The sequence below is a fragment of the Schistocerca serialis genome, chromosome 3, assembly GCF_023864345.2.
Source record: "Schistocerca serialis cubense isolate TAMUIC-IGC-003099 chromosome 3, iqSchSeri2.2, whole genome shotgun sequence".
Taxonomy (NCBI): domain Eukaryota; kingdom Metazoa; phylum Arthropoda; class Insecta; order Orthoptera; family Acrididae; genus Schistocerca; species Schistocerca serialis.
In genome coordinates this window covers 179,317,523-179,389,611 of record NC_064640.1, presented here as the reverse complement: position 1 = coordinate 179,389,611, position 72,089 = coordinate 179,317,523, and positions in this window count along the sequence as shown.

The window sequence follows — 72,089 nt, the reverse complement described above, 5'->3', positions numbered from 1 at the left end:
ACACCATCAGCTAGATAGATCTGAACGCGGTTTGTAGTGCGCCACTGAGCCATTTACGGAGGCCACACAGCGCTAATCTATTAAGCCCCAGTTCCGTCCAGCTTGTCGCATAATCTTCAAAGTCTGTGGTTCACACCGCCCACTCGTCTCACAACAAGGGGTGTTCGATCAGTTCTGCGGAGAAAGCTGCATATTGCAAGTTTCGTTGAACCTCCGTGGGCAAGGGCGTGGATTTTAACTTCTGCAGCACCTGTTCATCAAATTATTTTTTTCCAATTTCACTGGTTCATAAGCTACTTGCGAATTTTGCTAGTATTACCGCTTTAACTTGTTTTTGTTGCTTATGATTCAGTCAGTGTCTGCAAGTTGTTATAGTAACCTGATGAATTTTGCTTTCAGCTGGAATGCGGGATTAAAATGAGGTCTGTCGTACGTGACAAATGCTTACCGATAACTGCCGTTGGCTAAACCGTGGGAGGATTCTATGTCATCAAATTCACGTGTCAAGTAATAGGACATCTTTTCACCCTTTACTTGGTTCACACTCCAGAGCTCTCACTAATCATATTCTAAATCCACCACAAACTCACAACGACAAATACGGAATTTCTTACGTACGAGGCACAAGTAACTGGCATGTATTAAAGCAGAAATATGTTCAGAAGACTAAATTCAGAGACAGGGTGACAAGGTGTGAGCAGTAAATGTGAACATTAATGAGTACAGGGATTTCTCAACACAAAAAAAGTGATGCACACCTTTATATTTTACAAGTGTGATATATTAATACACTGTCGGAACACATAACATGGATTAAATTATTAATACAAGAACACTTGCTCTAGTACTATTGAAGCACACTTTAATATTACTCAGTACAGATAAATTTCAATCAACAATCACCAAATTCCATCAACAAACCTGCTACTGTATCCCCAAAATTATTTATTACTACACCAATACTTTCGCCTAACCTACATTACCGCCCCCCCCCCCCTCCATAAACCTTGCTGTTGGTGGGAAGACGTGAGTGCCTCAGTGATACATAGCCGTACCACAGGTGTAATGGTTCCTCAAAGAGGGGCACCAGCCTTTTCTGTAGTTGCGTTGGCAACAGTCTCGATGACTGACTGATCTGGCCTTTTAAGACCATCCAAAACGACCTTGCTGTGCTGGTACAGCAAACGGCGGAAATCGAGGAATAATTACAGCTGTAATTTTTCTGAGGGCTCGACGCCCTACTGTACGGTTAATTGATGATGGCACCCTCTTGGGATAAACATTCCGGAGGTGTCAGGAAGCCCATTCTGAAACTATGTATTAGTAGTGTAGCCATGTAGGGAAGTGAAACTTGCACGATAAACAGTGTACACAAGAATCGAATAGAAGCTTTTGTCACGTCGTGGTACAGAAGAAAGTCGAACATTCGATGTGTAGATCACGTAACTAATGAGGAGGTACTGAATAGAATCGGGGAGAAGAGAAATTTGTGATACAACCTGGCTAAAAGAATGGATTCGTTGGTAGGACACACTCTGAGGCATCAAGAAGTCACAAATTTAGTAATGGAGGGGAGCGTAGGGGGTTTAAGTCGTAAAGGGAGACGAAGATATTAATACAGATAGCAGATTCAGCATAAAGTAGGTAACAGCAATTAATCGGAGATGAAAAGGATTGTGCAGGATGGAGTAGCATGAAGAGTTACATCAAACCAGTTATTGGACTGAAGACCAGAACAACAACCTACACGTGGGTAGCCCCGCTTCTGCTCTTGGCTATGGCATACGTCTTGATTCCACACACCGATATGCACACATAAGCACATAAAGTAAGTACAGATATAGTAGATTCGTAATATTATTTAAGTAGGTATTTAAAAGGATAAATAATTTCTCTGTGTCGACGAATGAAGTGCCGTGTGTCAACACAGTTTGCTTCATTTTTTATAAGGAGAGTTAAGAATGTATGAATTAATACGAATTACCGAAAATTATTGAACATGCTGAATTAAAAGATCAGTGAGACTCAAACCTGACACTTGGAATGTTTTTCGAAACTAAATGGCTGTAGAATATGGAATCATGTTAGTTAAGGTCAGTTTTGATAATACAATTAGCCGAGAAGTGATAAAGTAAGCAGACTTTACAAAACAAATGTAAATACCGAAATTTCTTATGCAGCTGATGAAATAAGTAATGATTTATTTATATTTTGTTCTCACGAAAGCATGAGTTAATTGCTTTATTTAAGTAGTAGTGACTACGTATAAATTATGCGTCCTTGTGAAAAGTCGAATATATTTTGTGTTTATTGCCCTTGTCCTGAGGTAACTTAGTCAGCTTCGTTATTCTTCATTGTCAATTATCTCTACGTGTAGTCTACTACATATTGTTTAGCACGGATGGAAATAGCCACTGATGTGTCTAAAATAATGGCTGTCAGTAGGGAAATTTATTAGTTCTTACACCTGGGATGAATCTCCTGCAGCAGCTGGATATCGCAGAAGCCATAGTAAATCCTATGTTCACGGGAGAATGATAATTTGAAGATGGATCATATCGAAAACGAAAAAATTAATTCACAAAGATTCTATCAATTCACACTGTTGCTCCTGTGAATCGTCTTGCTTCGGAAAGTTCGCTGATAACAATTGTACTTCAGTTGCCCATTGCTTCGATAGTGTAAATAACCATGGCCACAAAATGCCCGTCCAAATTTTGCTAGGTGTCTTTTGAGTTTGCTGCAAAAGTTTCGTTGCAAGTCCTTGCTATCCTGCAAAAGATCTCGGTCTCTCCCCATGTGATTTCCTTGATTTTGGAGGATTGATGGAGGACATTGGTGGCCATAGATTTGCTCTGAACGAGGAGGAGCACATCTTGGTACTGTCACAATGCAATAGGCAACCGCAAACAATGTTGCATAATGGCTATGACAGTCTTGTCTCACAGCAGCATAGACGATGTAACAGTTATGGCATTTCCTCTTGAAATACAAAACAGTTTGCTTACGTTTTTTTTAACTGTCTCGGTTTAATGGGATGCTTCTTATACAACAGCAATAAAATCACTGATAACAATTTGAGTATGAACGTCGTCAGGCAGGTCTAGTCCATTAACTGCCACCAGATTGAATATATTTCCATTACGAGTTGGCTCCCGAACTATCTAAGGTAGGTACTTTTAAGAAAAGGTGTAGTGAAATGTTCAGCAAGAGTCTCTTACAGTACACTTATGAAAGTGCAATTATTTCGAAGTATACCTGTATGATTAAAATCTTCTCTACTCATTATGGTATGACTGAGTACATTCGTTTTGGCGACATCAGTTTTTCTTTCAAATTTTCGTTTGCCTCTGGGCGTGGGTTCGGTGGTCAGTAAGTAGATCCAGTTATAAGATTATGCTCAGACTTGATTGTATGTTTTGCCCGAATAATGTGGCATGTAGCTTCATTTTTTATGTAAGTGATTCCAAGTTTTTTCTCTGCTCTGATAAATACTCTACTTCCACCGACGAATATGCTTTCAATATTCACTTTCGTTTGCCACAAAATTTGTCAGCCCAGTCAGTTTCGATTGGTACCTAAATTTCTGTATCTTGTATCGTGTGAACACCACATCTTCTTACGAGTGCTTCCAGTCATTGTACGTTGCTTCGGCTGCGATTCAGGGTGATGTGGATAGACTGTAGGCAAGGCTATGAAACTCTCCTGAGTGCGTCAGGAAAGTTGAGCTTCGAATATGAAAGATTTTTGAAGATCTCATATTGCTTTCAAATTCTGTTTTCTTGCTCTACGTTTCTCCAGAAGAACACGTCTATAAATTTGAAAGCAAGAAACAAATACACTCCTGGAAATGGAAAAAAGAACACATTGACACCGGTGTGTCAGACCCACCATACTTGCTCCGGACACTGCGAGAGGGCTGTACAAGCAATGATCACACGCACGGCACAGCGGACACACCAGGAACCGCGGTGTTGGCCGTCGAATGGCGCTAGCTGCGCAGCATTTGTGCACCGCCGCCGTCAGTGTCAGCCAGTTTGCCGTGGCATACGGAGCTCCATCGCAGTCTTTAACACTGGTAGCATGCCGCGACAGCGTGGACGTGAACCGTATGTGCAGTTGACGGACTTTGAGCGAGGGCGTATAGTGGGCATGCGGGAGGCCGGGTGGACGTACCGCCGAATTGCTCAACACGTGGGGCGTGAGGTCTCCACAGTACATCGATGTTGTCGCCAGTGGTCGGCGGAAGGTGCACGTGCCCGTCGACCTGGGATCGGACCGCAGCGACGCACGGATGCACGCCTAGACCGTAGGATCCTACGCAGTGCCGTAGGGGACCGCACCGCCACTTCCCAGCAAATTAGGGACACTTTTGCTCCTGGGGCATCGGCGAGGACCTTTCGCAACCGTCTCCATGAAGCTGGGCAACGGTCCCGCACACCGTTAGGCCGTCTTCCGCTCACGCCCCAACATCGTGCAGCCCGCCTCCAGTGGTGTCGCGACAGGCGTGAATGGAGGGACGAATGGAGACGTGTCGTCTTCAGCGATGAGAGTCGCTTCTGCCTTGGTGCCAATGATGGTCGTATGCGTGTTTGGCGCCGTGCAGGTGAGCGCCACAATCAGGACTGCATACGACCGAGGCACACAGGGCCAACACCCGGCATCATGGTGTGGGGAGCGATCTCCTACACTGGCCGTACACCACTGGTGATCGTCGAGGGGACACTGAATAGTGCACGGTACATCCAAACCGTCATCGAACCCATCGTTCTACCATTCCTAGACCGGTAAGGGAACTTGCTGTTCCAACAGGACAATGCACGTCCGCATGTATCCCGTGCCACCCAACGTGCTCTAGAAGGTGTAAGTCAACTATCCTGGCCAGCAAGATCTCCGGATCTGTCCCCCATTGAGCATGTTTGGGACTGGATGAAGCGTCGTCTCACGCGGTCTGCACGTCCAGCACGAACGCTGGTCCAACTGAGGCGCCAGGTGGAAATGGCATGGCAAGCCGTTCCACAGGACTACATCCAGCATCTCTACGATCGTCTCCATGGGAGAATAGCAGCCTGCATTGCTGCGAAAGGTGGATATACACTGTACTAGTGCCGACATTGTGCATGCTCTGTTGCCTGTGTCTATGTGCCTGTGGTTCTGTCAGTGTGATCATGTGATGTATCTGACCCCAGGAATGTGTCAATAAAGTTTCCCCTTCCTGGGACAATGAATTCACGGTGTTCTTATTTCAATATGCAGGAGGGTATAAGAACGCTGCTCCAGAATAATAATGTCCACAGATAAACATTTTCCAAATGGGAATCAAAAACAGGTTATCTCACGTGCCACCACTTTAAAAAAAATCAGAATTTTAACGGCTGCATTTATTTGCAGTAACTGCTCTGAACGTTGCTTCAGAACATCAGGATTTCTGGACAAACAGTCTTGAAATTGCAACCAAACCCATATGTTGAGCCAGCCATCCAATTTTGGAAAAATAACCAAAAATGACACTCATTCAGATTAGCTTCAGTTGCTCTGAATTACAATGCCGGCAAATAAATGATACTGAACTATGAGGTAATAAAAGTAGAGCATTTAATGGAGCGGTGAAAAGGAAAAGGTACTTTAGAAAACTAAAATCATGGTTTGGATTATTCCAAATAGGCAATTATCTGAATCATATCGTATCCGAAAAGTAAGTGGGAGATATCATGTGCTTGCGTTCAATTTACCCACTGACGTGGGTAAATTATCAACGTAAGAGCATGCAGGAAGGACCACGTGCAGGTTTTCAATTATCTTTCCTTCTTTTCAATTTTTTCCCTTGCGTTTGGCTTGATCTAATTAATAACGTATCAACTCTTTATTTTTATAGTCTATTTGGTTTGTTTCTTTAAGTTTTTTAGGTTTTTTACGCTTTTTAACATTTTGACCAATTTTCATCATTTGTATGCTTATAATGATACATATCTCACTGGAATCATCTTATTTTAATGTCTAACGAGAAGTGAGGCGTTTCCCGTTTATGCCCTTTATGCTTTTGTAGAACTACGCAAATGTGTTTAAGGGAAATTAAACGACCCCCTTCAGTTGCTGTATTACAACCAACAGTTAATGTTACTATTATCATTTAATTACATCGTAATTGCTAATTTCTTTATTTTTTGGTTATTGGTAATGTTTCCTGTAAACCGCATCGTTTCCGTAATGCGTCAGTTTTAGTAAAACAAAAATCGGTGCGTCATGTTGGTGTAATACTGTATTTACGTAATGACGTAAAGACAAAAGACTGGATTGAGCAAGTGATCTTCATTTATACATGTTGATTTCACAGTGTGAAATTCAAACAATTCCCCACGAAATTTAATAATGCTGATATAACGCGCTATTTACCTTACATTACCGTCTTAACAGTAATTAACTGCCGGCCGAAGTGGCCGTGCGGTTAAAGGCGCTGCAGTCTGGAACCGCAAGACCGCTACGGTCGCAGGTTCGAATCCTGCCTCGGGCATGGATGTTTGTGATGTCCTTAGGTTAGTTAGGTTTAACTAGTTCTAAGTTCTAGGGGACTAATGACCTCAGCAGTTGAGTCCCATAGTGCTCAGAGCCATTTGAACCATTTAGTAATTAACTGTACCTACCAAAGTGTACGTACATACGCTGAGAGTCATACTTGCTACGCAAGTGAATAATTTCATTAAGCCAGTATTCCAGGGAATCTATGTTTTGAGACTCGCTCTACATTTGAAAGACGCGCAGTCTGGAAACCGGGTTTCTGTGACGATTTGATAAACATAGATGTGCGAACTGAGTGTCTCCTGTTAGTTTCATCAATCTTTCTACTAATGAACCTGTTCCATCTATACAGATGTATTGTGAATACTTTACGAACACAGAAAATTGTTCTTCCATACAATTATGACGTGCTATGGATGTAAACCGATCGAGTGAATTTCAGCGTCGTGACGTTCAATCTTCATGACGATGAGACTTTCTATCGGACTGCATCCAGTCAATCCAAAAATTGCATTTTGGATCTCTTGCTTTGTCTACTTGAAACTCAATTTGTTGGTAATTGCTGAAGCTCAGTGTCTCAAAATTTTGTTAGTTGACTTTCATCGATTATGGGCCAGATGCCAGATAAAATATTGCGGGCTACCACTTCTGTTGGAACATGAGTAATTGGATGGTAGTACTACCCTTGAAGTCACCGAAAACTTGTTATGGCTGAAATTACTCATTGAAGTATCATAGTTCTATCGCGACGTATTGCAATCTGCAAGATACATTCCCGTCTCTTTCTCTTCGTAGCCTGCAGAGCTTGTGAAATGTTCGACTGAATAGGTTGGGTGCAGATACAAGGATCATTGCGAAATGTTGGAACGAACCGCTACCAGTGCTAACTAGCAGGAAATCCAAAGACAACAAACTAGACATACATGTAAACTTAGAAACATATGCTCAGCACTTTCTTACAGGAATTTCGTTTTCTAAAGTGATAAGTGGAAAGAAATGTCATCACTCATCTGCAGCGTTTGTGATGCTTTAAAATACTATTTTGGAAGAATACAGAGGATGAAGGAAACTTTCAAACGATCACAAAAATGTTATTATCTACAAGGGAGCAAACTTCAACAACGATTCCATATTATTAGTATATTTATTATGTATTCAAAAATGTCGTTGTGGAAACTGTTGAGAACTAGAGTAAGTCACATCAAATTTAGAAACTATAATTCCGCATATAAAGATAGGCTAATAAGAAAATTGGTATGGTTTCCACTTCAATACTGTTTACTTGTCGGCAGTGTTTGACCAGAGGATACTATGTTCAGAACAACTACAGAAACACACAGCAAGAGATAACGGACAAAAGTGTGAAAAGGGCAGCTGATAAAAACGTGGTTTAATTTCTATTTCAGTACTACTTCTTTGTCGGGATAGTACTTATGGAGCAATGTTCGGAATACGTAGAGTAACTAAGGGCACACCTTAAAAACCCCAGCTTTCCAAAAAGAGAGGACTAGGACAAAAATTTCGCTTGGTTACCGATTCTAGACTACCGGCAAGTTGACACGAAGTAGCACTCAGCGTACAAAAAACCTACTTTCAATAAGTGTGTTCTGGTGAATGTTGTTCTAGAGCAACTCAGAGGAGCAGAAAAACCCGGTTTTACAAAATGGGGATGGTGGCGGAAGATATGTATTCGCTTCACATTTGAAACCTTCTTATGTGAGGACATTGTTTTCTGGAGAAACGTTGGGGTCTAAACTAACGGAGGCTCGTGAGTATCCCAAAGACCATCAGCTAGATGGATGGGACTCCTGTTTATAGATTCCTCCACAAACTGAAAACAACGAAAGACAAAATGACTTACGTAGGAGATACCAATGGTTTCTATGTATGATGACATCGACATCTTCACAGGACTAAACGCAGATATAAGTCGATAAGATGTGAGCAATGAACCTGTGTATAGAGCGCTCTCAACACAACAAAAGTGGTCCACATCTTAAAATATTAATTATTAAATATAACTGACCGGCAAAATAACACTGATAAAATTATGAATTCTGGAATACTCCCTCTAGTAATACTGAGGCACACTTCAGTATCACTGGATGTAAGTCACTGTCAGCGAATACTCACGAAATGCGACCACAAAACCTACCAATGTATCACCAAAATGATACAACACAATATAATTACTTTCTCCTAACCTACAAGTGGCTAGCCTCATATCTGCTCTCTACTACTACACATCACCTCTTTATAAACACACACAAACACTAATAGTCACATACAACAGATAAAGGTATAGAATCGTAATAATATATACGTAGCTTTAGTGGTTCTAGGCGCTTCAGTCAGGAACCGCGCTGCTGCTACGGTCGCAGGTTCCAAACCTCCCTCGGGCATGGTTGTGTGTGATGTCCTTAGGTTAGATAGGTTTAAGTAGCTCTGAGTCTAGGGGACTGATGACCTCAGATGTTATGTCCCATAGTGCACAGAGCCAATTTGAATGACACAAATAGCACTCTTTGCGTCATTCGCCAACTTTAATTAACGGACGCGAAGGTCACTGAGTCCAACGTGGACGAAATAGCTTTTATGCTAGTATTTAGATAAATCTCTACGTCTTGTCCAATTTTCTCTTGCCATCTCGTAAAATAATTACCAAGATATCATGTCTCTTCTAAAAACTTCGTATTTCGCTGCAAGGCTTCTGTTATGATAATTTGCTGGAAATGTCTTCGTTTTACCCGTCTCTGCTCGCTCAAACTACTTCAGTTGTCTCCGGAAAGTAATAATCTTCCTCACGTTACATATTCAAACTATTTCTACACAAAATATTTCCTCAATTCCGCAAAATTATCATTTATATCATCATCAAAATGAAACGCCCCCTTTTCATTTATCACTAGCATCGAAATAAAAAACTGCACACATCTGCCTAAGGAACATGTTTGTAGCCAGACCTGTGTCTCTTCTTACGGAGCAGATGGGCGTTGATGAACATTCATCTTCAGGATTTAGAAAATACGGAAAGCACTACGGGAGAATTCTATGACATAAAATTCCCGTGCGATATAATAGGACTTCATTTCACCAATCACTTGCTTCACACTCCACAGCAATCCAAAATTCTGTTCTGATTCCATCATAACTCAAAACGACAAATACGGAATGCCTTACGCAGTAGGCTGCAGCAACTGCAATGTATAAAGACAGAAAGATATTCAGAGGAATAAATTCAAAGATCATCCGAAGAAATGAGGGCACTGAACGTCTACATCACCATTCTAGATACAACTAAACCGTCGCATATCTTAAAACACTAACAGTTTAATATGCTGTCTGAATACATAACACAGATAAAATCATTCATACCGGAACACTCGCTGTAGTTCCACTGACGCACACTTCAATATTACCCATCCTAAGGGATTGTACAAGTATGTGTGATCCATACTAGCCGGTTATATTGAACATCTCCAGAGAAGGCAGCATAAATTGTCACAGGTTTGTTTAACCCGCGTAAGAGTGTCGCTGAGATGTTGAAAAAACTGAACGAGCAGATTCCTAAAGAAAAACAGATACTATCCTGAGATGGATGCCACTACGACGCCTTAGAATGATATTCATAAATCATGTCTGTATCTACAATCCTCGCTATGGCACATAACATGGCAACGCGTGCAGGCCGCTGGTCCCTGATGCTCCCACAGAATTGTTAGCGTACTTTGATATTTGTAACGATTTAGCTAACACTATGACCTTTCTGACTTTTTACGTACTTAATAAGCATACATAATATTTTACGATTAAAAGGGTTTATGCCTTTACTCCAGCAAGTATGCCTGAAAACTCAATTAGATACAGTTCATAGCGATCCTGTTTGTTGGAGGTGTTTTTAATACAACATAGAAGATCTATCCAGCATGTAACGTAACAGCAGTGTATTTTGTTTATTATCGCTTGTTGTTGCCATCATAATTTAATACCGGATGTTTTTTTATACATTGTTTTGAAACCAATTGTTACCTATGCAGTATGTATTAAATAATTTGTTTTGTTGAAACTATGTTTTACATCAAATTATTTTCGTTATTAATGTTTGTAAGTACCTGCTATCTTCGTGAGGGGATGATGTAATATATTTGTGAATGTGGTCTTCAACCAATGAGGTAGGATATGTGAGTAGAGTCAGTGGTAATCGTTCGTAGCTAAACAGTGGTGCAACGCAGTTGGCACCTATTATGCTCAACAATCAGCTGATTTTGTGCAGTAAAGTACGGATCAATAGTGAATGCACGCGATAGTTTGATGCATTTACAGTTTTGTATTTGCCTATGACGAGAGATTCTTTAGGTTAAATCTATGTCGTAATTGCTGGCACTACACGTTCAGGAAGTAGCATGGGCAAAGAATGCAACATGATGAGCAGCAGCTAAATGGTCAATATGAGACGTAAAGATACCATAATGTATTTACTGCCATTTGCTTACATGTCTATGCCTCAGTAAAAAGAATAGAATATTTTCCTATTCTTCTTAGATATGTGAAGGGATGATGTTAATTAGATACGTTAAAGTGATTTATAATTACATGAGTCAGTATTACTTGAAAGCCTATAACTTCCTTCCTCCCATGTCATTTTCCAAAGTCATGTAAATCAAAAGATGATTATAGACATTATAAATGTTTCTGGAATAATTATAATCTGACGTAATAGAGGTATAAATTACATGACTTCCAAACTCCTGAAAAAGAATAATCACTTTTAATTGTTAACCAAACTATTTTGATTCTGAAAAATAACCAACAGTGTCACAGCTCAGATATAAACAAATGCGTAATTCATTTACTGGACAGGTTGCTCTGCAATGTTTCATTGTAATTTTGACGTAATATATCATTTATCGTAATAAATCGGCATTTTCTATTTAGTTAGTGTAGATTATATTATATCATACCGTTTTACATTTAGTTCGCTGTCAACAGGAGTGTATATTTATCGTATAATAACATTTCTCTTGAATTTGTTATCGACTATATCCTCAACAATCTTTCAGGAATCAGTAATTTTAATCATATCTTTTTCTGTTACATTTATAGAAATCGTATTTTTGTAACCTGCTGCTTCATTTGCTAAAGGGGAATAATAATTCTATTAGCCTAACAGATCCAGAAAACAGAATAAAATTACCATTCACAACGCATCCACACTTTGAAAGCTCTTGTGGAACATGGGACAAATTAGTTGACGTTTTTAAGCAGATGTAAATCGCCTAGACTACTGTGCAATGGTAGGCCTAGGCACCCTGGAAAGGGTAGACAGAGACCTGGGAGAACTGAAGGTGTTATACCGATCCCTCTAATAACATGTTCGAGGTCCTGTAAGTACTTGAAATTAAACTGAGCCACAGAGACTTACGTCACCAGCCTGCTATACCCTGTGTCAAGAAGTAAATTTGAAAAGCTAGGGGTGTAGTAGATTATAAATAGAGAAAGTTTATATAACACCAGCCAACTGCAGGAGCATCTATCATATAGAGTAAGGATTCTGAATTAGTGCCGCTTATTAAAAGTAATAATGACTGGACAGTATTAGTAACATAAATTTCGTTGAAGCCGGAGGGAAACAGCAACTAAATCCTGAATACACATTGCAATGTTCATCATAAGGATAGGACAGAGGCTAAAGGGACCATCTATATATTGTTGTACACAATTTGGTAATATCGGGCGAAGTTGTTACTGATTCTGAATGTGTATCAATCTCCAATCGGCATGAAGTTTAGGATCAAAGGTGGGTTACAATGGTAATCGGATGCTCATATAAAAATCTACGTCAGGAAATGTACAGGTTGAGCAAATTGCAGAATTTCGTAAATAAGATTCCTGATCAAGTTATAGTGACAGGGGGTGACGATGACTTGCGAGGAATATTGTAAGAGCTTCATGCGATAAAAAACAAGTGCCACTTGCCAATAGAATTTTGTTTCGTGGTTCTGTTATCACTGTGCAACCGTCAGTTTGTCTATGCCATGTATGCTATTATTATATCTTCAGTTCGCCAGTACAGCTCGATGTATCTGGTATGTGTTCTGTTTTTTTTAACTATCGACATCTGCGTGAAGCACCACGGCAGCGCTTCTGCTTTTACTAAGTGACTGTATGTTTTCAGTTTGACAGATGTCTGACTGTGTGTTATGTGGAAATGCTTAATGATAAAGTCATTCATTCACAAGCTAATAACGTTTTATTAATGACCTGTTCAGCATCTGTGCAGTTCTGTTCCAAATATTCTGAGCGTATTTCCCGAAAATTACATACAGCAGGCAGTTAGAGAACCAACTCGCCTTAGACCTCCAAGCAACAAAAGGACCTCAAGTTTACACGATCTTCCTAATTCGAGGTACTAGCAGAGACCACATCCGCACAGATATGTAGTAGTCTCGTTTTTCAGTATTTTACGTATCTGTTCAAGTTTTACGTATGTTTATATATACTATAATTTGTGCACTTTACAATATCTCGTGTCTTTCCAAAATTTTAAGTTGTGTCCCACTGCCCTCGACGTCACGTCCACACCGCGTCGCATGAACGTTATAACGCTGCTCTCAGCCAAACACAATAAATCAATATGTGTCCGAAAGAATCGGAATATTATCTATCACTGCTAATCCATTATCAAATTTCTGGATTGTGTGTGTGGTTTTATAGTGCATGAGTAAGAAAGGAACACATATCCTCCACTGGTAGAAATAACGACGTCTGGACGTAATAATGCCATCATAGCAAAATCCTTAAGCACTGCTACTTTACTGATTTCCAATCAAACATAGCATATATATAAGATATACCACACCCGATAGATAAAGCCTTGCCAAGCCACCTCTACATCACTCATTTTGTAATGTAATACTTCATGTTATAGAAATGGCATGTTGTTAATAATAATTATATAATAAGAATAATAATGTAACAGCAAAATTTAGTTGCTTCCATCCAAAGGTACTGTGTGTATAAGAAATAGCACAGCGTTACAAAATGCCCACCTAAAGAGGTGACCGGTATCTGCAGCAAACGGTATCACGCCTTTAGGTTAGGCAACATCTCTAAGGACTCTGTGCGGCTCAGCTGCGACATCGAACACCATGTTGGCAATGGCCGAGAAATTTCAATATAATTTCAGGTGCAATTGTATCCGACCTGGCTGTTGTTGGAAACAGTACTATTACGAAGGCGGGCAGAGCCATCAAGCCCACGGCAAGCAGATCTCGAAAACATACGGACTGTATTGGAAATAGGCAACAGGCCTCAACATCCTTTCGTTCTCTCAGGACGACTGGGAATGATGTTTTCAAAACTGGCGTCTATGTGTGGACGACGTCTTTCTCGGTCAGCCAGAGCTCTCAGACAGAAGGAAAAGCCGTGTAACAAGCAATAAATTATTACGTTATTACGTGAGCGTATTTGACGTGTACTAGTAAATCACCACAGCGTCCATCGCACTGTAAGCATAATGTAGAGTTTCCATCAAAAGAAACGGGAGGACAAATTTTAATCCATAGTAGAGAATAAATCGCGATGGAAATGCGATACAGCAAAATGTCTCAGATAAAAGTTGTAGGTGGCAAAGTGGGTCACGAATTGCTGCTACTGGCCGTTAGCTTCAACGTGATTTTCTTGGTGTTTGGAACATAAGAGTGATTTCATTTAATATGGGGACGCTAATATTCGATTTAAGATTGGAAAAGAACGGCAAATTTTACGTATAAAATTACGCATTACTAACGATCATGGCTAGTTCAGTGAAGGTCAAACAAGCATATTTCGTTTTACTTCAACAGAGGAGGGATAAAGCCTGGAAATGTATAGTATAGTATAGTATAGTATAGTATAGTATAGTATAGTATATTGTATAGTGGGCCAGTGGATCCATAACGAGCATATGCCAATAGATATGTGGAAATGCAATGGAAGGCACCATTGCACAGACTACGTCCTTGGAGAAAAAATACATAAATATTGAAAACTGATCACCGGCCGTAGCTGCCGCGCGATTCTAGGCGCTAAAGTCTGAATCAGCGGGACCGCTACGGTCGCAGGTTCGAATTCTACCTCGGGCATGGATGTGTGTGATGTCCTTAGGTTAGTTAGGTCTAAGTAGTTCTAAGTCGTAAGGGACTGATGACCACAAAAAATAAGTCCCATAGTGCTCAGAGCCATTTGAACCATTTTCTTTTTTTTTTTTTGGAAAATTGATCCAAAAGATTACTCATCAGTAAACAATTGATCGAGAATACTTGGAATAGCACAGCCATCAGTTAGACCTATTAATGTCAAATCTGTGTAGGAAAACAAGTCGACAATTAAGACTGACGAGACAATTATAAAAGCTTTAAAAGGTCCCAAATTCGCGACAACTTAAAATCATTTCTTACTTGAGTAGCCTCCAAAGTGAAGTCATAGTAAAGGAGGAAACGAGACACACGTTTGAAATTATGTAAATATCTAAACGTAATTTAGGGCACGACTTATTCGTTTCCAAGATTTTAAATACTGTAAATAAATTTAATGCGGGACGAAAAGAGACTACCTGTCAGTTAAATCACTCATCCACTTTATGAAATATTCCCTAACTAAGACCGACATGAGTACCTCAAAGGCAGTGCGTTTTCTAGGGAATCATTGAGCCATTCCCACAGAGAGAGGCTTGTACTAAAAACCAGTGTCGATCGACGCTGAATACAAAATTTTTACAGCCGAAACTCAGCAAACAACATGCGGTTATACTCATTTATTCTCCCTCTCATAAATGCAACTTGTTTTTACAAATGAAATACATCTATTACGTATTTCTTTATTCATGCTTTTATTGTAGTTCTAGATGCGGTAAGCTGCCGTTGGCTGAACCGTACATGAATATTATGCCACCAAGTTCCCGTGTGAAGTAAAATGTCTTCAATTCACTGTTCACTTGGTTCACACTTCACAGGGATAACGAATCCTGTTCTAATTACTTCACAAACTCAAAGCGACGAATACGAATTGCCTTACGTAGGATCCAGCAGTAACTGCTATGCGTGAAGCCAGAAACATGTTCAGAGGAATAAACTCAGAGGTAACCCGACAATGCGTGAGCAATGAAGGTCAACACCACTGAGTATAGACCACTCTCGACACAACTGCAGTTCTGCATGCATTGAAACACTAATAACTTAACATGCTGGACATATAAAATTATTATAGTACTACTGAAGCACACTTTAATGTGACTGACAGAACTTTCGCGAAATGCTCACTCGCGAAATGGTGCCACCGAACCTGTTTCTGTTACGCCAAAATAATTCAGTACTTAATAAATACTTTCGCCTTACCAAGACGTAGCTAGCCTCCTTTCTGCTCTTGAGTATGACGTATGACTTCCTTCGACACACGTATGTACACACATAATCACATGAAGCAGGTAAAGATGTAGTTTCGTAATAATATTTATGAAGCTATTTAGATAGATAAAAAATATCTCTGTTTGAACGACGCAAGTGCTGTGTGTCGACACAGCTTGCTTTATTTTTCATACGGAGTGTCAAGAATTTATAAATTTATAAATTAATACAAATTATTTGCAAAATAAAATTAATTATTGGTAAATATGATTTCAAATGACTATCAAGATGAATTTTGCAACATGGAATGTTTATCGAAAATTTATGGCAGCAGACTATAAACTTGTGGAGTTAAGTTCAGTTCTGATAATACAATTTGGAGTGTAGTGATAAAATAAAGGAGTTTTTCGATACAAACTTAAATATTCAAATTGCTTATGTCAGCTGATGGAAACAGTAGTGATAAATTTACACATAGTTCTCAAGTAAGTGTGATTTCACTACTTCCTTTAAGTAGTGGGATAAATCATTTGGATGCGATAAAATTGTGTGTCTTAGCGGATAATCTAATGTATTTGAATTTATTTTTATTATTCTGATACAACTTATCAAGTTTCATTATTTTTCCCTGTCACTTACCTCTACGTGAGATGTTCTACGTAACGGTTCCTCGAATGTAAATAGTCACAGATGTGGCCAAAGTAATGGCTTCCAGTAGGGAAACGTAGTTGCACCCTCAATTGTGTTGCCTCGTTTGCAGCCGCTGAATATTGCGGGAACCATAGCAAAACAGATGTCCACGGGAGCACGATAAGTTGACGATGAGTCGTATCGAAAAGGAATAAATTAAATTAGAAAAGATGTATGTGGTGTAATTGCGGCCTTACGGAATATCGTCTCAGTTATGGGGTCGGTTACGTAGTTTCATCTCAGAGAGGTCACAGTTCATAGTCACTGACGCTAAATCATCGAGTAAAGGAGAAGTGGTTTGCGGCGTTCCCCAAGGTAGTTTTGCACTGCCTCTGCAATGCCTTATGTATATGAACGATTTGGGAAACAATCTGAGAGGCGTCTTAGTTTGTTTGCAGATGATGCTGCTGCTTATCATTTAGTAAACTCTTCAGAAGTTCAAAACAAATTGCCGAACGATTTGGAAAGGGTATCTAAATAGTGCGAAAATTGGCAATTGAAAAGATAAGGTCATCCCCTTGAGTGCTCAAAGTAATAAGTTAATGTCCGGTTGCACGACAAATCAGTCAAACCTAAAGGCGGTACATTTAGCTACATACCTAGGAATTCCAATTACGAACTATTCAAATTGGAAAGAACAAATACGATAGACTACGTTTAATTGCGCGAACTCTTAGCAAATGTAACAGATGTACTAAACCGACTGCCTAAACTGCTATTGTTCGACCCTTTTTGAAATACTGCACCGCTGTCTGGTATTCTTACCACATACAGTTAACGTAGTGCATCGAGAAAGTTAACAGAAGAGCAGCACCTTTAGTATTATTGAGAAATAGGGGAGCCACTGTCTCGGAGGTGATACAGGATTTGAGTTGGACACCGTTAAAACACAGGCGTTTATTTGTAGTGACGGATTATCCTTACGAAAAATCATTCACCAACATTCTCCTCTGAGTGAGAAAATATTTTGATGACGCTGGTATAGATAATGAGAAACAATAATCGTAATGAAATATGGGAAACAAGAGCACACACGGAAAGTTATTACTGTTCGTTTTTCCGTCAGCTCATCGAGAGTGAAATTACAGACAATAGTTGTGTCGGTAGTTCAAAACTGGTTTAAATGTCTCTGATCATTATGGGACTTAACCTCTGAGGTCATCAGTCGCCTGGAACATAGAACTACTTAAACCTAACTATCCTAAGGAAATCACACATATCCACGGCTGAGGCAGGATTCGAACCCACGACCGCAGCGGTCTCTCGGTTCTAGACTCAAGCGCCTAGAACCGCTAGGCCACAAAGACCAGCTGACGGCAGTTCGATAAACCCTCTGCCAGCTTCCTGTTTCCATAGTTACACTAACGTGTTTATCTCTTTCGTACACAATCTCTGTTGGTGCAGCGTGTATTTTGATTTGTGATGACGATTGTCCTTTCTAGCACTGTCGATGTCTGGAATCTCAGGCTGTATACGACCCGGGACAACCGGGAAATCCGGGTAAGACCCGGGAATTTTTTCATCCGGGAGAAAACCGGGAAGAACACGGGAATTTTTCGGAATTCCAGGAATTTTTCGTTGTTTTAGCTTTCAGTTAAATTTTTGTAATTTTGACTGCAGAACTGACACTCTAGCAAAGAATGTTATTGTATTCTGCTACTGGAGAATGATACTGCAGCAATAAAATATAAACGAGAGGGAAAAAAATAAAACTTCAGAGGCAAAAGAGATGTGCAATTTACAACAACAGAACACCGTGCACGCACAAGCGTCTGCAAATAGCAAAAATATGTCAAAGGCCGTAGGGCGCAGACTGTAATGCTTCGTAACAATAAACTGCTTACTACGAGCATGACGTCGCAACGGTTCACGTTAGGTTCCTTTGACCAATTGCCTGCGGTCTGTTGCGTATCCGCATTTGACTCGCATATAAGCAGGACCTTCCCCCGCTACTTGAAGTTTGGCTGTTAGCTGTATCGGTAGTAGCAGCAAGCAGCCTGATGCAAACGGGAAAAAATTTTCTCCCGCGCCCTAGCTGCCAGATTCACGCTTACACAGAGTTGTCTAGTGGGGAGGGTGTCAACCTCCACGTGACCGGTGTTTACGTTAAGTGATTTCACTGCTTCTCTTCGTGTACAGCTCTCACGTCAAATGAAAACAAAACGGATTTCTGTGGCCGGGAGCTATCAAGTGAATTAAAATACATTCACATAATTATGGAGGGCAAAAATATATTATTAATATCAGTATTCTGGTTTTCTTTTATTTCCAAGTTAGTAGCAGTCAAGCATTAATCGCCCTGCAGAATAGTGAAGCTTTTTTTGCAAGTTTGCTGAAGAAATTTGGCTTTATTAATCTTTCCGCTGAGGCAATCATTTTATTTGAAACGAAGTGTTTCCTTCTACAGTATTGCCTAGTTCCAACTGTTCGCTGAATTTCAAGTGCAATATCAAGTCCAAGTTATCATCTTATGCCATATATGGCATTATGCCATAATAAAGAACCAAAAATGAGATCGCAGAGTACGGGTACTCCAAGAAAATTTACATCCCAAAAACCACACTGAAAGGCTTAATATCAGATGGGACGTACTTCATTGTGAATCTGGAAAAAGCCAATTTGCACTTCAAGCCGAATTATGCATTTTAGTATGGTTTACGAAATTCCGATGCTCTTTGGAGTATCCTCTGATGCCCTGTTTCCTTTATGGTGTAGTGTAACCTTTGTTAGTGCTTCATACACACGAACATGCGGGCTTCCTAAACCACTACAGTTGCACACGCACAATAATGCCTGTTTTCTGTGCGCTCTCTGGCAACTACTAAATCGAACCTATTTCTAACAGTCTCCGGATAGTATTGCGAACGGTGGTTAGAAAAGCGTTACTTTCAAAGTAAATTTCTTTTTACGCAAGATGAATTAGGTTACATGTGAGAAAGGGGGATGGATATCTAATTCACAGAGCGCTCGAAACTGAACAGTTTGAGGACCAGCCACTTACAAGAATTTCGAGCCGAGACATTTATGTCAGAATTTTAAATTTACTGGAACATTTGTGTGATGTATCTTCAAGTATAACAAACGCTAAAAAAAAAATCAATATTACATGTGAAAGTTTAGCTTGTGTTGTAGCGTGTTAACCTTAGAGTCCAAAATCATATGTGAAAGCTTAGCTTTTCTTGTAGATATACGGTACTGTGTACATTAATGTAAACCGTTAACTTTTCCTCTTGCGTGTTCGCGCTATGTAACCAGTGATTTTGCTATTGGCTGACTATAACACGTGTCCTATGCTCTGAATAGCTGCTGTCATCGGCTGGCGAGATCTCGTGGCCTGAGATATGACTCACAAAAGGACATAGCAACCTCGGTTTCGACGCTCTGGAAACTAACGCGTTGTGTTTGGTGCAATTCGAATTTATACTTTCGTAATACGAAAATATGCAGCGTATATGATGCTGCAAATGAAAGGTCTTTCCAAAACTTCTCTCCTTTTTTTTTATTAGAAGTCTTTTCAAAACTTCCCTGCCCCGTCTTTTCTTTTTTTATTCCGGAAGTTCTACGCGATTGTATAAAACGTTAACCATTGAAAGGATTGATAAGTTTTACAGTTTCGAGGGAAAATCTACAGAAAACCTTCTGTCACGTAGCACAGAAAAATTTTATTTTCGCCCGGGAAAAAGCATATTTTTTTAACGGGATATCCAGGAGAAATCCGGGAATAATCCGGGAATTTTTTTCCTTGTCCCCGTGTACACCCTGAATCTTCGTCGCAGGAAATAGAAGATTATCGAGAAAATGTTCTCCTGAATCATCAGTTCTTCTATCTTCTCTCTTATGTGTGCTTACTCTTATATGATCGCTACTGTCTTGATAAATCCGAAAAACTTGTGTTGCTTTTTAACATTGGCTATCTGGAAACTTCTTCGTTTCACCCGTCTATGCACAATCTACTGCAATTCCATACTCCACGCTACACATTCCAACTATTTACTACATAGAATACTACGTCATTTCTGCTAAATTGCCGCTTTCTTCGCTAGTAAACCGACACTTCACTCTGCTCGGCTTCAAGCTACCACGTATCAGCTTCAACTGCATTTTCATTTATCACTTGTCTCGTATTAAAAAAAAAAAATGCGCAGGCATGACTAAGGAATGATGTTTGTGCTCAGGCTCGTATCTCCACGTATGAAGTAAATGTACGGCAACTAATATCTTTCTTCAGGGCCCCAAATATATGGAAAACGCAATGGCAGAGTTCGAGGATATGTGGAGGAAGTGTAAAGTTCAAAATGGCTCTGAGCACTATGGGACTTAACTTCTGAGGTCATCAGTCCCCTAGAACTTAGAACTACTTAAGCCTAACCAAACTAAGGACATCACAAACATCCATGACCGAGGATGGAATCGAACCTGCGACCGTAGCGGTCTGCGCGGTTCCAGACTGAAGTGCCTACAATCGCTCGGCCGCCCAGCCGGCGACGTGTAAGAGCTTAACAATTAATTTCTTCAGCGTACTCGTATTACCACACACGAAAATTTGATGACATACTATTCTACTACGATTTTGTCAACGACAGTTATCAACACCCGCTTGTCATGGACGACAAACGATATGCTAACCAACTCATTCCATCTCAAAGTTAATTTCAGCAAGTTCAGTCAGCGATTTGCCGACAATAAATTAGTCATAAGCAAAAAACGTAGGTGTCAGCTGTCTACCTGAATGGTCATGTCATTTAGGGAACTGTGAGGGTTATGTCGTGTAGAATACCAAATTGCAAATAAAATATTTGATGAGTGGGAGATGCAAAAGTCTTCACCCACGCGCTTGGTCATGGAATTTCTACAAAGTTCGAAATATGCTGCGTTCTCCACACAAGTGATGACGAACGCCATGTTCTGAGACAATAGGGTGGCGTGAACCAGAGACTGAGAAGACAAGCTGAACAAGATTCTATAATAGCACTGTACGTTCGAAAACTGTTGGGTCTCCGTAAATGGGCCACTATCGCCCTACAAGCAGAGATCAGACCCATTTAGCTGATAGTGTGTGTGATATTCAGTATTCTTTTTATCCTGTGCAACATTCCACTCACTTCACCCTGATCAGCTGCCGAAGCATTCTCAACAACGTACGAGGATTGGAAGCGGAGTTGTAAGAATATAAGGTATAGAAATTTGAGTAAAAATCCTAACTTACAGCGGTGTTAATTTTTGTGATAAATGCAAGTGTACATCGGAAACAAAAGCGTATGGGTAACGGAAGTAGTGTATTTATCGTGAGAGACAACAAACTCTTATAAGCTGATACAAAAACTTAAGCTACATGCCAGATTATTTGGCAACACTCAGTATAACGTGTGGGCATAATTCAATAACTACATCTACCTATTTATCACCGGAGTCACGCAAAACTGTACCCGGAAACTTCAAAGAGTAACAACTCGCTAAAATTCATGTCCCTCATTCACACTGTCATGACTCTATATGATTTTAATCGTAAAGATATGGATACGAATTATTAAACATTTGTGAAAGTTGGTCGCGGTAAAACACCACGCACAAAATTGCTATACGCCTTTTGTAAAATGTACATAATTTAGATAGTTAGTAAGTCTACATGTGACGATAATTTGTTGGATCTAATGGCAATAAATCGTTAGACTGAGGATGATCGCACTCAAAATGGTATCAGTGACTTTGAGGTGGTTGTAAGAGAGATCAGAGAGGAAAACAAGACGGCTGCGGAAACAGGCCGCAATCTCTTTATTATTTCAAGAGTATTTGGCATAAATGTTAAAACATGTATCCTACTGTGAGATGATACTTTCAACGCAATTACAGGAAAATGATTGTGGTGCCAAGCGTACCATTATTGTAATAATGCGTACCCCTCGTCGTGAAAAGCAAATCAGTGGCCACGAATTCCTTTGTTCAGTGCTCCAATAACAAGGAAAACGCATGGCGAGGGTTCGGGATCGTATAAAGAGTGTGTAAGGGCTTCCAGGGAACTTCAGCATCTTATTCAAAATTGCTTAGCAGTATGTGGACGGGCATTTAGTTGCGAAAGTTATTTGGATTAAATAGTGAAATAAATAGTTGTAATGTGTAACATGAAGAAGATAACTGCAGTACTTGTGTTAGTTGCCTATGAGTCAGTGTATGCCTGCAAGTCGCTGAATGAACCTGCTGAACTTTACTTTCAGATCGAATGCCGGTTTAAAATGTCGTTCGTCGTACATGACAAGTGCTTGTCGATTAGTGCCGTTGGATACACCGTAGGAGAATACTACTGCCGTGTGAAATAGTAGGACTTCATTTTACAGTGCACTTGGTTCACACTCCACAGCAATCACGAATCCTTTTACTTATTCCATCTCAAACTCGGAACAACAAATGATGGAATGGCTTACGTAGGAAGCAGCAGTAATTACTATGTACGAAAGCAAAATCATGTTCAGAGAACTGAATTCACGGACAAGCCGACAAGACGTGAACAATGAACGTCAACACCACTGAGAACAGACACTTCTCAACACAACAAAGGTGGTGCTTATCCTAATACCTTAAAATTGTAAGGTATTACTGGAACACTGGCTATAGTACATCTGAAGCAGACTTTAATATTACTGGATAGAGGACACTGCCAATGAACTCTAATAAAATGACTCCAACAACCACGCTAGAGTTTCGCCAAAACAATTAGTTAGCAAACAAACACTTAGGCCTTAACTAGACGTGGTTAACTTTCCTGCTGCTCCTGACTATGCCATATGGCTAGATAACGCAATTTATACACATAATCATAGAAAGCAGGTACAGATACAGAATCGTATTTGTACTTAGGTAGCTATTTAGATAGACTAATAACATCTCTGTTTCGACGACTGAAGTACTGTGCGTCAACACCATTCGCTCATTTTCCATCAGGAAAGTTAAGAATTCATAAATTAATACAAATTATGGAAAAACGTGGAGCACTATGATTTCAAAAATTACGGTCAGAATGATAGTTGTGACACGAAAAATTTATCGAAAATTTAAGACTACAGAATGTGGAACCATGTTAGTTAAGTTCATTTTTGCTACTACAATTTGATGTGAAGTGATAAAAAAAACGGAATTCTATAAAAACAAATTCAAATTTCCAAATTACTTATGACAGCCGGTAGAAACACTAAAGATTCATTTTACATTTTGCTCTCAGGTAAGCACGATTTCACTGCTTAATTTAAATAGTGAGATAAAGCATCTGACTGCGAGAAAATCAAGCGTCAGAGTGAAAAATCGAATATTTTTCAGTTTATTGTTATTGTTCTGAAATGATTTATTAAGTTTCATTATTCTTCATTGTTATTTAGCTCTACGTGAAGTCTGTTTGGCTCGAAAGTTATTAGCCACTGTTGTGTCGAAGAGAATCACGTCAAGTAGTTGTTGCTCCCTCACCTGAAAAGTATCTTCTGCAGCAGCGGAATAACGCAGGTACCATAGTAAATCAGATGTCCACGCGAGGACGATAAGCTGAAGATAGTTGGCATCGAAAACGAGCAAATTAATTCAAAGAAATGTTATTATTTCATACTGTTGCTGTTGTGCATCTTCTTGAGCTATAAAGATCCCTGATAAGAATTGTAGTCCAGTCGACCTAATGCTTCCTTCGTTAAAATAATGAGTATTTATTTTTCGTACACTTTGCCGGTTGCTGCAGCGAATATTCTCGTTTTCTGAGATCAGTTCGTCTCTTCTCACATTTTAGATGTTCGGAACCTTCGACGCAAGAAACAGAGGATTATGGAGACGATGTTCTGCTGCATCTTCAGTTCCTGAATCTTATCTGTTACATCTGGATTCTATTTTTGTGTTTTATTCGCTTCAGATAACTTCGAAGATATCGTTTCTTCCCTGAATATTTGCTGTTTCACGGCAACGATGCTGCTGTATTAATTAGTTGGAAACTTCTGTGCCTCACCCGTCTCGGCAGGCGCAGTGCTTCCATGGTCACCGTTCTGCAGTTTTCTGCTCCACGTTACACATTCCATTTGTATACCACACAGAATACTACCCCATTTCTGTAAAATTATCATCTCTTCACCGATACACAGACACGTACCTTTTCCCGTCCTTAAACTGACACTTTCGTGCTTCTATTACCTTTCTCAGTTATCACTTGCCTCGTAACAAAAATTAGAATAGATCTGCCTAAGGAATCACGATTCTATCCAGGCGTGTATATGTACGTCTCGGGCACATCTTCGGCCACGAATATCTTCTTTCAGAGCCCAGAAAATATGGAAATCGGAAGGACAGAGGTAAGGGCTGTAATGAGTATGTGTAAAGTCTTACCAAGAAACTTCATCAGTGCACTCGAAATAACCATCCCAACGTTATTATCATCGACATATGGTTAAGTTTGTTCTGAATATGCTGCAGATGTTCCGCTGCAAGCCCTTACACATTCGCCATTCGATCCCGATCCATCCCAACTTGATTTCCTTGTTTGTGAAGTAGTGAAGTAAGACATTCTTGGCCATCGATTTGCTTCTGACGTAGAGGAGCAGCCCTTGGTATAACGTGATTCCACTGGCTCCCACCTATATAACCGCCTCAGGGTCAGTGATACGACTCTGAGTATAAATATCCTCATACAGGTCTAGTCAGTTTATTGCCGTTAGATCGAATAAATTTCCATCACGAGTGGGCATCCGAACTAATTAGGTACTTTTAGATAAGGCATTTAGCAATGTTCAGCATGGTGCCTTACCATGACCAACACTTATAAATGTTTAATTATTCCTATTGATACAGCTATGATTAAAATCTTCTCGAAACAGGGCAGTATGAAAGGGGATCATACACTTTAGCGAGATGCGTTTGGCTTTAAAGTTTTCGGTTACATCTCGGCGTGAGTCAGATGGGCAGTAAATATATCCAGTTATAAGACTGTGGACATATTGATACTGAGTCTTGCCTAAATACTTGGGCATGCCGCTTCAATTTGTATCTCTGCGAGATCTGGGTTTGTTGGCTCTTGCGATAAATACACTACTTCCACTTACCACACGCTTATGCTTTCGATTTACACTTACATTTACTACAAAAATTATCACCGCTGTCAATTTCTATTTTTACCTACATTTCTGTACCTTGTATCGTGTGTACTCCACACTTTTTCACGAATTCTGCCTATCCTTGTACGATGTTATGAATGCTTCGACAACTGATCAGGGTGAAGTCGATGGAATGTCGCCTAGGGTCAAAAAGCCTCATGAGTATCCTACACACCATCTCCTAGATAGATCTGATCTCGGTTTGTAGTGCGCCACTGAGCCATTTACGGAGGCCACACAGCGCTAATCTATTAAGCCCCAGCTCCGTCCAGCTTGTCATACAATCTTCAGAGTCTCTGGTTCACACCGCCCACTCGTCTCACAACAAGGGGTCTTCGATCAGTTCTGCGGAGAAAGCTGCATATTGCAAGTTTCGTTGAACTTCCGTGAGCAAGGGCGTGGATTTTAACTTCTGCAGCGCCTGTTCATCAAATTATTCTTTTCCAATTTCGCGTCCCTCGTCAACTCGGTACAACACTCACTGGTTCATAATCTATTTGCGAATTTTGCTAGTATTACCACTTTCACTTGTGTTTGTTGCTTATGATTCAGTCAGTGTCCGCAAGTTGCCCGAGTAAATTGATGAATTTTACTTTCAGCTGGAATGCGGGATTAAAATGTGGTCTGTCGTACGTGACTAGTGCTTATCGATAACTGCCGTTGGCTAAACCGTGGGAGGATACTATGTCATCAAATTCACGTGTCAAGTTATAGGACATCATTTCACCATTTACTTGGTTCACTCTCCATAGCTCTCACTAATCGTAATCTGATTCCACCACAGACTATAACGACAAATACGAAATTTCTTACGTAGGGGGCAGAAGTAATTGGTATGTATTAAAGCACATACATGTTCAGAAGACTACACTCAGAGACAAGCTGACAAGGTGTGAACAGTAAATGTGAACACTAATGAGTACAAACATTTCTCACTACAATAAAAGTGGTGCTCACCTTAATATCTTACAAGTGTTATAAATTAATACACTGTCGGAACACTTAATTTGCATTAAAATATTAATACAAGAACACTAGCTCTAGTACTATTGAAGCATATTACTCAGTACAGATAACTGTCAATCAACAATCACGAAATGCCGTCAACAAATCTGCTACTGTATCCACAAAATTGTTTATTACTACACCAATACTTTCGCCTAACCTATACGTCGCCACCGCCCTACCTCCCACCCCCCACCCCCCCCCCCCTAAACCATGCTGCTGGTGGGGAAACGTGAGTGCCTCAGTGATACATAGCCGTACCACAGGTGTAATGGTTCCTCAAAGAGGGGCACCAGCCTTTTCTGTAGTTGCATTGGCAACAGTCTCGATGACTGACTGATCTGGCCTTTTAAGACCATCCCAAACGACCTTGCTGTGCTGGTACTGCAAACGGCGGAAAAACTGTATGGTTAAATGATGATGGCGCCCTCTTGGGATAAACTTTCCGGAGGTGTCAGGAAGCAAATTCTGAAAGTATTTTTGTGGAGTGTAGGACGATAAGCAGAGTACACAATAATCGAATAGAAGCTTCTGAAACGTCGTGGTACAGAAGACAGCCGAACATTCGATTGGCAGATAACGTAACTAATGAGGGGGTACTGAATAGAATTGGGGAGAAGAGAAATTTGTGATGCAACCTGGCTAAAAGAAAGGATTCGTTAGTAGGACACACTCTGAGGCATCAAGGGGTCACCAATTTAGTAATGGAGGGGAGCGTACGGGGTTTAAGTCGTAAAGGGAGACGAAGGTATGAATACAGTACGTAGATTCAGAAAAGGTTGGTAACAGCAATTACTCGGAGATGAAGATTGTGCAGGGTGGAGTAGCATGAAGAGTTACATCAAACCAGTCTTACGACTGAAGACCAAAACAACAACCTACACGTGGGTAGCCCAGCTTCTGCTCTAGGGTATGGCATATGTCTTGATTTCACACACGGATATGCACACGTAACCATATAAAGTAAGTACAGATATAGTAGAATCGTAATATTATTTATGTAGGTAGTTAGAAGGATAAATAATTTCTCTGTTTCGACGAATGAAGTGCCGTGTGTCAACACAGTTTGCTTCATTTTTTATAAGGAAAGTTAAGAATGTATGAATTAATACGAATTACCGTAAATTATTGAACATACTGAATTAAAAGATCAGTGAGACTCAAACCTGAGACTTGAAATGTTTATCGAAACTATATGGCTGTAGAGTATGGAATCATGTCAGTTAAGTTCAGTTTTGATAATACAATTAGTTGAGAAGTGATAAAATAAAAAGACTTTACAAAACAAACGTAAACATCGAAATTGCTTATGGCAACTGATGCAATGAGTTACGATTTATTTACATTTTGGTCTCTCGAAAGGTTGAATTCATTGCTTTATTTAAATAGTAGTGGCTACCTATAAATTACACGTCCTTGTGAAAAGTCGAATATAATTTGTGTTTATTGCCCTTGTCCTGAAGTAACTTAGTCAGCTTCGTTATTCTTCATAGTATTCATCTCTACGTGTAGTCTGCTACATATTGTTTAGCTCGAATGTAAATAGCCACTGATGTGTCAAAAATGATGGCTGTCAGTAGGGAAATGAAGTAGTTCCCTCACCTGAGATGTATCTCCTGCAGCAGCTGGATATCGCAGGAGCCATAGTAAATCGTATGTCCACGGGAGGACGGTAATCTGACGATGGGTCATATCGAAAACGAATAAATCAATCCACAAAGATTCTAGTAAGTCACACTGTTGCTACTGTGAATCGTCTTGCTTCGGAAAGTTCGCTGATAACAATTGTATTTCAGTCACCTCCTGTTTCGATGCTTATAATAACGAGTTCATCTATTTCGTACACAGTCCCCGTTGGTGCATCGTATATTCTCGTTTTGTGAGGTCGGGAAGTCCCTTCTCACACTTTCGATGCCTGGAATATTCGACGCAGGAAACACAAGATTATCGAGACGACGTTCTGCTGAACCTTCAGTATCAATTTTATGTCCTATATCTGTTTATCTTTTGTCCTTTCTTCTCTGTTGACAATTTCGAAGAAATCGTGTCTTCTCTGAAAATTTTCTTTTTCACTGAAACGGTGGTGCTATGAAAAATAACTGGAACCTTTATTGTCTCACACGTTTCTACATCCTCAAGCTTGTTCCATTCTATTGGTACTGCAATTCTCTTCTCCACGTAACACGTTCCCACTCTTACTGAACACAATACTACAAAATTCCCTTAAATTATTACTATCTTCACAAATAAACCGACACTTCCCTCTGCCCGTCTTCAAACTGCCACATTCCCGCTTCAACTGATTTATTCATTTATAACTTGGCTCGTAATGAACATCTGCCCAGATTTGCCTAAATAATCACTTTTGTACCAGGAACAAATTCGTACGGAGCAAATTGATGACCACGAATATCTTTCTTCAGGTACCCGAACGTATGGAAATCGCATAGTTCCAGACTGCCTGGAGGATATGTAAGGGAAGACCACGAAACTTCTGCAGCGTAGTCTAAATAAACATGGCCACAAAATGCCCTTCGGAATATTGCTAAGCTTGTTTTGAGTTCACTGCAGAAGTTTCGCTGCAAGTCTTTGCACAACCTCCAAAAGATCTCGATCTCTCCCCATGTGATTTCCTTGTTTTTGGAGGATTGAAGGAGGACATTGGTGGCCATCGATTTGCTTTGAACGAAGAGGAGCATGTCTTGGTACAGACACGATGCAATTGGCAACCGCAAACATTGTTCCATAATGGCTATGACACTCTTGTCTCACAGCAGTATAAATGATGTAACAGTTATGGCATTTCCTCTTGAAACATTAAACAGTTTGCTTACGTTTTTTTTAACTGTCGCGGTTAAATGGGCTGCCACTTATACAACCGCAATAAAATCACTGATAACATTTTGAGTATGAACGTCCTGAGGCAGGTCTAGTCCATTAACTGCCATCAGATTGAATATATTTCCATTACGAGTTGGCTTCTGAACTATCTAAGGTAGGTAATTTTCAGAAAAGCTATTTAGAAATGTTCAGCAAGAGTGTCTTACCGTGACCAACACTTACGAAAGTACAATTATTTCGAACGATACCTGAATGATTATAATCTTCTCTACTCATTATGGTATGACTGAGTACATGCGTTTTGGCGAAATGAGTTTTTCTTTAAGGTTTTCGTTTAACTCTTGGCGTGGGTACGGTGGTCAGTAAATAGATCCAGTTATAAGATTATGCTCAGACTTGATTCTGTGTTTTGCCCGAATAATCCGGCATGTAGCTTCATTTTTATGTAAGTGATTACAAGTTTTTTCTCTGTTTCGATAAATAATCTACTTCCATTTCAGAGAAGAATATGCTTTCAATATTCAGTTTCATTTGCCACAAAATCTGTCAGCCCAGTCAGTTTCGATTGGTACCCACATTTCTGTATCTTGTATCGTGTGAACACCACATCTTCTTACGAGTGGATTGAATATCGGCAAGGCTTCGAAACTCTCCTGAGTGCGTCAGGAACGGTAAGCCTCAAATATGAAAGATTATTGAAGTTCTCATATTGCTTTAAAATTCTGTTGCCTTGCTGTACGTTACTCCAGAAGAACACGTCTATAAATTAGAAAGCAAGCAAACAAATATAAGAACGCTGCTCCAGAATAATAATGTCCTCAGATAAACAGTTTCCAAATGGGAACCAAAAACAGGTTATCTCACGAGCCACCACCTCAAAAAAATCGGAATTTTAATTCCCGCACTTATTTGCAGTAACTGCTCCGAACGTTGCTTCAGAGCAACAGTATTTCCGGACAAACAGTGCTGAAATTGGAACGAAAACCATGACTTGTGTCAGCCTTCAATTTATGGAAAAATAACCAAAAAGGACACTCACTCAGATTATCTTCAGTTGCTCTGAATTACAATGCCGGCAAATAAATGATATTGAACTAAGAGGTAACAAAAGTACAGCATTTAATACAGCAGTTCAAAGGAAAAAGTACTTTAGAAAACTAAAAAGCTGGTTAGATTATTCCAAATAGGCAACTATCTGAACCATATTGTATCCGATTAGTATGTGGGAGATATCATGTGCTTTTCATCAATTTTCATATCTTACTGTTTCACTGACGTGCGTAAATTATCAACGTAAGAGCATGCAGGAAGGACTACGTGCAGGTAATTAGTTATCTATCCTTCTTTTTAATTTTTTTCCTATGTGTTAGGCTTGATCTTATTAATAACGTATCCTCTCCTTCACTCTATAGTCTATTTGATTTGTTTCTTTAAGTTTTTTAAATTTTTTTCACATTTTGACCATTTTCGTCATTTGTATGCTTATGGTAATACATATCTCACTGGAATCATCATATGTTTAATTTCAAACGAGAAGTGAAGCGTTTCCCGTCTATGCCTTTTATCCCTTTGAAGAACTACGCAAATGTGTTTCAGGCAAATTAAACGACTCACTTCAGTTGCTGTACTGCAACCTACAATTAATGTTACTATAATCATTTACTTACATCGTAATTGCTAATTTCTTTATTTTTTTGGTAATTGGTAGTGTTTCTGAGAGCCGTATCGTTTTCTTATTGCGACAGTTTTAGTAAAACAAGAATCGCTGCGTCATGTTGGTGTAATACTATATTTTCATCCTGACGTAAAGACAAAAGACTGGATTGAGCAGGTGATGTTCATTTATACGTGTTGATTTCACAATGTGAAATTCAAACAATTCCCCACCAAATTTTATAATGGTGATGTAACGCGCTATTTACCTTACATTACCGTCTCAACAATAATTAACTAGACCTACCAAAGCGTACGTAGATACGTTGAGAGCCATACTGTACGGAAAAGAATTGACGCTCACTGTAAGGTTAGTATCTCCGATGTTCTCGTCAAACATGTACGGGCGCCATTTGACGTTCATGTCGTCTTATCCATTACAAATGGGACGTAGTATTGCCTCTCTGTAGTATTGCTGTGCTGCTAGTTTATCATATTCGCGTTTTCAAATCGTATCAAAGTCTAATGTTACTAGTAGGTTGCCTTAGTACTTTCTCTCTCTCTTATATCTGACACATATTTCTCTTAGACCCCCACTACACTCATCTTAAAGACCCAATTGAACAAATTGCAAGTATCTGAACTGGCGTCATTGGTAGACCCTCGGTATATTTCCTTGTTTAACTAGGCTTGAAATGCTAGCTAAGAGTCGTGCTCGTTTAATGTAAATCTGTTTGCATGATCCCATTTGCACAAAAGGCTATACAAGATTCATTGCATCTGACGGTGTGGTTTGAACTGTCTTCTGAAAGCAATCATAAGTACATGTGGTGGCCTGTAACTGCACAATACTGTCAAATCCAGAAGTATTAGTCGCAGCAATTCATCGGTCATTGTCCCTAATCGACTCCAAAATATAATCATTCAGTAGAACACTGGTACCGAACATTCTAGTTTTACAAGATGTGGACATCTGTAACTCAGAACGAGGATGCAATTAAGTACTCTTCGTTTTTTGGGGGCCATTTTTGTTGAGCCACTTGTGTGCAAGAATTAAATAGTGGGAGTTATCGATCGATGAATCTACTCCATCTTTAGCAGAACAGTTTCCATGGTGTTCTGTTACCACATCCGATTTTTTCAGTTCAGTTTCTGGTCATTTTTTCCACTGGTTCTGCATCATTAACAGTTAGATAGGTCAGTACATTCAATAAAATACTATGTGACGTTTCCGCTTCATGTAGTTTATATTAACCAGTAGCGGACTGGTCAGTGTTCATTGAATCATTGCAGACTTCTTTTGCCGAAGCTGGCTTGGGATGTCCTGAAAGAGATATCAAATAAAGAGATACGAAGTTGTCATTTGCCTTTGGGCAAGTCAAATTTAGTAACAAACGTTGTGTCATTTCGTTAAATTCCTCCTTTACTGCGGACGAGATGGCATTTGTAGTCCCAAATCAAAACATGGGTATCTTAATAGCTGAATAAAGGGGAAAAAATACAAGATTGCCATGATGCTTCGCCGTACGGCTGGTCCGTAATAAAGATAGTTATCATATCTATGATAAGTACCTACATTCAGCTTCTCTTAAGCACTAATTAACTATCGTAGTAGCCCATTTAACAGTTCCGAATTCGCCATCGTAGTTGTCGTTATCATCAAAATACTCAGTAGTTTAAATTTCTTCACTTTTCATGTTTCTTTTTTTTTTCTTTGGCTTCCACTAATCTGGAGATGGCCAGTTCTCCTCTCCTTACGTGGGCGAAAATGTGGGATGCTTTCTCAGCCAATAGGGATAGTCGTCTTTGTGAATACCATACACTTTGGCTGTTAGAAACTATGACGCAAGATTTCACTATTCCTTGAAAATCATATGAACGTAATGAGACAAATTCAGCCGTAGAAAACATGATGGACGTCCAGTGGTAGAACCGTCAAAATAATTAAAATACAGAGATAAATAACGAGTGGTTCTAGGCGCTTGAGTCTGGAACCACGCGACCGCTTCGGTCGCAGGTTCGAATCCTTCCTCGGGCATGGATGTGTGTGATGTCCTTAGGTTAGTTAGGTTTAAGTAGTTCTAAGTTCTAGGGGAGTGATGACCTCAGATGTTAAGTCCCATAGTGCTCAGAGCCATTTGAACCATTTTTTAGAGATAAATAAACTTTTAGATCTCGTCTGTCTCCAAACGCCATTAGAATAGCAGCCAATAGTGCTTTGCCGAAATCGCAGGCAGCATGTTTTCTGCTGGAAATTTTGTATTGTGATTGCTACGCAAGTGAATAATTTCATTAAGCCAGTATTGCATGGAATCTGTGTTTTGAGACTCGCTAACATTTGAAAGACGCGCAGTCTGGAAACTGGGTTAATGTGACAATTAGATAAAGATAGATGTGCGAATTGAGTTCTCCTGTCAGTTTCTTCAACCTTTTTACTAATGAACCTGCTCCGTCTATTCAGATGTATTGTGAATACTTTACGAACACAGCAAATCGTTCTTGCACACAATAATGGACGTGCTATGGATGTAGACCGATCGAGTGAATTTCACCGTCGTGACGTTCGATCTTCATGGCCGTGAGATTTTCAAACGGTTTGCATCCAGTCAATCAAAAAATTGCATCTTGGAGCTCTTGTTTTGTCTTACGTGAAACTCAGTTTGTTGGTAATTGCGAAAGCTCAGTGTCTCCAAATTTCGTTAGTTTATTTTCCTCGATTCTGGGCCAGATGCGAGAAACGATATTGCGGACTACCATTTTTGTTGGAACATGAGTTCTTCGTTTTCCTTTTAGCTGACGATTCCCGATAAATTGCTTCGATATTCTTCACATCTACCTTTGATCTAAAGGTACAGTCCAAACTCCGTCGCTTTATATCTCTTAACTGCGATAGTTCAAGGCATCGACTTTTTCTCCCACAGTTTCTCATGCAGGGTACCTGTCCAGACGTTTAGCAATAGAGCATTCGGTTTTAATGTAGACGACGTGGAATTCAAGCACTTTGATCTAATCACTATAATGATGTTTTGCAGAAGCATGTAAATATTTTTAGGACTTATAAATATATTCTCATCAGTATTGCTGATTACAGCACTGATATTCAGGTAAATACGTCAGCTTGGCAACTGTTGTCTACCTGATCGAAGCACGAGAGTCTAGTAATCGGATGATAGTACTACCCTTGAAGTCGCCGAACACTTGTTGTGCGGTTCTAGGCGCTCCAGTCTGGAACCGCGTGACCGCTACGGTCGCAGGTTCGAATCCTGCCTCGGGCATGGATGTGTGTGATGTTCTTAGGTTAGTTAGGTTTAAGTAGTTCTAAGTTCTAGGGGACTGATGACCTCAGAAGTTAAGTCCCATAGTGCTCAGAGCCATTTTGAACACTTGTTGCGGCTGAAATTACTCAAAGTAGTGACGAAGTTCTATTCCAACGTATTACAATGTGCAAGAGACATTCCCGTCTCTTTCTCTTCGTAGCCTGCAGAGCTTGTGAAATGTCCGATTGAATAGGTTGGGTGCAGATACAAGGAACATTGCGAATTGTTGGAACGAACCACTATCAGTGCTAACCAGCAAGAAATCCAAAGGGAACAAAATAGACATACCTGTAAACTTAGAAACATATGCTCAGCACTTCCTTACAGATATTTCATTTTCTAAAGTGATAAGTGGAAAGAAATGTCATCACTCATCTGCAGCGTTTGTGATGCTTTAAAATACTATTTTGGAAGAATACAGAGGATGAAGGAAACTTTCAAACGATCACAAAAATGTTATTATCTACAAGGGAGCAAACTTCAACAACGATTCCATATTATTAGTATATTTATTATGTATTCAAAAATGTCGTTGTGGAAACTGTTGAGAACTAGAGTAAGTCACATCAAATTTAGAAACTATAATTCCGCATATAAAGATAGGCTAATAAGAAAATTGGTATGGTTTCCACTTCAATACTGTTTACTTGTCGGCAGTGTTTGAACAGTGGATACTATGCTCAGAACAACTACAGAAACACACAGCAAGGAAAAACGGACTAAAATGTGAAAAGGGCAAGCGATAATAATGTGGTTTAATTTCTATTTCAGTACTATTTCTTTGTCGGGATAGTACTTACGGAGCAAAGTTCGGAATACGTAGAGTAACTAAAGGCACATTTTAAAAACACCAGCTCTTCAAAAAGAGAGGACTAGGACAAAAAAATTCTCTCGGTTACCAATTCTCGACTACTAGCAAGTTGACAAGAATTACCAGTCAGCGTACAAAAAAAACCAACTTTCAGTAAGTGTGTTCTGGTGAATGTTGTTCTGAATTAACATTCAGAGCAACTGGGGCAACTTAGAGGAGCAGAAAAACCCGATTTTTCAACAAAGGGGTGGTGGCGGAAGATACGTTTTCGCTTCACATTTGAAACCTTTTTATGTGAGGCCATTGTTTTCTGGAGAAACTTTGGAGTCTAATCGAACGGAGGCTCATGAGTATCCCACAGACCATCAGCTAGATGGATGGGACTCCTGATTATAGATTCCTCCACAAACTGAAAACAACGAAATACAGAATGACTTAGGAGACACCAATGATTTCTATGTATGATAACATCGACATCTTCAGAGGACTACACGCAGAGATAAGTCGATAAGATGTGAGCAATGATCCTCAACACCACTCGGTATAGTGCGCTCTCGACACAACAAAAGTGGTCCACATCTTAAAATATTAATTATTAAATTATTAATTCTGGAATACTCTCTCTAGTAATACTGAGGCATACTTCAGCATCACTCGATATACGTCACTGTAAACGAATACTCACGAAATGTTACCAAAAAGACCTACCAATGTATCACCAAAATAATTCAGCAAAACAAAAATACTTTCTCCTAACCTGCACTTGGCCTGCTTCACATTTGCTCTCGACTACGACAGATCACTTCATTATATACACACACAAACACTAATAACCACATAAAACAGATAAAGATATAGAATCGTAATAATATTTGTGTAGCTGGTGAATGGCGCAAGCCGGCCTTTGTGGCTGAGCGGTTCTAGGCGCGTCAGACCGGAACCGCGCTGCTGCTACAGTCGCAGGTTCGAATCCTGCATCGTTCATGGATGTGTGTGATGTCCTTAGGTTAGTTAGGTTTAAGTAGTTCTGAGTCTAGGGGACTGCTGACCTCAGATGCCATTTCCCATACCGCTCATAGTCATTTTGAATAACGCAAATAGCACTCGTTGCGTCATCCACGAACTTTAATTAACGGACGCGAAATTCACTGATTCCATCGTGGACATAATAGCTTTTGTGCGGGTATTTAGATAAATCTGTACGTCTTGTCCAGTTTTGTCGTGCGTTCCCGTAAAATAATTACGAAGTTATCGTGTCTCTTCTAAAAACTTTGTATAACGCTGCAAGGCTTCTGCTATGATAATTAGCTGGGAATGTCTTCGTTTTACCCGTCTCTGCTCGCTCAAACTACTTCTGTTCTCTACGGAATGTAATACTCTTCCTCACTTTACACATTCAAACTATTTCTACACAGAATATTTCCCCGATTCCTCAAAATTATCATTTATATCATCAACAAACTGAAACGCCCCCTGCCCGTCTACAATTCACCACTTCTTAGCTTCAGCTTCCTTTTTCATTTATTACTAGCCTCGTAATAAGAAACTGCATACATCTGTCTGAGGAACATGTTTGCACCCAGACCTGTGTCTCTTCTTACGGAGCAGATCGGCGTTGATGAAAATCCATCTTCAGAAATCAGAAAATACGGAAACCACTAGGGGAGAGGTCGGGACTGTATGGAGGATGTGCAAGGGCTTACCAAATTACTTCTGCAGCGTACACGGAACAACCATGGGAACAAAATGCCTGTCCATATTCTGCTAGGCTTGTTACAAATACACTGCAGAAATTTCTCTGGAAGCTATTACACATCCTCCATTCGATCATGATATCTCCCCATGTGATTTCCGTGTTTTTGGAGGACTAAAGAATGACATTACTGGCCATAGCCTTCATTGGGGCGAAGATGAGCACGACTTGGTACATTCATGATACCATAGGCAACGGCAAACATATGTCCATAGGGTCAGTGACAGACTTTTCCAGCAGTAGGACAAATGTTTTCACAGGTATGGAGATTACTCTTGATATAATAAACAGTTCACCTACGTTTTTCTCAACTGTCTCGCTTTCACTACATCCCCATAAACAAACGGCAAGTTACCACTGATACCATTCTGAGTATAAACATCCTCAGAGAAGTCCATTTATTGCCATTAGATCCAATATATTTCCATCTCAAGTGGGCTAGCGAACCATCTAAGGTAGGTACTTTTAAGAAAAGGCATTTAGCAATGATAAACGAGGTGTCTTAGCATGACCACCACTAAGATATATATAATTATTTCTATCCGTATATGTATCATTACAAGCTTCTCTATTGACAACAGTCTGAATGGGGAAAAAATTAAGCGAGATGAGTTTGAAATCAAAGTTTCCACACATCTGGGCGAGAGTCCGGTGGTTAATTTGTGCATCGAGTTATAAGAATATTCCCAAAATTGATACTGAGTCTTGAGGAAATAATTTGGCATGCAGCTCCAGTTTTATCTCAGCTGATCCGAATTTGCTGTCCCTTGCGATAAATACTGTACTTCAGTTTCCCATACGCTTATGCTTTCGATATACGCTTGAATTTGCCACAATAAATCTCACCATCGTCCTCTTCGATTTTTACATAAATTTCATAACCTTCTATTGTGTGGAATCCACATCTTTTTACGAATGCTATGAACCCTTGTAGGTTGATGAGGGTGAGATGGTCGCAAAAACCCCTAAGCACAATACTCTCTTGAGTTTCCCACACGCCATCAGCAGGTGGATAGTATCTCTGATGGTATTGCGCCACTTAGACATTTACTGAGACCCTACAGTTTTCGAAACTACAGCACAAAGCTAGCAACTCCCATCCCTGTCAGCTTGTGAAACAATCATCGTAGTCTCTGGTTCACGTCACCCACTGGTCTCAGAGCAATAGTTCCCTATCTGTTTTGCGGAGAATGTTGTACATTGTAAGCTTTGTTGAAATTCCGAGAGTAATGGCGTGGGATAAGACTTCTTGAACACTTATCAGATAATTTTTTTCAGTTTCGCCGTCCACTCGGCACATCATTCACTGCTCCGTAAACGACATGCTCATTTTTCGAGCTAACCCGCTATCACTTGTGTTGGTCTCTTATTTTTCCGTCAATGTCTGGTAGTCACTGCATGAATTTGCTGACCTTCACTTTGAGTTGGAATGCAGGGTTCAAATGTCGTTCATCGTACATCTCGTTGCTTGTCGATAACCAACTGCTGTTGGGTAGACCGTAGGGGAATACTATGTCATCAAATTGCTGTGGGAAATAATAGGTTTTCTTTTCACCGTTCTCTTGGTTCACACTTCAGTGCAATCACGAATCGTGTTACGATTTCATTACAAACCCAAAACGTGAAAAAGTAAAGGCTTACAATGGAAACAGCAGAAACATGTTAAAGGAATAAACTCAAAGACATGCTTCAGTATTCGACCCCACAGCGCCAATCAAGGCACTCCCAGCCCTGTCCAGCTAGTCATAAACTCATCAAAGTCTCTGGTTCACGCCGCCCACACGTCTCAGAACAAGAAGAACGCGATCATATCTGCGCAGAACTATGCATATTGTGAGCTTCGATTGGATTCCATGCACAAGGACGTGGATTAACGCCTCTGCTGCTATTCACCAAATACATTTTTCAATTTCGATATCTACTCGGTACAACCTTTACTGATCTATTAACGAAATGCGCGTTCTACGAGGTAAACCGAAATCACACGTAATCGCTTATGATTCCGTAAGTGTCTTTGGATGAGCCGCTGAACGTTACTTTGAGATTATACGTGGGGTTGAAATGTCGTTCGTCGTTCAAGAGAAGTGCTTGTTGATAAACGATGCTGGCTAAACTGCAGGAGAATTCTATGTCATGAAATTCCCTAACGAAATAATAGGACAACATTTCACCGTTCACTTGGTTCACACTCCCCAGAAATCAAAAATTCTGTTCTGATTCCATCAAACTCAAAACGACAAACACTGAATGGTTTACTCAGGGGGCTGCAGTAACTGCAATGTATAAAGACAGAAAGATGTTCAGCGGAATAAATTCAAAGATAAAAATGTGAGCACAGAACGTCTACATCACCATCTCTACACAACTAAAGCGTCGCATATCTTAAAACAGTAACAATTTAATATGCTGTCTGGATACATAACACTGATAAAATTATTAATACTGGAACATTCGCTGTAGTTCTACTGATGCACACTTCAATATTACTAACATACACGTCGTTAGTTCAAAATGGCTCTGAGAGAAGTGGGACTTAACATCTTTCCAAAATTTTCAGTTGTGTCCCACTGCTCCCGTCGTCACTTCAACATCGCGCTGCATGAGCGTTATAACGCTGCTCTCAGCCAAACACAATAAATCACTATGTGCCCAAAAGTATCGGAATATTATGTACCACTGCTACTCCAGCATCTAATTACTGGATTGTCTGTGTGGCGTCATAGTGCATGGGACACAAAGGAACACATATCCCCCATTGGTAGAAATAATGCCGTCTGGACGTATTATGGACATCACAGCAAAAGTCTAAAGCACTGCAATTTTGGTGATTTCCAGCCAAACATGGCATATATATCAGATATACCACACCCGACATATAAAGACATGCCAAGCAACGTCTACATTGCTCATTTTGAAATGTAATACTTCATGTTATAGATATGGCATGTTGTTAATAATAATTATATAATAAGAGTGATAATGTAACAGCAAAATTTTGGTGCTTCCAACGAAAGATACTCTGTGTATAAGAAATAGCACACCGTCACAAAATGCCCACCTAAAGCGGTGACCAGGATCTGCAGCAAAAGATATCACGCATTTAGGTTAGGCAACATCACTATTGTCTGTGTGTGGTACAGCTGCGACATCGAACACCATGTTAGCAATGGCCGAGAAGTTTTTATGTAAATTTAGCTGCAATCGTATCCGACCTGGCTGCCGTTGGAAACAGTACTATTACGAAGGCGGGCAGTGCCATCAAGCCCACGGCAAGGAGATCTCGAAAATATACTGACTGTATTACAAATAGGCACCAGGCCTCAAAATCCTTTCGTTCTCTCTGGACGACTGGGAATGATGTTTTCAAAACTAGCGTCTATGTGTGGACGACGTCTGTCTCGGTCAACCAGAGCTCTCAGGTAGAAGGAAAAGTCGTGTAACGAGCAATAATCTATTACGTTATTACGAGGGCGTATTTGACGTGTACTAGTAAATCACTACAACGCCATCACATTGGTAAGCATAATGTAGAGTTTCCATCAAACGAAAGGGGAGGACAAATTTCAATCCATAGTATAAAATAAATCGGGATGGAAATGAAATACAGCAAATGTCTCATATAAAAGTTGTTGGTGGCAAAGTGGGTCACGAATTGCTGCCACGGGCCGTGACCTTCAACGTGATTTTCATGGTGTTTTTGAACTAAAGAGTGATTTCTTTTTGAATGGGGACCCTAATATTTGATTAGAGATTTGAAAAGAACGGCAAATTTTACGTATAAAATTATGCATTACTCACGATCATGGCTAGTTCAGTGAAGGTCAAATAAGTAAATTTCATTTTACTTCAACAGAGGAGTGATAAAGCCTGGAAATGCTGGATGATTGTTGGCTGTCTATTCAGGCGAGGCACGCTTGAAAACCAGTAGTTTCAGAACTTCCACGACTGTATAGTGGACCAGTGGATCGATAACGAGCATATGCCAATAGATACGTGGAACTGCAATGGAAGACACCATTGCACAGACTACGTCCTTGGAACATAAATACATTAATATTGAAACTGATCGCCGGCCGGAGTGGCCGAGCGGTTCTAAGCGCTACAGTCAGGAGCCGCGCGACCGCTACGCTCGCGGGTTCGAATCCTGCCTCGGGCATGGATGTGTGTGACGTCCTTAGGTTAGTTAGGTTTAAGTAGTTCTAAGTTCTAGGGGACTTTTGACCAAAGCAGTTGAGTCCCATAGTGCTCGGAGCCAGTCGACCCTTTTTTTTTTTTTGGAAAATTGATCCAAAAGTTTACTCATCAGTAAACAAATCTTCGAGAAAACTTGGAATATCACAGCCATCAGTTAGACCTATTAATGTCAAATCTCCGTAGGAAAACAAGTCGACAATTAAGACTGACGAGACAATTATAAAAGCTTTAAAAGCCCCCAAATTAGTGACAGCTCAAAATCATTTCTTACTTGTGTGGCCTACAAAGTGAAGTCATAATAAAGGAGGAAACGAGACACACGTTTGAAATTATGTAAATATCTAAATGTAATTTAAGGTACGACATAGTCATCTCCAAGCTTTTGAATACTTGAAATAAATTTAATGCGGGACGGAAAGAGACTTCCTGTTAGTTAAATCACTCATCCAGTTTGTGAAATATTCGCTAACTAAGACCGACATGTGTACCTCAAAGTCTGTGCGTTTTCTAGGGAATCATTGAGACATTCCCACAGAGTGATTCTTGTACTCAAAACCAGTATCGATCGACGATGAATACAAAATTGTTACAGCGGAATCACAGCAAATAACATGCAGCTAAATTCATTTATTCTCCCTCTCACAAATGCTTGTTTTAACAAATGAAAGGCATCTATTAAATATTTCTTTATTCATGCTGAGAGATGTTTCAGTCATTCACATATGTTGTTGCTGTTGTTGTAGTTCTTCATGTCGTAAGCTGCCGTTGGCAGAACCGTATAAAAATATTATGCAACCATGTTCCCGTGTGAAGTAAAATGTCTTCAATTCACTGTTCACGTGGTTCACACACCATGCGGATCACGAATCCTGTTCTAATTCCATCACAAACTCAAAGCGACGAATGTGGATTGGCTTACATGTTCAGAGGAATAAACTCAGAGGTAACCCGATAATACGTGAGCAATGAACGTCAACACCACTGAGTATAGACCACTCTCGACACAATTGCAGTTGCGCATGCATTGAAACAGTAATAACTTAACATGCTGCACATATAAAATTATTATAGTACTATTGAAACACACTTTAATGTGACTGACAGAGCTCACTCGCGAAATGGTGCCACCTAACCTGTTTCTGTTACGCCAAAATAATTCAGTACTTGATAAATACTTTCGCCTTACCTAGACGTAGCTAACCTCCATTCTGCTCTTATTTATGACGTATGACTTCCTTCGACACAAGCATGTACACACGTAATCTAATGAAGCAGGCAAAGATGTAGATTCGTGGTAATATTTATGAAGCTATTTAGATAGATAAAAAATTTCTCTGTTTGAACGACGCAAGTGCTGTGTGTCGACACAGCTTGCTTTATTTTTCATACGGAGTGTTAAGAAATTATAAATTTATAAATTAATACAAATTATTTGCAAAATAAAATTTATTATTGATATATATTGAGTAATATGATTTCAAATGACTATCAAGATGAATTTTGCGACATGGAATGTTTATCGAAAGTTTATGACTGCAGACTATAAAATTGTGTACTTAAGTTCAGTTTTGATAATACAATTTGGAGTGTAGTGATAAAATGAAAGAATTTTTCGGTATAACTTAAATATACAAATTGCTCATGTCAGCTGATGGAAATAATAGTGATAAATGCGGTAAAATTGTGCGTCTTAGTTAATAATTGTATTTATTTGAATTTATTTATATTATTCTGATACAACTTATACAGTTTCATTATTTTGCACTGTCATTCACCTCTACATGAGATCTGCTACGTAACGTTTCCTCGAATGTAGATAGTCACAGATTTGAGCAAGTTCATGGCTTCCAGTAGGGAAATGTAGTTGCACCCTCAATTGTGTTGCCTCTTTTACAGCCGCTTAATAGTGCGGGAACCATAACAAAAGAGATATCAACGGGAGGACGATTAGTTGACGATGGGTCGTATCGAAGTGGAATAAATTAATTCAGAAGAGAGGTATGTGGTGAAATTGCGGACTTACGGAACATCGTTTCAGTTATGGGGTAGGTTTCGTAGTTTCGTGTCAGAAAGGTCACAGTTCATAGTCACTGACGGAAAGTCATTGATTAAAGGAGAATTGGCTTGCGGAGTCCCCAAGGTAGCGTTGCACTGCCTCTGCAGTGCCTTATCTATATGAACGATTTAGGAAACAATCTTAGAGGCGTCTTAGTTTGATTGCAGATGATGCTGCTGCTTATCATTTAGTAAACTTGTCAGAAAACAAATTGCAGAACGATTTGGAAAGGGTATCTGCATAGTGCGAAAATTGGCAATTGAAAAGATAAGGTCCTCCAGTTGAGTGCTCAAAGTAATAAGTTAATGTTCGGTTGCACGATAAATCAGTCAAACCTAAAGGCGGTACATTTAGCTACATACCTAGGAATTCCAATTACGAACTATTTAAAGTGGAAAGAACACATACGAAATACTACGTTTTATTGCGCAAACTCTTAGCAAATTTAACAGATGTACTAAAGAGACTGCCTAAACTACTTTTGTGCGTCCTCTTTTGGAGTACTGCACCGCCGTCTGGTATTCTTACCAGATAGAGTTAACGGAGTGCATCGAAAAAGTCAAAAGCAGAGCAGCACCTTTAGAATTATTGGGAAATAGGGGAGCCAATGTCGCAGAGATGATACAGGATTTGGGATGCACACCGTTAAAACAAAGGCGTTTATTAGTAGCGACGGATTATCCTTACGCAAAATCGTTCACCAACGTTCTCCTCTGAGTGGGAAAAAATATTAATGACGCTGACATACATAATGAGAAACAATCATTCTAATGAAATATTGGAAGTCAGAGCTCACACGGAAAGATATTACTGTTCGTGTTTCCGTGAGCTCTTCGAGAGTGAAATTACGAAGAATTGTTCTGACGGTAGTTCAAAAAAGGTTGAATGGGCTCTGAGCACTACGGGACTTAACATCTGAGGTCATCAGTCCCCTGGAACTCCAGACTCGAGCGCCTAGAACTGCTCGGCCACAACGGCCGGCTGACGGTAGTTCGATAAACCCTCTGCCAACACATAAGTATGGTTTGAAGCGTATCGATGTAGATATAGCTGTAGAAAGATGCTATTAATACACGTTGTTGCCCATGTGCATTATCTTCCTTTAGGAAGTTCGCCGATAAAAATTATCTGTTTCGTACACAGTCTATGTCAGTGCATCGTGTATTTTGGTTTTGTGATGACGATTGGTCCCTTTTCGCACTGTCGAAGTCTGGAATCTTAGTCGCAGGAAATAGAAGATTATCGAGAAGATGTCATTCTGGATCTTCAGTTCTTCTATCTTCTCTCTTATGTCTGCTTACTCTTATGTGATCGCTTCTGTGTTGATAATTCCGAAAAACTTGAGTTGCCCTTTAACATTGGCTATTATACTACACGATGAGAATTAGCTGGAAACTTCTTCGTTTCACCCGTCTCTGTGTTCACAAACTACTTCCATTGTGATAGTACTGCAATTCCCTTTTCCACGCTACACATTCCAGCTATTTACTACATAGAACACTACGTCATTTCTGCTAAATTGCCGCTTTCTTCGCTAATAAAACGACACATCACTCTGCTCGACTTCAAGCTACCACGTACCAGCTTCAACTGCCAAATTCATTTATCCCTTGTCTCGTAATAAAAAATAATGCGCAGGCGTGCCTAAGGTATCACGTTTGTGCTCAGGCCCGTATCTCCACATATGAAGTAAATGTACGGCAACAAATATCTTTCTTCACGGCCCCAGATATATGGAAATCGCAATGGCAGAGCTCGAGGATATGTGGAGGACGTGTAAGGTTCTAAATGGCTCTGGGCACTATGGGGCTTAACATCTGAGGCCATCAGTCCCCGAGAACTTAGAACTACTTAAACCTCTTAGTCAACAATGGAGATTGCTTACGAAGAACTCATGTTACCCATCCTAATCTATTGTACAAGTATGTGTGACCCGTACTAGCGTGGTATACTGAACATCTCCAGAGAAGGGCAGCATAAATTGTCACAGGATTGTTTGATTAGATTAGATTAGATTAGATTAATACTAGTTCCATGGATCATGAATACGATATTTCGTAATGATGTGGAACGAGTCGAAGACCCGCGTGAGAGTGTCACTGAGATGTTGAAAAAACTGAACGGGTATATTCTTAAAGAAAAACGGAAACTATCCTGAGAAATTTTGTAAAAAAGGTTCCAAAACCGGCTTTAAATGGTGACTGTAGGAAAATGTTACAACCGCCTACCCATCGCTCCATTAGGATACGTGAGGTCTAATCTAGGTTAATTACAGCATGCACAAAGGCATGTAAACAACTACTTTTCTCTCACTCCATACGTGAATGGCAAGGGAAAATATCTAAATAGCTGATACAATGGGACGTACCCTCTCTCATGCACTTCATAATGGTTTGCACGTTATAGACTTATATGCAGATGTAGATGGATGTTACTACGACGCCTTGGAATGAAATTCAGAAATCATATCTGTATCTGCAATCCTCTGAAATGTACTTTCATCTCATCCTTTCACATCTCAAAATGCAATTGTGTTCGATTAATATTTATTCCACTCTGGCCAGGTACGCACAGAAGTCTCTTAATAATTTGTTGCAAAAGTTCATTCTTGGGCTGTATTCACTGGAAGTGTTAGGACAGATTTACGGATTTCCATTTTGGTCTTTTGGGTCGTTACGGGAGCATTTATTCACTCAGGCAGAGGTACACATACAAGATGCAGGCAACTGATATGTTGTAGGAGCCCCACTAGCTCGCTGGCTAGTGACTGTTTGGCACAACATTCATCCTCTCAATCAGCAAGTAGCATACCATAAAGATTGAGATTTCGATAGAATCCCTGCAAACGATTAAAGCATAACCCCAATTCGCTATGGCACATAACATCCCACTGTGTGCAGCACGGTGGTCCCTGATGCTCGCACAGAATTGTTAGCATAGTATGATATTTGTAACGATTTAGGTAACATACTATGACCTTTCTAACATTTTTACGTACTTAATAAGCATACATAGTATTTTACGATTGAAAGGGTTTATGCCTTTGCTCCAGCAAGTATGCCTGAATGCTCTATTAGTTACAGTTCATAGCGATCCTGTTGTTGGAGGTGTTTTTAATACAACATAAAAGATCTATCGAGCCTGTAACGTAACAGCAGGGTATTTTGATTATTATCGCATTTTGTTGCCATCATAATTTAATACCGAATGTTTTTTATAAATTTTTCGAAACCAAGGGTTACCTATTGTTACCTATGTAATACGTATTAAATAATTTGGTTTGTTGAAACTACACTATTGTCCATTAAAATTGCTACACCAAGTAGAAATGCAGATGATAAACAGGTACTCATTGGAGAAATATATTATACTAGAACTAACATGCGAATACATTTTCACGCAATTTGTGTATAGATCCTGAGGAATCAGTACCCGGAACAAAAACCTCTGGCCGTAATAACGGCCTTGATACGCATGGGCATTCAGTCAAACAGAGCTTGGACGGCGTGTACAGGTACAGCAGCCCATGCTGCTTCAATACAATACCACAGATCACCAAGAGTAGTGACTGGCGCATTGTGACGAATCAGTTGCTCGGCCACCATTGACCAGACGTTTTAAATTGGTGAGAAATCTGTAGGAGGTACTGGCCAGGGCAGCAGTCGAACATTTTCTGTATCCAGAAAGGCCCGTACACGACCTGCAACATGCGGTCGTGCATTATCCTGCTGAAGTGTAGGGTTTCGCAGGCGATCGAGTGAAGGGCAGAGCCACGGGTCGTAACACATCTGAAATGTAACGTCCACTGTTCAGAGTGCCCTCAACGCGAACAAGAGGCGACCGAGACGTGTAACCAATGGCACCCCATACCATCACGCCGGGTGATACGCCAGTATGGCGATGACGGATACACGCTTTAAATGTGCGTTCACCGTGATGTCGCCAACCACGGATGCTACCATCATGATGTTGTAAACAGAACCTGGATTCATCCGAAAACCTGACATTATGCTTTTCGTGCACCCAGGTTTGTCGTTGAGTACACCATCGCAGGCCCTCCTGTCTGTAATGCAGCGTCATGGGTAACCGCAGCCATGGTCTCCGAGCTGATACTCCATGCTGCTGCAAAGGTCGTCGACTATTCGTGCAGACGGTTGTTGTCCTGCAAACGTCCCCATCTGTTGATGGGAATCGAGACGTGGCTGCACGATCCGTTACAGCCATGCGGATAAGATGCCTGTCATCTCGACTGCTAGTGATACGAGGCCGTTTGAACCCAGCATGCCGTTCCGTATTACCCTCCTGAAACCACCGATTCCATATTCTGCTAATAGTCATTGGATCTCGACCAACGCGAGCAGAAATGTCGCGATACGATAAACCGCAATTGCGATGGGCTACAATCCGACCTTTATCAAAGTCGGAAACGTGTTGGTACGCATTTATCCTCCTTACACGAGGCCTCACAACATCGTTTCACCAGGCAACGCCGGTCAACTGCTATTTGTGTATGAGAAATCGGTTGGAAACTTTCCTCATGTCAGCACGTCGTAGGTGTCACGACAGGCGCCAACCTTGTGTAAATGCCCTTAAAAGTTAATCATTTGCATATCACAGCATCTTCTTCCTGTCGGTTAAATTTCGCGTCTGTAGCACGTCATCTTCGTGGTGTAGCAATTTTAATGCCCAGTAGTGTATGTTGTACATCAAATTATCTTCGTTATTAATGTTTGTATGTAACTGCTATCTTCGTGAGGGGTTGATGTTGTAGTATGTTTATGAATGTGGTCTTCAACCAATGAGATAGGATATGTGACTAGAGTCAGTGGTAATCGTTCGTAGCTAAACAGTGGTGCAACGCAGTTGGCACCTAATATGCTCAACATTCAGCTGATTATGTGCAGTAAAGTATTGAACAATAGTGAATGCAGGCGATAGTTTGATGCATTTACAGTAGGAAGTCATCTCAGTTTTGTATTTGCCCCTGACGAGAGATTTTTTAGGTTAAATCTATGTCGTAATTGCTAGCACTGCACGATCAGGAAGAAGAATGCAATACGATGAGCAGCAGCTAAATGGTTAATATGAGACGTGAAGATACCATAATATATTTACTGATATTTGCATACTTGTATATGATGCTACAGTAAAAAAGATTAGAATATTTTTCTATTCTTCTTAGATATGTGAAGTTATGATGTTAATTAGATACGTTAAAGTGATTTATAATCACATGAGTCAGTATTACTTGAAGGTTTATAATTTCTTTCCTCTCACATCATTTTACGAAGTCATGTAAATCAAAGAATAATTATAAACGTTATAAAAGTTTGTGGACTAATGGTAATGTGACGTAATAGAGGTATAAATTACATGAATTCCACACTCCTACAAAAGACTGTTCAGTTTTTATTGTTAACCAAATTATTTTGATTCTGAAAAATAACTAAAAGTGTCACAGCTCAGATATAAACAAATGGGTAATTCATTTACTGGACTGGTTGCTCTGCAATGTCTCATTGTTAATACGACGAAATATAACATTTATCGTAATAAATCGGCATTTTGTATTTAGTTACTGTAGATTATATTATATCATACCGTTTTACATTTGGTTCGCTGTCAACAGGAGTGTATATTTATCGTATAATAACATTTCTGTTGAATTTTTTAGCGACTATATCCTCAACAATCTTTCAGGAGTCAGTAATTTTAATCACAGCTTTTTCTGTTACATTGATACAAATCTCATTTTCGTAACCAGCTGCTTCATTTGTTAAAGGGAATTAATAATTCTTTTAGCTTATCAGATCCAGAAATCAGAAGAAAATTAGCAACCACAACGCAGCCACACTTTGAATGCTCTTGTCGAACACGGGATAAATTAGTTGACGTTTGTAAGCAGATGTAAATTGCCTAGACTACTTTGCAATGGTAGGCCTTGGCACTCAGGAAAGGGTAGACAGAGACCACGGAGAACTCAGGGTGTTATACCGATCTCTCTAATAACAAGTACGAGGTCCTGTAAGTACCGGGTGATCAAAAAGTCAGTATCAATTTCAACACGTAACAAACCACGGAATAATGTATACAGAGAGGTAAAAATTGACGCACATGCTAGGAATGATTTTTATTATTCCAAAAAAATGTTCGACAGCTGGCGCTGGACAGCAAACCTGCTACCGTGACGGGTGAGAGGCACGCCGATATGTCACAGAATCGTATCATCCCCAGCCAGGCTGATAAACACCTGCTGGCGGTACGATGTTTATGCAGGATTGCGCTCGACCCCATATTGTTAGACGCGTGAAAGAACTCATGCGCGCGTCGTTTGGTGATGATCGTGTGCTCAGCCACCACTTTCGGCATGCTTGGCGTCCCAGGTCCCCAGACCTCAGTCTGTGCGATTATTGGCTTTTGGGCTACCTGAAGTCGCAAGTGTATCGTGATCAACCGACATCTCTAGGGATGCCGAAAGACAACATCCAACGCCAATGCCTCGCCTTAACTCTGAACATGCTTTACAGTGCTGTTCACAACGTTACTCCTCGACTGCAGCTATAGTTGAGGAATGATGGTGGACATATTGAATATTTGCTGTAAAGAACATCATCTTTGCTTTGTCTTACATTGTTATGCTAATAATTGCTATTCTGATCAAATGAAACGCCATCTGTCGGACATTTTTTGAACTTTTGCTTCTTTTTTTTTGGTTCTAATAAAACCCCATGTCATTCCAAGCATGTGTGTCAATGTGTACCTCTGTATCTACATTATTCCGTCATTTATTCAGCTTTCAAATTTATACTGACTTTTTACACACACGGTACTTGAAATGAAACTGAGCCACAGAGACTTACGTCACCGGCCTGCTATACCCTGTGCCAAGAAGTAAATTTGAAAGGCTAGGGGTCTAGTAGATTATAAGTAGAGAAGGTTAATATGATACCAGCAAACTGCAGGAACATCTATCATATATAGTAAGGATAAAGAATTAATACCGCTTATTAAAAGTAATAATGACTGGACAGTATTAGGAACAGAAATTTCGTTGAAACCGGAGGAAAACAGCAACTAAATCCTGAATACAGATTGCAATGTTCATCATAAGGATAGGGCAGAGGCTAAAGTGACCGTCTATATATTGTTATACACAATTCGGTAATATCTGGCGAAGGTGGGTTACAGTGGTAATCGGATGCTTTTATAAACATCTACGTCAGGAAATGTACAGGTTGAGTGAATTGCAGAATTTCGTGAATAAGGTTCCTGATCAAGCTATAGTGACAGGGGGTGAAGACGACTTGCAAGGACTATTGTAAGAGCGTCAGGTGATAAAAACAAGTGCCACTTGCCGATAGAATTTTGTTTCGTGGTGCTGTTATCACTGTGAAACCGTCAGTTTGTCTACGACATGTATGCAATTATCATATCTTCAGTTCGTCAGTACAGCTCGATGTATCTGATATGTGTTCTGTATTTCTTAACTGTCGATATTTGCGTGATGCGCCAAGGCAGCGCTTCTGATTTTACTAAGTGACTATACGTCTTCTGTTTTACAGATGTCTGACTGTGTGTAATATAGAAATGCTCAATGTTAAAGTCATTCATTCACCAGCTAATAACGTTTTATTAATGACCTGTTCAACATCAGTGCAGTTCTGTTCCAAATATTCTGAGCGTATTTCCCGAAAATTACATACAGCAGACAGTTAGAGAACCAACTCGCCTTAGACCTCCAAGCAACAAAAGGACCTCAATGGCTTCAGTTGGGGTTTGTGCAGCGAGGAACTCAGAACTACTAACACCTAACCTAAACTAAAGACATCACAAACATCCATGCACGAGGCAGGATTCGAACATGCGACCGTATCGGTCACGCGGTTCCAGGCTGAAGCGCCTAGAACCTCTCGGCCACCCGTCCGGCGACGTGTAAGGGCTTACCAATAAATTTCTTCAGCGTACTCGCATTACTAAACACGAAAATTTGATGACATATTATTCTACTTCGGTTTAGTCAACGACAGTTATGAACACCCACTTGTCATGGATGCAAGATCATTCAGCGATTTGCCTACTATGAATCAGTCATAAACAAAAAACGTAAGTGTCAGCTGTTTACCAGAATGGTCATGTCAGTTAAGGAACTGTGAGGGTTGTGTCGTGTAGAATACCAAAATGCAAATAAAATATTTGATGAGTGGGAGATGCAAAAGTCTTAATCCACGCGCTTGGTCATGGAATTTCTACAAAGTTAGAAATATGCAGCATTCTCCACAGAAGTGATGACGAACGCCATGTTCTGTGACAAGAAGGTGGCGTGAACCAGAGACTGAGAAGAGAAGCTGAACAAGATTCTATTATAGCACCGTAAGTTCAAAAACTGTTGGGTCACCGGACTCACGCAAGATTGTAACCGGAAACTTCAAAGAGAAACAACTCGCTAAAATGCATGTCCCTCATTCACACTGTCATGATTCGAGATGATTTTAATCGTAAAGATATGGATAGGAATAATTAAACATTTGTGAAAGTTGGTCACGGTAAAACACCACGCACAAAATTGCTAAACCCCTTTCCTAAAAAGTACATAGTTTAGATAGTTAGTAAGTCTACTTGTGATGATAATTTGTTGAATCTAGTGGCAATAAATCGATAGACTGAGGATGTTCATACTCAAAATGGTATCAGTGACTTTGAGGCGGTTGTAAGAGATACTAGCCAGGAAAACAAGGCGGTTGCGCAAACTGGTCGCAATCTCTTTATTATTTCAAGAGTATTTGGCGTAACGGTTAAAACATGTATCCTGATGTGAGATGAGATTTTCAACGCCATTACGGGAAAATGGTTGTGGAACCAATCGTACATTTACTGTAATAAAGTGTACCCCTCATCGTGAAAAGCAAATCAGTGGCCACGAATTTCTTTGTTCAGTGCTCCAATAACATAGAAATCGCGTGGGGAGGGATCGTGATCCTATGGGGAGTCAGTAAGTACTTCTAGGAAACTTAAGCAGCTTATTCAAAAATGTTTAGCAGTATGTGGACGAGCATTTAGTTGCGAAAGTTATTTCGATTAAAGCGAAGAATTACTTTCTGAGCCCTTACAGATCCTCCATAAAGACACGAAATCTCCCCATCCGATTTACATATTTTTGGACCCATGAAGGAAGATATTCGTGGCTGTAAATTTGCTCCACACGTATAGATGCAGGCCTGGGTAAAGTCGAGATTAGTTATGCAAATCTGTACAAATTTTTATTACGAGGCAAGTGGTAAATGAGAAAGGCAGTTGAAACAGAGCAATGGCAGTTTAATGATGGCGGAGGGTCGAATTGTTTCCTTAGTGAAAAAAGTGGTTATTTGCAGAAACGAGATAATGTTCTTGGAAGTAAACAGTTGCAATGTGTAACATGAAGAAGAGAACTGCCTATGAGTGAGTGTGTGGCTGGAAGTCGCTTGATGAACGTGTTGAATTTTACTTTCAGATGGAATGCGGGTTTAAAATATCGTACGTCGTACATGACAAATGCTTGTCGATTCGTGCCGTTGGCTACACCGTAGGAGAATACTACGTCGTTAAATTGCCGTGTGAAATAGTAGGACTTCATTTTACAGTGCACTTGGTTCACACTCCTCAGGAGTCACGACCCATTTTTCTTACTCCATCACAAACTCGGAACGACAAATGATGGAATGGTTTACGCAGGAGGCAGCAGTAATTACTATGTACGAAAGCAGAATCATGTTCAGAGAACTGAATTCACGGGCAAAGCGACAAGACGTGAACAATGAACGTCAACACCACTGAGAACAGACGCTTCTCAACACAACAAAAGTGGTGCTTACCTTATTACCTTACAATTGTAAAGTATTATTGGAACACTGGCTGTAGTCGTGATGACTGGGTGTTGTGTGATGTCCTTAGGTTAGTTAAGTTTAAGTAGTTCTAAGTTCTAGGGGACTGATGACCATAGATGTTAAGTCCCATAGTGCTCGGAGCAATTTGAACCACTGGCTGTAGAACTTGTGATGCACTTTAATATGACTGGAAAGAGGACACTGTCAATGAACTCTAATAAAATGAGTGCAACAACCACGCTAGTGTTTCGCCAAATAAATTCGTTAGCAAACAAACAGTTTGGCCTTACCTAGACGTGGCTAACTTTCCTGCTGCTCGTGACTATGGCATATGACTAGATAACGCAACAATTTGTACACATAATCATAGAAAGCATGTGCAGATACAGATTCGTATTAGTACCTAGGTAGCTATTTAGATAGATAAATAACATCTCTGTTCCGACGACTAAAGTATTCTGCGTCAACACCATTCGCCCATTTTCCATAAGGAGAGATAAGTATTCACAAATTAATACAAATAATTGAAAAACATGGAGCACTACGATTTCAAATTACGATCAGAATGATAATTGTGACATGAAAAATTTATCGAAAATATAAGACTGTAGAATATGGAACCATGTTAGTCAGTTCACTTTTGATAATACAATTCGATGTGAAGTGATAAAATAAACGGAATTTTATAAAAACAAATTTAAATTTCCAAATTACTTATGACAGCCGATAGAAACAGTAAAGTTTCATTTTACATTTTGCTCTCAGGTAAGCACGATTTCATTGCTCGATTTAAATAGTGAGATAAAGCATCTGACTGCGAGAAAATTAAGCGTCAGACTGAAAAATCGAATATATTTCAGTTTATTGTTGTTGTTCAGAAATGATTTATACAGTTTCATTTTTCTTCATTGTTATTTAGCTCTACGTGAAGTCTGTTTGGCTCGAAAGTAATTAGCCACTGATGTGTCGAAGAGAATCACGTTCAGTTGTTGTTGCTCCCTCACCTGAGAAGTATTTTCAGCAGCAGCTGAATAACGCAGGTACCATAGTAAATCACATGTCCACGGGAGGATGATAAGCTGAAGATAGTTGATATCGAAAACCATCAAATTAATTCAAAGAAATGCTATTAATTCATACCGTTGCTGTTGTGCAACGTCTACAGCTGTAAAGATCGCTGATAAGAATTGTAGTCCAGTCGACCTAATGCTTCATTCGTTAAAATAGCCAGTATATCTTTTTCGTACTCTTCCCCAGTTGCTTCAACGTATATTCTCGTTTTCTGAGATCGATTCGTCTCTTTTCACACTTTAGATGTCCGGAACTTTCGACGCAAGAAACAGAGGATTATGGAGACGATGTTCTGCTGCATTTTCAGTTCCTGAATCTTAACTCTTACGTCTGCATTCTATTTCTGTGTTTTATTCGATTCCGATAACATCAAAGAAATCGTGTCTTCCCTGAACTTTTGCTGATTCACTGCTACTATGCTGCTATAATAATTACCTGGAAACTTCTATGCTTCACCCCTCTCGGCAGGCTCAGTGCTTCCATGGTCACCGGCCAGCAGTTTTCTTCTACCCAGGAGAGTATATGTAGGTGTCGGGCACATCTTCGGCGACGAATATCTTCTTTCAGAGCCCAGAAAATATGGAAATCGGAAGGCCAGAGGTTAGGGCTGTAATGGGTATGTGTAATGTCTTACCAAGGAACTTCATCAGTGTACTCGAAATAACCATCCCAACGTTATGCTCATCGACATATTGTTAAGCTTGCTCTGAATATGCTGCAGAAGTTCCGCTGGAAGCCCTTACACATTTGCCATTCGATCCCGATCTCTCCCAACTAGATTTCCGTCTTTTTGAAGTACTGAATTAAGACATTCGTGGCCATCGGTTTGCTTCTGACGTAGAGGAGCAGGCCTTGGTATAACGTGTTTCCACTGGCTCCCAATCATATAACCGCCTCAAGGTCAGTGATACGACTCTGAGTATAAATATCCTCATACAGATCTAGTCAGTTTATTGCCGTTAGATTGAATAAATTCCCATCACGAGTGGACATCCGAACTAACTAGGTACTTTTAGAAAGGCATTTACCAATGTTCAGCAAGGTGCCTCACCATGACCAACACTTATAAATGTTTATTTATTCCTATCGATACAGCTATGATTAAAATCTTCTCCAAACAGGGCAGTATGAGTGGAGAACATACACTTTAGCGAGATGAGTTTGGCTTTAAAGTTTTCGGTTACATCTGGGCGTGAGTCAGGTGGGCAGTAAATATATCCAGTTAAATGGCTTTTTCCGTATTGATACTGAGTCCTGCGTAAGTATTTGGGTACGCCGCTTCAGTTTGTGTCCTAGCGAGATTTGGGTATGTTGGGTCTTGCGATAAATACACTACTTCCACTTACCACACGCTTATGCTTCCGATTTATACTTACAATTACAACAAAAATTGTCACCGCTGTCGATTTCTATTTTTACCTACATTTCTGTACCATGTACCGTGTGTACTCCACACATTTTCACGAATTCTGCCCATCCTTGTAGGATGCTGTGAATGCTTCGGTAGCTGTTCAGGGTGAAGTTGATGGAATGTCGTCTAGGCTAAAAACGTCTCATGAGTATCCCACACACCATCAGCTTCATAGATCTGATCTCGGTTTTTAGTGCGCCACAGACCCATTTACGGAGGCCATACAGCGCGTATCTAATAAGCCCCAGCTCCGTCCAGCTTGTCACACAATCTTCAAAGTCTCTGGTTCACACCGCCCACTCGTCTCACAACAAGGGGTCTTCGATCAGTTCTGAGGAGAAAGCTGCATATTGCAAGTTTCATTGAATCTCAGTGAGCAAGGGCGTAGATTTTAACTTCTGCAACGCCCGTTCATCAAATTCTTTGTTTCCAATTTCACGTCTCTCGTCAACTCTGTACAACACTCGCTGGTTCATAAGCTACTTGCGAATTTTGCTAGTATTACCAGTTTCACTTGTGTTTGCTGCATATGATTCAGTCAGTGTCTGCAGGTTGCCGAAGTATGCTGATGACTTTTACTTTCAGCTGGAATGCGAGATTAGAATGTTGTCTGCCGTACGTGAGAAGTGCTTATCGATAAGCGCTGTTGGCTAAACCGTGGGAGGATACTATGTCATCAAATTCACGTGTGAGGTAATAAGACATCATTTCACCCTTTACTTGGTTAACACTCCACAGCTGTAACTAATCATATTCTGATTCCACCACAAACTCAAAACGACAAATACGGAATTTCTTACGTAGGAGGCCGAAGTAATTGGTATGTATTAAAGCAGAAACATGTTCAGAAGAGTAAACTCAGAGGCGAGCTGACAAGATGTGAACAGTAAATGTTAACACTAATGAGTACAGACATTTCTCAACACAATAAAAGTGGTGCACACCTTAATATCTTACAAGTGTTATAAATTATTGCACTGTCGGAACACATAACATGGACTAAAATATTAATACAAGAAGACTAGGTGTAATGGTTCCTCAAGAGGGGCACCTGCCTTTTCTGTAGTTACATTGGCAACAGTCTCGTAGATTGACTGATCTGGCGTTTTAAGACCATCTAAAACAACCTTGCTATCCTGGTAGTGCAAACGGCGGAAATCGAGAGATAATTACAGCTGTAATTTTCCTGAGGGGTCACCGCTCTACTGTATGGTTACATGATGATGGCGTCCTCTTGGGATAAACATTCCGGAAGTTGCCAGAAGCCCATTATGAATGAATTTATGTGGAGTATAGCCATGCATGGAAGTGAAACTTGCACGATAAACAGTGTACACAAGAATCGAAGAGAAGCTTTTGACACGTCGTGGTACAGAAGAAAGCCGAACATTCGATGGATAGATCACGTAACAAATGAGGAGGTACTGAATAGAATTGGGGAGAAGAGAAATTTGTGATACAACCTGGCTAAAAGAAAGGATTCGTTGGTAGGACACACTCTGAGGCATCAAGGAGTCACTAATTTAGTAATGGAGGGGAGCGTAGGGGGTTTAAGTCGTAAAGGGAGACGAAGATATGAATACTGTAGCAGATTCATAATAAAGTAGGTAACAGCAATTAATCGGAGACGAAAAGGATTGTGCAGGATGGAGTAGCATGGAGAGTTACATCAAACCAGTCTTTGGACTGAAGACCAGAACAACAACCTACACGTGGGTAGCCCCGCTTCTGCTCTTGGCTATGGCATATGTCTTGATTCCACACACGGATATGCACACTTAAGGACATAAAGTAAGTACAGATATAGTAGAATCGGTATATTATTTATGTAGGTATTTAGAAGGATAAATAATATCTATGTTTCGACAAATGAAGTGCCGAGTGTCCAGACAGTTTGCTTCATTTTGTATAAGGAGAGTTAAGAATGTATGAGTTAATACGAATTACCGAAAATTATTGAACATGCTGCGCTACAAGATCAGTGAGACTCAAACCTGAGACTTGAAATGTTTATCGAAACTATATGGCTGTAGAGTATGGAATCATGTTAGTTAAGTTCAGTTTTGATAATACAATTAGCCGAGAAGTGATAAAATAAACAGACATTACAAAACAAATGTAAATACCGAAATTTCTTATGGCAGCTGATGAAATAGGTAATGATTTAATTACACTTTGGTCTCACGAAAGCATGAGTTCATTGCTTTATTTAAATAGAAGTGACTAAGTATAAATTACGCGTCCTTGTGAAAAGTCGAATATATTTTGTGTTTATTGCCCTCGTCCTGAGGTAACTTAGTCAGCTTCGTTATTCTTCATTGTCATTTATCTCTACGTGTAGTCTGCTACAAATTTTTTAGCACGGATGGAAATAGCCACTGATGTGTCGAAAATAATGGCTGTCAGTAGGGAAATCTTTTAGTTCCCACACCTGAGATGTATCTCCTGCAGCAGCTCGACATCGCAGGAGCCATAGTAAATCGTATGGCCACGGGAGAATGATAATTTGAAGATGGGTCATAACGAAAACGAAAAATTTAATTCACAAAGATTCTATCGATTCACACAGTTGCTCCTGTGAACCGTCTTGCTTCGGAAAGTTTGCTGATAACAATTGTACTTCAGTTACGTCTTGCTTCGATAGTCTAAATAACCATGGCCACAAAATGCCCGTCCAAATATTGCTAAGCTTCTTTTGAGTTCGCTGCAGAAGTTTCATTGCAAGTCCTTGCACAACCTGCAAAAGATCTCTATCTCTCCCCATGTGATTTCCTTGATTTTGGAGGATTGAAGGAGGACATGGGTGGCCACGGGTTTGCTCTGAACGAAGAGGAGCACATCTAGGTACAGTCACAATGCAATAGGCAACCGCAAACATTGTTCCATAATGGCTATGACAGTCTTCATATACAACCGCAATAAAATCACTGATAACATTTTGAGTATGAACGTCCTCAGGCAGGTCTAATCCATTAACTGCCATCAGATTGAATATGCACTCCTGGAAATGGAAAAAAGAACACATTGACACCGGTGTGTCAGACCCACCATACTTGCTCCGGACACTGCGAGAGGGCTGTACAAGCAATGATCACACGCACGGCACAGCGGACACAACAGGAACCGCGGTGTTGGCCGTCGAATGGCGCTAGCTGCGCAGCATTTGTGCACCGCCGCCGTCAGTGTCAGCCAGTTTGCCGTGGCATACGGAGCTCCATCGCAGTCTTCAACACTGGTAGCATGCCGCGACAGCGTGGACATCAACCGTATGTGCTGTTGACGGACTTTGAGCGAGGGTGTATAGTGGGCATGCGGGAGGCCGGGTGGACGTACCGCCGAATTGCTCAACACGTGGGGCGTGAGGTCTCCACAGTACATCGATGTTGTCGCCAGTGGTCGGCGGAAGGTGCACGTGCCCGTCGACCTGGGACCGGACCGCAGCGACGCACGGATGCACGCCAAGACCGTAGGATCCTACGCAGTGCCGTAGGGGACCGCACCGCCACTTCCCAGCAAATTAGGGACACTGTTGCTCCTGGGGTATCGGCGAGGACCATTCGCAACCGTCTCCATGAAGCTGGGCTACTGTCCCGCACACCGTTAGGCCGTCTTCCGCTCACGCCCCAACATCGTGCAGCCCGCCTCCAGTGGTGTCGCGACAGGCGTGAATGGAGGGACGAATGGAGACGTGTCGTCTTCAGCGATGAGAGTCGCTTCTGCCTTGGTGCCAATGATGGTCGTATGCGTGTTTGGCGCCGTGCAGGTGAGCGCCACAATCAGGACTGCATACGACCGAGGCACACTGGGCCAACACCTGGCATCATGGTGTGGGAAGCGATCTCCTACACTGGCCGTACACCACTGGTGATCGTCGAGGGGACACTGAATAGTGCACGGTACATCCAAACCGTCATCGAACCCATCGTTCTACCATTTCTAGACCGGCAAGGGAACTTGCTGTTCCAACAGGACAATGCACGTCCGCATGCATCCCGTGCCACCCAACGTGCTCTAGAAGGTGTAAGTCAACTACCCTGGCCAGCAAGATCTCCGGATCTGTCCCCCATTGAGCATGTTTGGGACTGGATGAAGCGTCGTCTCACGCGGTCTGCACGTCCAGCACGAACGCTGGTCCAACTGAGGCGCCAGGTGGAAATGGCATGGCAAGCCGTTCCACAGGACTACATCCAGCATCTCTACGATCGTCTCCATGGGAGAATAGCAGCCTGCATTGCTGCGAAAGGTGGATATACACTGTACTAGTGCCGACATTGTGCATGCTCTGTTGCCTGTGTCTATGTGCCTGTGGTTCTGACAGTGTGATCATGTGATGTATCTGACCCCAGGAATGTGTCAATAAAGTTTCCCCTTCCTGGGACAATGAATTCACGGTGTTCTTATTTCAATTTCCAGGAGTGTATTTCCATTACGAGTTGGCTTCCGAACTATCTAAGGTAGGTACTTTTTAGAAAAGGTGTACAGAAATGTTCAGCAAGAGTGTCTTACCGTGACCAACACTTATGAAAGTACAACTATTTCGAACTATACCTGTATGATTAAAATCTTCTCTACACATTATGGTATGACTGACTACATGCGTTTTGGCGACATGAGTTTTTCTTTAAAGTTTTCGTTTAACTCTGGGCGTGGGTTCGGTTGTCAGTAAGTAGATCCAGTTATAAGATTATGCTCAGACTTGATTCTGTGTTTTACCCGAAGAATCTGGCATGTAGCTTCATTTTTTATGTAAGTGATTCCAAGTTTTTTCTCTATTGCGATAAATACTCTACTTCCATTTCACAGACGAATATGCTTTCAATATTCACTTTTATTTGCCACAAAATCTCTCAGCCCAGTTAGTTTCGATTGGTACCTAAATTTCTGTACCTTGTATCGTGTGAACACCACATCTTCTTACGAGTGCTTCCAGTCATCGTACGTTTCTTCGGCAGCGAGTCACGGTGATGTGAATGGACTGTAGGCAAGGCTAAGATACGCTACTGAGCGCGTCAGGAAAGTTAAGCTTCAAATATGAAAGATTTTTGAAGTTCTCATATTGCTTTCAAATTCTGTTTTCTTGCTCTACGTTTCTCCAGAAGAACACGTCTATAAATTTGAAAGCAAGAAACAAATATATGTACGCTGATCCAGAATAACAATGTGCACAGATAAAGAGGTTCCAAATGGGAAGCAAAAACAGGTTATCTCACGTGCCAACACTTCAAAAAAATCGGAATTTTAACGCTTGCACTTATTTGCAGTAGCTGCTCTGAACGTTGCTTCAGAACAACAGTGGTTCCGGACAAACAGTGCTGAAATTGCTACCAAAACCATATCTTGAGCCAGCCCTCATATTTTGGAAAAATAACCAGAAATGACACTCATTCAGATTAGCTTCAGTTGCTCTGAATTACAATGCCGGTAAATAAATGACACTTAACTAAGAGGTAATAAAAGTAGAGCATTTAATGTAGCAGTTAAAAGGAAAAGGTACTTTAGAAAACTAAAATCATGGTTTGGAGTATTCCAAATAGGCAACTATCTGAATCATATCGTATCCGAAAAGGAAGTGGGAGATATCATGTGCTTGCGTTCAATTTACATAGGTTACTCTTTCACTGACGTGGGTAAATTATCACCGTAAGAGCGTTCAGGAAGGACCACGTGCAGGTTTTCAATTATCTTTCCTTCTTTCCGGTTTTTTCCTTTGTGTTTGGCTTGATCTTAATAATAACGTATCCTCTCCTTCACTGTATAGTCTATTTGGTTTGTTTCATTAAGTTTTTTTCCATTTTTTCACATTTTGAACATTTTCATCATTTGTATGCTTATAATGATACATATCTCACTGGAGTCATCTTATGTTTAATGTCAAACGAGAAGTGAGGCGTTTCCCGTTTATGCCTTTGAAGAACTACGCAAATGTGTTTAAGGCAAATTAAACGACTCACTTCAGTTGCTGTATTAAACCCTACAATTAATGTTACTATTATCATTTACTTACATCGTAATTGCTAATTTCTTTATTTTTTGGTTATTGGTCATGTTTTCTGAAAGCCGCATCGTTTTCGTAATGCGTCAGTTTTAGTAAAACAAGAATCGGTGCGTCATGTTGGTGTAATACTGTATTTACGTCCTGACGTAAAGACAAAACACTGGATTGAGCAAGTGATGTTCATTTATACGTGTTGATTTCACAGTGTGAAATTCAAACAATTCCCCACCAAATTTTATAAAGGTGATATAATGCGCTATTTATCTTGCTTTACCGTCTCAACAATAATTAACTATACCTACCAAAGTGTACGTCATACTTGCTACGCAAGTGAATAATTTCATTAAGCCAGTATTGCATGGAATCTGTGTTTTGAGACTCGCTCAACATTTGAAAGACGCGCAGTCTGGAAACCGGGGTTTCTGTGACGATTTGATAAAGATAGATGTGCGAACTGAGTTTCCCCTGTTAGTTTCTTCAATCTTTTTACTAATGAACCAGTTCCATCTATACAGATTTATTGTGAATACTTTACGAACACAGAAATTTTTCTTGCATACAATAATGACGTGCCATGTATGTAGACCGATCGAGTGAATTACACCGTCGTGAAGTTCAATCTTCATGACCGTGAGATATTCAATCGGATTGCATCCAGTCAATCCAAAAATTACATTTTGGAGCTCTTTCTTTGTCTACTTGAAACTCAATTTGTTGGTAATTGCGTAAGCTCAGTGTCTCCAAATTTCGTTAGTTGACTTTCCTGGATTCGGGGCCAGGTGCCAGATAAAATACTGCGGGCTACCATTTCTGTAGGAACACGAGTAATTGGATGATAGTACTACCCTTGAAGTCACCGAACACTTATTATGGCTGAAATTACTCATAGAACTGTCAAAGTTCTATCGCGACGTATTACAATCTGCAAGATACATTCTCGTCTCTTTGTCTTCGTAGCCTGCAGAGCTTGTGAAATGTTCGATTGAATAGGTTGGGTGCAGATACGAATAACATTGCGAAATGTTGGAAAGAACTGCTATCAGGAAACCCAAAGGGAACAAACTAGACATACCTGTAAACTTAGAAACATATGCTCAGCACTTTCTTAACGGAATTTCATTTTGTAAAGTGATAAGTGGAAAGAAATGTCACCACTCATCTGCAGCGTTTGTGATGCCTTAAAATACTATTTTGGAAGAATACAGAGGATGACGGAAACTTTCAAACGATCACAAAAATGTTATTATCTACAGTGGAGCAAACTTCAACATCGATTCCATATTATAAGTATATTTATTAACTATTCATAATCGTCGTTCTGGAGACTGTTGAGAACTAGAGTAAGTCACAACAAATTTAGAAACTATAATTCTGCAAATAAAGATAGGCTAATAAGAAAATTGGTATAGTTTCCACTTCAATACTGTTTACTTGTCGGCAGTGTTTGACCAGAGGATACTATGTTCAGAACAACTACAGAAACACACAGCAAGGAAAAACGGACAAAAGTGTGAAAAGGGCAGCTGATAAAAACGCGGTTTAATTTCTATTTGAGTACTATTTCTTTGTCGGGATAGTACTTATGGTTCGGAATGCGTAGAGTAACTAAAGGCGCACTTTTAAAACACCAGTTTTTCAAAAAGAGAGGACTAGGACTAAAATTTCGCTTGGTTACCGATTCTAGCCTACCAGCAAGTAGACTCGAAGTACAGTCAGCGTACAAAAAACCAACTTTCAATAAGTGTGTTCTGGCGAATATTGTTCTGAAGTAACGTTCAGAGCTACTGGAGCAACTCAAGAGGAGCAGAAAAACCCGATTTTACAAAATGGGGGTGGTGGCGGAAGATATGTTTTCGCTTCACATTTGAAACCTTCTTATGTGTGGACATTGCTTCCTGGAGAAACGTTTTGCAATTTCAGTGGTATTCCATCTTAGAAACAAATTACTTCTGCAACATCGTTAAGTGAATTTCTCGTATGTTGAAATTTGCTATGGGAGTTGGCTTTCCTTTTATAATTTTCTCAGCTGTTATACACTGCTTTATCTCCCATTTTACTGTATAAAATTTTTAGACTGCTTTTCCTCCATTTTTTTATAGATCTAAAATTGATAGTAGAAACCAAAAGAAATTAGTCATCGTGCCTTAATTGTATATTGAAAACTGCGGTCTAGAAATTAAAAGATTTTATATTGAAATTTTTTTGTTAAAAATTATTAATCCTCCCATGAACCATGGACCTTGCCGTTGGTGGGGAGGCTTGCATGCCTCAGCGATACAGATAGCCGTACCGTAGGTGTAACCACAACGAAAGGGTATCTGTTGAGAGGCCAGACAAACGTGTGGTTCCTGAAGAGGGGCAGCAGCCTTTCCAGTAGTTGCGGGGGCAACAGTCTGGATGACTGATCAGTCCTTGTAACACTAACCAAAATGGACTTTCTGTGCTGGTACTGCGAGCGGTTGAAAGGAAGGGGAAATTACAGCCGTAATTTTTTCCGAGGGCATGGAGCTTTACTGTGTGGTTAAATGATGATGGCGTCCCCTTGGGTAAAATATTCCGGAGGTAAAATGGTCCCCCATTCGGATATCCGGGCGAGGACTACTCAGGAGGACGTAATTATCAGGAGAAGGGCAACTGGCGTTCCACGGATCGGGGCGTGGAATGTCAGATCCCTTAATCGGGCAGGTTGGTTAGAAAATTTAAATGGAAAATAGATAGGTTAAAGTTGGATATAGTGGGAATTAGTGAAGTTCGGTGGCAGGAGGAACAAGACTTCTGGTCAGGAGAATACAGGGCTATAAATACAAAATCAGATAGGGGTAACGCAGGAGTAGGTTTAATAGTGAATAAAGAAATAGGAATGACTGGGTGTTGTGTGATGTCCTTAGGATAGTTAGGTTTAAGTAGTTCTAAGTTCTAGGGGACTGATGACCATAGATGTTAAGTCCCATAGTGCTCAGAGCCATTTGAACCAAAGAGATTTGAGTCGCGGTAAACTACTACAAACAGCACAGTGAACGCGTTATTGTGGGCAAGATAGGCACGAAGCCTACGCCTACTACAATAGTACAAGTTTATATGCCAACTAGCTCCGCAGATGACGAAGAGATTGATGAACTCTATGATGACATAAAAGAAATTATTCAGATAGTGAAAGGAGGCGAAAATTTAATAGTCATGGGTGATAGGAACTCGACAGTAGGAAAAGGAAGAGAAGGAAGCGTAGAAGGTGATTATGGAATGCGGATAAGAAATGAAAGAGGAAGCCGTCAGGTAGGATTTTGCACGGAGCATAACTTAATCATAGCTAACACTTGGTTCAAGAATCATAAAAGAAGGTTGTATACATGGAAGAGGCCTGGGGATACTGAAAGGTTTCAGATTGATTATATAATTGTAAGACAGAGATTTAGGAACCTGGTTTTAAATTGCAAGACATTTCCAGAGGCAGATGTGGACTCTGACCACAATCTATTGGTTATGAACTGTAGATTAAAACTGAAGAAACTGCGAAAAGGTGGGAATTTAAGATGGATCCTGGATAAACTGACAGAACCAGAGGTTGTAGAAAGTTTCAGGGTGAGCATTAGGGAATGATTGACAGGAATATGTGATCGAAATACAGTAGAAGAAGAATGGGTAGCTTTGAGGGGTGAAATAGTGAAGGCAGCAGAGGATCAAGTAGGTAAAAAGACGAGGCCCGGTAGAAATCCTTGGGTAACAGAAGATAAATTGAATTTAACTGATAAAAGGAGAATATATAAAAATGCAGCAAATCAAGCAGGCAAAAAGGAATACAAACGTCTTAAAAATGAGATCGACAGGAAGTGCAAAATGGTTATGCAGAGATGGCTGGACAAATTTAAGGATGTAGAGGCATATCTCACTGGGGGTAAGATACATACTGCCTACAGGAAAATTAAAGAGACCTTCGGAGAAAAGAGAACCACTTGTATGAATATCAAAAGCTCAAATGGAAACCCAGTTCTAAGCAAAGAAGGGAAAGCAGAAAGGTGGAAGGAGTACATAGAGGGTCTATACAAGGGCGATGTAGTTGAGGACGATATTATGGAAATAGAAGAGGATGTAGATGATGATGACATGGTAGATATGGTACTGCGTAAGAGTTTGATAGAGCACTGAAAGACCTATGTCGAAACAAGGCCCTGGGAGTAGACAACATTCCATTAGAACTACTGCCAGCCTTAGAGAGCCAGCCTTGACAGAACTATATCATCTGGTGAGCAAAATTCATGAGACAGGCGAAATACCCTCAGACTTTAAGAAGAATATAATAATTCCATTCCCAAAGAAAGCAGGTGTTGACAGATGTGAAAATTACCTTACTATCAGTTTAATAAGTCACGGCTGCAAAATACTAAAGCGAATTCTGCACAGACGAATGGAAAAACTGGTAGAAATCGAACTCGTGGAAGACCAGTTTGGATTTCGTAGAAATGCTGGAACACGTGAGGCAATACTGACCCTACAACTTATCTTAGAAGGTAGAGCAAGGATAGGCAAACATACGTTTCTAGCATTTGTAGACTTAGAGAAAGCTTTTGACAATGTTGACTGGAACACTGTCTTTGAAATTCCGAAGGCGGCAGGGGTAAAATAAAGGCACCGAAAGGCTATTTGCAATTTGTACAGGAACCAGATGGCAGTTGTAAGAGACGAGGGGCATAAAACGAAAGCAGTGGTTGGGAAGGGAGTGAGACAAGGTTGTAGCCTCTCCCCGATGTTATTCAATCTGTATATTGAGCAAGCAGTAGAGGAAACAAAAGAGAAATTCGGAGTAGGAATTAAAATCTGTGGAGAAGAAATAAAAACTTTGAGGATCGCCGATGACATTGTAATCCTGTCAGAGACAGCAAAGGACTTGGAAGAGCAGTTGAACGGAATAGACGGTGTCTTGAAAGGAGAACATAAGATGAACATCAACAAAAGCAAAACGATGATAATGGAATGTAGTCGAATTAAGTCGGGTGGTGCTGAAGGAAGTAGATTAGGAAATGAGACACTTAAAGTAGTAGATGAGTTTTGCTGTTTGGGGAGCAAAATAACCGATGATGGTCGAAGTAGAGGATATAAAATGTAGACTGGCAATGGCAAGGAAAGCGTTTCTGAAGAAGAGAAATTTGTTAACATAGAGTGTAGATTAAAGTGTCAGGAAGTCGTTTCTGAAAGTATTTGTATGGAGTGTGGCCATGTATGGAACTGAAACATGGACGATAAACAGCTTACACAATTAGAGAATAGAAGCTTTCAAATGTGCTGCTACAGAAGAATGCTGAAGATTAGATGGGTTGATCACATAACTAATGAGGAGGTATTGAATAGGATCGGGGAGAAGATAAATTTGTGGCACAACTTGACAAGAAGAAGGGATCGGTTGGTAGGACATGTTCTGAGACATCAAGGGATAACCAATTTAGTATTGGATGGGAGCGTGGAGGGTAAAAATTGTACAGGGAGACCAAGGGATGAATACACTTAGCAGATTCAGAAGGATGTAGGTTGCAGTAGGCACTGGGAGATAAAGAAGTTTGCACAGGATAGAATAGCATGGAGAGCTGCATCAAACCAGTGTCTGGACTGAATACCACAACAACTACGACAAATTACATGAAGACCGCCGTCTCCTCCTTGACAATGTCAGGCTTCACTACTTTTGAGTTTGTTAATGACACTTTAATTCTGTCACTCACAGCGAATTACTTGGGCCGGCCGATGTGGCCGTGAGACTCCAAGCAGTACAGTCTGGAGCCGCGCGACCGCTACGGTCGCAGGTTTGAATCCTGCCTCGGCCACGGATGTGTGTGATGTCCTTAGGTTAGTTAGGTTTAAGTAGTTCTCAGTTGTAGGGGACTGGTGACCTCAGGTGTTAAGTCCCATAGTGCTCAGAGCCATCTGAACCGAATTACTTGGATGATATATTTGATTGAATGGCTAGTGTCTTCAGAAGAGGCTGTAGGACGAAAATCGACAAATAAGAAACTTGGGAAGTCTACTTAAGTCAGAGGCGCTGACGATGTTGGATTAACCAATGTGGCACCGAACCTAGTAGACGAGTTTTGCTATTTGGGGAACAAAATAACTGATGTCAAAACAAAAAATTAGCCAGGTGTGAGTAGGAATGAAGAATCTCGACGATTTTTGCCTGTTATCGACACTGATACTGGCAAGATACTGGTCCCAGGGATTCCAAGACTTTCCAGGATGTTTTAATTTCAAGTCCGAAGTCGGATAACAAATGAAAGAAGAAATATTTTTTCGTGCGATATACTTAGAAATTAACAAATTCCTAATTTATTTTCCTTTATTTGTTCTATGAAACTTTGATCATAGCCAAATTTCATGACTCTATGTCAACGTTGAGTATTCTAGGCGTTTTGATGAATGAGTTTTCGGGTCTTAAAATATGCGACGTAAATGGCCGTTTCTCTGGACTGCACTGACTTAGAAGTTTAAGTGTTTCACACTCCCTAAGAGAACGAAGGCCTCAGTATGTCACACAAATTTGAGTTTGATACGCCTACCTGTTCCCGAGAAAAATCGATATTAGCAGATAAACAGACGAATAGAGAATGTTTTAATTTCATGTCTGAAGTCGGATAAAAAATGACAAAAAAATATTTCTCGTGTGATATAATTACAAATTAATAATTTTGGAATTTTTCCTTCACTTTACTATCTATCCTTGCTTTTTGCCAAATTTCATGGTTCGAGGTCATCGGGAAGCCTCCTACAGGTTTTGTTGAGTGAGTTTCAAAAATGGCTCTGAGCACTATTGAGTGAGTTTGGGAGTATCAAAATATGTGACATAAACTGACTGCATTGACTTGCAGATCACATGCTGTCAAAAAACGACGAAAACGAACACTAAAATCGATGTATAATAATAGGTTCAGTTAGGAATGTAATTTTGAGGTGAGTGTCCAAACAAAACAAAGAAAATGGCAAATATTGTATTTCTTAGGCCTACAGCAGTTAAATTATTACACTACTGGCCACTAAAATTGGTACACCACGAAGATGACGTGCTACAGACGCGAAATTTAACCGACAGGAAGAAAATGCTGTGATATGCAAATAATTAGCTTTTCAGAGCATTCACACAAGTCTGGCGCCGGTGGCGACACCTACAACATACTGACATGAGGAAACTTTCCAACCGATTTCTCATACACAAACAGCCATTGACTGGCGTTGCCTGGTGAAACGCTATTGTGATGCCTCGTGGAAGGAGGAGAAATGCGTACCATCACGTTTCCGACTTTGATAAAGGTCGGATTGCAGCCTATCGCGATTGCGGTTTATCGTATCGCGACATTGCTGCTCGCGTTCGTCGAGATCCAATGACTGTTAGAAGAATATCGCATCTGTAGGTTCAGGAGGGTAATAAGGAACGCCGTGCTGGATCCCAACGGCCTCGTATCACTAGCAGTCGAGATGACAGGCATCTTATCCGCATGGCTGTAACGGATCGTGCAGCCACGTCTCGATCCCAGAGTCACGAGATGGGGCCGTTTGCAAGACAACAACCATCTGCACGGACAGTTCGACGACGTTTGCAGCAGCATGGACTATCAGCTCGGAGACCATGGCTGCGGTTACCCTTGACGCTGCATCACAGACAGGAGCGCATGCGATAGTGTACTCAACGACGAACCTGTGTGCACGAATGGCAAAACGTAATTTTTTCGGATGAATCCAGGTTCTGTTAACAGCATCATAATGGTCGCATCCGTGTTTGGCGACATCGCGGTGAACGCACATTGGAGCGTGCATTCGTCATTGCCATACTGGCGTATCACCCGGCGTGATGGTATGGGGTGCCATTGGTTACACGCCTCGGTCACCTCTTGTTCGCATTGATGGCACTTTGAACAGTGGACGTTTCATTTCAGATGTGTTACGACCCGTGGCTCTACCCTTCATTCGATCCCAGCGAAACCATACATTTCGGTAGGATAATGCACGACCGCATGTTGCAGGTCCTGTACGGGCCTTTCTGGATACAGAAAATGTTCGACTGCTGCCCTGGCCAGCACATTCTCCAAATCTCTCACCAATTGAAAACGTCTGGTCAATGGTGGCCGAGCAAATGGCTCGTCACAATACGCGAGTCACTATTCTTGGTGAACTGTGGTTTCGTGTTGAAGCTGCAGGGGCAGCTGTACCTGTACTCGCCAACCAAGCTCTGTTTGATTCAATGCCCAGCCGTATCAAGGCCGTTATTACGACCAGAGATGGTTGTTCTGGGTACTGATTTCTCAGGATCTATGCACCCGAATTGCGTAAAAATGTAATCCCATGTCAGTTCTAGTATAATATATTTGTCCAATGAATACCCGTTTATCATCTGCATTTCTTGTTGGTGTAGCAATTTTAATGGCCAGTAGTGTACAAATGTGATTTTGTACTGTGCAGAAATAAAAAGTTGACTCACAGAAGATGACACATTGGAGTCGAAACATGTCTGGCTAAATATAAAAATAAACTAATTATGTTTGCATACGGCTGATTTGCAAAACAACTCGGGTTTGGCTCAAATGGTTCAAATGGCTCTGAGCACTATGCGTCTTAACTTCTGAGGTCATCAGTCGCCTAGAACTTAGAACTACTTAAACCTATTAGTCAACAATGGAGATTGCTTACAAAGAACTCATGTTACCCATCCTAATATATTGTACAAGTATGTGTGACCCGTACTAGCCGGGTATACTGAACATCTCCAGAGAAGGGCAGCATAAATTGTCACAGGTTTGTTTGACCCGCGTGAGAGTGTCACTGAGATGTTGAAATAACTGAACGGGTAGATTCTTAAAGAAAAACGGAAACTATCCTGACTAACCTAACTAACCTAAGGACATGACACACATCAATGCCCGAGGCAGGATTCGAACCTGCGACCGTAGCGGTCACTCGGCTCCAGACTGCAGCGCCTATAACCGCCCCGCCACTCCTGCCGGCAACCCGGAATTTTTTTAAGAGTTGGACGGAGACACTGAATCCTTATGAAATCGCTCCGTTGTCCGACGGCCCGTCCGTCTGTCCGACGGCCCGTCCGTCTGTCTAGACGGACGGGCAGTCGGACAACGGAGCGATTTCATAAGGATTCAGTTATTACCGACTGAGGTACGGGATCCTAAAAAGGGTATAAAATACAGACTGACAATGGTAACATAAGCTTTGTTGAAACAGAGTAATAGGTTGTTTGAATATAAATTGAATTGTGAGGAAATATTTACTATACGTATTTTTCTTGATTGTAGTTTTATATGGATAGGAAATGCGGATGATGAAGAGAACAGACAGGAACAGAATAGAGCAATTTGTAATGTAGTACTACAGAAGAAAGCCGTTTCAACGGAACTACCACAGTACGTGCCTTTAGCCGTTTAAGGAAATGGTTGTAAATCAAATCATGTCTGGCCGGACGGCACTTTGAACCCCATTTTGCCCTAATGCGACTGTGGACGACATTTTTTAGGCGCTGTTAGTGGAAATAGCCCTCTATGACTAATATACGAATTCACAGAGATCACCACCGTAAATGTTCTAACGAAAACTGTTTTCAGCAGAAACAGTGGACAAACTGTTTCCTAAGGATCTATTGACTTCCGTTACGACGTGTTGAAACCATGGCTATACAATGAGAGTTCCCACAAAAATCAGACCTGAATTTTGCTGGAATGGAGTGTCTGTGCATAACTAAAACCCGTCTAGCTGAAGGCACGGGGGGATGAGCAGAGGATGTGTCTCGCAAGATAACGACAACTTTACGAAGTAGTTCAGGCAGTTTCCACCAAGGCCCTAAACAGCTATCAGCAGAATGTTGGAGTTAAGTCTAATGAATGGGACTGCGGTCTGTATAAAATGCCCTGTACTACTCACATGAGGTCTAACATTGTGTTTCATGTGGTGGTGAGACGCAAACTTGTAAAAGAGTGGAAGACTGCAACAAGTCAGAAATTTTGCGTTCGAAATACGGCTGGAAATCCGATTTCAATGTCCCGTTTGCGCTGATACCACTACTTCAGCTGATATCCTGGTTGTATGTATCTCATATCTATCAGTGACGCTGGGTCTTTAAAAAAAATTCGCGTAACACTCTGTTCCCTGAGAAAGCATTGACGCACTGATATCGACGGACTGCTAGTGATTGGACAGACCGTATGCATACGCAAACGCGGGCGAGCGAGCGCACGCCAATACACACTCGAACACACACACACACACACACACACACACACACACACACGTGCGCGCGCGCGTCCGCGGCAGATGGACCTGACTGATACTTGCTAGTTACCGCATCGTCTGAAATGGCCTCTACCCAATGATTTCGCTATGCCATTGACCCTTTTTCGCTAGAAGATGTAATTCTGTTAAATACATTTGCTACGTTTCA